We start from the raw sequence: 72,089 nt of genomic DNA, 5'->3' as shown, positions 1-72,089 counted from the left end.
CAAAATTCCTCGTGTAGACTCTACGTGAGTCCTCGAGTCGAGTTCGAGTTCACGAGTCGACTGATACGGCTCGTGCCAACTCTTCACATGTCTCCTCGAGATGAATTCATTCCTCGAGTCGAGCCCCGAGTCCGCGAGTCGACCGATACTCCTCGCGCCGACTCTTCACGAAATTCCTCGTGCAGGCTCTACGTGAGTCCTCGAGTCGAGTTCGAGTCCACGAGTCGACTGATACTCCTCGTGCCGACTCTTCCCATGTCTCCTCGAGATGAATTCATTCCTCGAGTCGAGCTCCGAGTCCGCGAGTCGACCGATACTCCTCGCGCCGACTCTTCACAAAATTCCTCGTGCAGGCTCTACGTGAGTCCTCGAGTCGAGTTCGAGTCCACGAGTCGACTGATACTCCTCGTGCCGACTCTTCACATGTCTCCTCGAGATGAATTCATTCCTCGAGTCGAGCTCCGAGTCCGCGAGTCGACCGATACTCCTCGCGCCGACTCTTCACGAAATTCCTCGTGCAGGCTCTACGTGAGTCCTCGAGTCTAGTTCGAGTCCATGAGTCGACTGATACTCCTCGTGCCAACTCTTCACATGTCACATCGAGATGAATTCATTCCTCGAGTCGAGCTCTGATTCCGCGAGTCGACCGATACTCCTCGCGCCGACTCTTCACGAAATTCCTCGTGCAGGCTCTACGTAAGTCCTCGAGTCGAGTTCGAGTCCACGAGTCGACTGATACTCTTCGTTCTGACTCTTCACATGTCTCCTCGAGATCAATTCATTCCTCGAGTCGAGCTCTGAGTCCGCGAGTCGACCGATACTCCTCGCGCCGACTCTTCACAAAATTCCTCGTGTAGACTCTACGTGAGTCCTCGAGTCGAGTTCGAGTTCACGAGTCGACTGATACGGCTCGTGCCAACTCTTCACATGTCTCCTCGAGATGAATTCATTCCTCGAGTCGAGCCCCGAGTCCGCGAGTCGACCGATACTCCTCGCGCCGACTCTTCACGAAATTCCTCGTGCAGGCTCTACGTGAGTCCTCGAGTCGAGTTCGAGTCCACGAGTCGACTGATACTCCTCGTGCCGACTCTTCACATGTCTCCTCGAGATGAATTCATTCCTCAAGTCGAGCTCCGAGTCCGCGAGTCGACCGATACTCCTCGCGCCGACTCTTCACGAAATTCCTCGTGCAGGCTCTACGTGAGTCCTCGAGTCGAGTTCGAGTCCATGTGTCGACTGATACTCCTCGTGCCAACTCTTCACATGTCTCCTCGAGATGAATTCATTCCTCGAGACGAGCTCCGAGTCCGCGAGTCGACCGATACTCCTCGAGCCGACTCTTCACGAAATTCTTTGTGCAAGCTCTACGTGAGTCCTCGAGTCGAGTTCGAGTCCACGAGTCGACTGATACTCCTCGTGCCGACTCTTCACATGTCTCCTCGAGATGAATTCATTCCTCGAGTCGAGCTCCGAGTCCGCGAGTCGACCGATACTCCTCCAGCCGACTCTTCACGAAATTCCTCGTGCAGGCTCTACGTGAGTCCTCGAGTCGAGTTCGAGTCCATGAGTCGACTGATACTCCTCGTGCCAACTCTTCACATGTCTCCTCGAGATGAATTCATTCCTCGAGACGAGCTCCGAGTCCGCGAGTCGACCGATACTCCTCGCGCCGACTCTTCACGAAATTCTTTGTGCAAGCTCTACGTGAGTCCTCGAGTCGAGTTCGAGTCCACGAGTCGACTGATACTCCTCGTGCCGACTCTTCACATGTCTCCTCGAGATGAATTCATTCCTCGAGTCGAGCTCCGAGTCCGCGAGTCGACCGATACTCCTCGAGCCGACTCTTCACGAAATTCCTCGTGCAGGCTCTACGTGAGTCCTCGAGTCGAGTTCGAGTCCACGAGTCGACTGATACTCCTCGTGCCGACTCTTCACATGTCTCCTCGAGATGAATTCATTCCTCGAGTCGAGCTCCGAGTCCGCGAGTCGACCGATACTCCTCGCGCCGACTCTTCACGAAATTCCTCGTGCAGGCTCTACGTGAGTCCTCGAGTCGAGTTCGAGTCCACGAGTCGACTGATACTCCTCATGCCGACTCTTCACATGTCTACTCGAGATGAATTCATTCCTCGAGTCGAGCTCCGAGTCCGCGAGTCGACCGATACTCCTCGCGCCGACTCTTCACGAAATTCCTCGTGCAGGCTCTACGTGAGTCCTCGAGTCGAGTTCGAGTCCATGTGTCGACTGATACTCCTCGTGCCAACTCTTCACATGTCTCCTCGAGATGAATTCATTCCTCGAGACGAGCTCCGAGTCCGCGAGTCGACCGATACTCCTCGCGCCGACTCTTCACGAAATTTTTTGTGCAAGCTCTACGTGAGTCCTCGAGTCGAGTTCGAGTCCACGAGTCGACTGATACTCTTCGTGCCGACTCTTCACATGTCTCCTAGAGATGAATTCATTCCTCGAATCGAGCTCCGAGTCCGCGAGTCGACCGATACTCCTCGAGCCGACTCTTCACGAAATTCCTCGTGCAGGCTCTACGTGAGTCCTCGAGTCGAGTTCGAGTCCACGAGTCGACTGATACTCCTCATGCCGACTCTTCACATGTCTACTCGAGATGAATTCATTCCTCGAGTCGAGCTCCGAGTCCGCGAGTCGACCGATACTCCTCGCGCCGACTCTTCACGAAATTCCTCGTGCAGGCTCTACGTGAGTCCTCGAGTCGAGTTCGAGTCCATGTGTCGACTGATACTCCTCGTGCCAACTCTTCACATGCCTCCTCGAGATGAATTCATTCCTCGAGACGAGCTCCGAGTCCGCGAGTCGACCGATACTCCTCGCGCCGACTCTTCACGAAATTCTTTGTGCAAGCTCTACGTGAGTCCTCGAGTCGAGTTCGAGTCCACGAGTCGACTGATACTCCTCGTGCCGACTCTTCACATGTCTCCTCGAGATGAATTCATTCCTCGAGTCGAGCTCCGAGTCCGCGAGTCGACCGATACTCCTCGAACCGACTCTTCACGAAATTCCTCGTGCAGGCTCTACGTGAGTCCTCGAGTCGAGTTCGAGTCCATGAGTCGACTGATACTCCTCGTGCCAACTCTTCACATGTCTCCTCGAGATGAATTTATTCCTCGAGACGAGCTCCGAGTCCGCGAGTCGACCGATACTCCTCGCGCCGACTCTTCACGAAATTCTTTGTGCAAGCTCTACGTGAGTCCTCGAGTCGAGTTCGAGTCCACGAGTCGACTGATACTCCTCGTGCCGACTCTTCACATGTCTCCTCGAGATGAATTCATTCCTCGAGTCGAGCTCCGAGTCCGCGAGTCGACCGATACTCCTCGAGCCGACTCTTCACGAAATTCCTCGTGCAGGCTCTACGTGAGTCCTCGAGTCGAGTTCGAGTCCACGAGTCGACTGATACTCCTCGTGCCGACTCTTCACATGTCTCCTCGAGATGAATTCATTCCTCGAGTCGAGCTCCGAGTCCGCGAGTCGACCGATACTCCTCGCGCCGACTCTTCACGAAATTCCTCGTGCAGGCTCTACGTGAGTCCTCGAGTCTAGTTCGAGTCCATGAGTCGACTGATACTCCTCGTGCCAACTCTTCACATGTCTCATCGAGATGCATTCATTCCTCGAGTCGAGCTCTGATTCCGCGAGTCGACCGATACTCCTCGCGCCGACTCTTCACGAAATTCCTCGTGCAGGCTCTACGTAAGTCCTCGAGTCGAGTTCGAGTCCACGAGTCGACTGATACTCTTCGTTCTGACTCTTCACATGTCTCCTCGAGATCAATTCATTCCTCGAGTCGAGCTCTGAGTCCGCGAGTCGACCGATACTCCTCGCGCCGACTCTTCACAAAATTCCTCGTGTAGACTCTACGTGAGTCCTCGAGTCGAGTTCGAGTTCACAAGTCGACTGATACGGCTCGTGCCAACTCTTCACATGTCTCCTCGAGATGAATTCATTCCTCGAGTCGAGCCCCGAGTCCGCGAGTCGACCGATACTCCTCGCGCCGACTCTTCACGAAATTCCTCGTGCAGGCTCTACGTGAGTCCTCGAGTCGAGTTCGAGTCCACGAGTCGACTGATACTCCTCGTGCCGACTCTTCACATGTCTCCTCGAGATGAATTCATTCCTCGAGTCGAGCTCCGAGTCCGCGAGTCGACCGATACTCCTCGCGCCGACTCTTCACAAAATTCCTCGTGCAGGCTCTACGTGAGTCCTCGAGTCGAGTTCGAGTCCACGAGTCGACTGATACTCCTCGTGCCGACTCTTCACATGTCTCCTCGAGATGAATTCATTCCTCGAGTCGAGCTCTGAGTCCGCGAGTTGACCGATACTCCTCGCGCCGACTCTTCACGAAATTCCTCGTGCAGGCTCTACGTGAGTCCTCGAGTCTAGTTCGAGTCCATGAGTCGACTGATACTCCTCGTGCCAACTCTTCACATGTCACATCGAGATGAATTCATTCCTCGAGTCGAGCTCTGATTCCGCGAGTCGACCGATACTCCTCGTGCCGACTCTTCACGAAATTCCTCGTGCAGGCTCTACGTAAGTCCTCGAGTCGAGTTCGAGTCCACGAGTCGACTGATACTCTTCGTTCTGACTCTTCACATGTCTCCTCGAGAACAATTCATTCCTCGAGTCGAGCTCTGAGTCCGCGAGTCGACCGATACTCCTCGCGCCGACTCTTCACAAAATTCCTTGTGTAGACTCTACGTGAGTCCTCGAGTCGAGTTCGAGTTCACGAGTCGACTGATACGGCTCGTGCCAACTCTTCACATGTCTCCTCGAGATGAATTCATTCCTCGAGTCGAGCCCCGAGTCCGCGAGTCGACCGATACTCCTCGCGCCGACTCTTCACGAAATTCCTCGTGCAGGCTCTACGTGAGTCCTCGAGTCGAGTTCGAGTCCATGAGTCGACTGATACTCCTCGTGCCAACTCTTCACATGTCTCCTCGAGATGAATTCATTCCTCGAGTCGAGCTCCGAGTCCGCGAGTCGACCGATACTCCTCGCGCCGACTCTTCACGAAATTCCTCGTGCAGGCTCTACGTGAGTCCTCGAGTCGAGTTCGAGTCCACGAGTCGACTGATACTCCTCGTGCCGACTCTTCACATGTCTCCTAGAGATGAATTCATTCCTCGAGTCGAGCTCCGAGTCCGCGAGTCGACCGATACTCCTCGAGCCGACTCTTCACGAAATTCCTCGTGCAGGCTCTACGTGAGTCCTCGAGTCGAATTCGAGTCCACGAGTCGACTGATACACCTCATGCCGACTCTTCACATGTCTACTCGAGATGAATTCATTCCTCGAGTCGAGCTCCGAGTCCGCGAGTCGACCGATACTCCTCGCGCCGACTCTTCACGAAATTCCTCGTGCAGGCTCTACGTGAGTCCTCGAGTCGAGTTCGAGTCCATGAGTCGACTGATACTCCTCGTGCCAACTCTTCACATGTCTCCTCGAGATGAATTCATTCCTCGAGACGAGCTCCGAGTCCGCGAGTCGACCGATACTCCTCGCGCCGACTCTTCACGAAATTCTTTGTGCAAGCTCTACGTGAGTCCTCGAGTCGAGTTCGAGTCCACGAGTCGACTGATACTCCTCGTGCCGACTCTTCACATGTCTCCTCGAGATGAATTCATTCCTCGAGTCGAGCTCCGAGTCCGCGAGTCGACCGATACTCCTCGAGCCGACTCTTCACGAAATTCCTCGTGCAGGCTCTACGTGAGTCCTCGAGTCTAGTTCGAGTCCATGAGTCGACTGATACTCCTCGTGCCAACTCTTCACATGTCTCATCGAGATGAATTCATTCCTCGAGTCGAGCTCCGAGTCCGCGAGTCGACCGATACTCCTCGCGCCGACTCTTCACGAAATTCCTCGTGCAGGCTCTACGTGAGTCCTCGAGTCGAGTTCGAGTCCACGAGTCGACTGATACTCTTCGTGCCGACTCTTCACATGTCTCCTCGAGATGAATTCATTCCTCGAGTCGAGCTCCGAGTCCGCGAGTCGACCGATACTCCTCGCGCCGACTCTTCACGAAATTCCTCGTGCAGGCTCTACGTGAGTCCTCGAGTCGAGTTCGAGTCCACGAGTCTACTGATACTCCTCGTGCCGACTCTTCACATGTCTCCTCGAGATGAATTCATTCCTCGAGTCGAGCTCCGAGTCCGCGAGTTGACCGATACTCCTCGAGCCGACTCTTCACAAAATTCCTCGTGCAGGCTCTACGTGAGTCCTCGAGTCGAGTTCGAGTCCATGAGTCGACTGATACTCCTCGTGCCAACTCTTCACATGTCTCCTCGAGATGAATTCATTCCTCAAGTCGAGCTCCGAGTCCGCGAGTCGACCGATACTCCTCGCGCCGACTCTTCACGAAATTCCTCGTGCAGGCTCTACGTGAGTCCTCGAGTCTAGTTCGAGTCCATGAGTCGACTGATACTCCTCGTGCCAACTCTTCACATGTCTCATCGAGATGAATTCATTCCTCGAGTCGAGCTCCGAGTCCGCGAGTCGACCGATACTCCTCGCGCCGACTCTTCACGAAATTCCTCGTGCAGGCTCTACGTGAGTCCTCGAGTCGAGTTCGAGTCCACGAGTCGACTGATACTCTTCGTTCTGACACTTCACATGTCTCCTCGAGATCAATTCATTCCTCGAGTCGAGCTCTGATTCCGCGAGTCGACCGATACTCCTCGCGCCGACTCTTCATGAACTTCCTCGTGCAGGCTCTACGTGAGTCCTCGAGTCGAGTTCGAGTTCACGAGTCCACTGATACTCCTCTTGCCAACTCTTCACATGTCTCCTCGAGATGAATTCATTCCTCGAGTCGAGCTCCGAGTCCGCGAGTCGACCGATACTCCTCGCGCCGACTCTTCACGAAATTCCTCGTGCAGGCTCTACGTGAGTCCTCGAGTCGAGTTCGAGTCCACGAGTCAACTGATACTCCTCGTGCTGACTCTTCACATGTCTCCTCGAGAAGAATTCATTCCTCGAGTCGAGCTCCGAGCCCGCGAGTCGACCGATACTCCTCGCGCCGACTCTTCACGAAATTCCTCGTGCAGGCTCTACGTGAGTCCTCGAGTCTAGTTCGAGTCCATGAGTCGACTGATACTCCTCGTGCCAACTCTTCACATGTCTCATCGAGATGAATTCATTCCTCGAGTCGAGCTCCGAGTCCGCGAGTCGACCGATACTCCTCGCGCCGACTCTTCACGAAATTCCTCGTGCAGGCTCTACGTGAGTCCTCGAGTCGAGTTCGAGTCCACGAGTCGACTGATACTCTTCGTGCCGACACTTCACATGTCTCCTCGAGATGAATTCATTCCTCGAGTCGAGCTCCGAGTCCGCGAGTCGACCGATACTCCTCGCGCCGACTCTTCACGAAATTCCTCGTGCAGGCTCTACGTGAGTCCTCGAGTCGAGTTCGAGTCCATGAGTCGACTGATACTCCTCGTGCCAACTCTTCACATGTCTCCTCGAGATGAATTCATTCCTCGAGTCGAGCTCCGAGTCCGCGAGTCGACCGATACTCCTCGCGCCAACTCTTCACGAAATTCCTCGTGCAGGCTCTACGTGAGTCCTCGAGTCGAGTTCGAGTCCACGAGTCGACTGATACTCCTCGTGCCGACTCTTCACATGTCTCCTCAAGATGAATTCATTCCTCGAGTCGAGCTCCGAGTCCGCAAGTCGACCGATACTCCTCGCGCCGACTCTTCACGAAATTCCTCGTGCAGGCTCTACGTGAGTCCTCGAGTCGAGTTCGAGTCCATGATTCGACTGATACTCCTCGTGCCAACTCTTCACATGTCTCCTCGAGATGAATTCATTCCTCGAGTCGAGCTCCGAGTCCGCGAGTCGACCGATACTCCTCGCGCCGACTCTTCCCGAAATTCCTCGTGCAGGCTCTACGTGAGTCCTCGAGTCGAGTTCGAGTCCACGAGTCTACTGATACTCCTCGTGCCGACTCTTCACATGTCTCCTCGAGATGAATTCATTCCTCGAGTCGAGCTCCGAGTCCGCGAGTTGACCGATACTCCTCGAGCCGACTCTTCACGAAATTCCTCGTGCAGGCTCTACGTGAGTCCTCGAGTCGAGTTCGAGTCCATGAGTCGACTGATACTCCTCGTGCCAACTCTTCACATGTCTCCTCGAGATGAATTCATTCCTCAAGTCGAGCTCCTAGTCCGCGAGTCGACCGATACTCCTCGCGCCGACTCTTCACGAAATTCCTCGTGTAGGCTCTACGTGAGTCCTCGAGTCTAGTTCGAGTCCATGAGTCAACTGATACTCCTCGTGCCAACTCTTCACATGTCTCATCGAGATGAATTCATTCCTCGAGTCGAGCTCCGAGTCCGCGAGTAGACCGATACTCCTCGCGCCGACTCTTCACGAAATTCCTCGTGCAGGCTCTACGTGAGTCCTCGAGTCGAGTTCGAGTCCACGAGTCGACTGATACTCTTCGTTCTGACACTTCACATGTCTCCTCGAGATCAATTCATTTCTCGAGTCGAGCTCTGATTCCGCGAGTCGACCGATACTCCTCGCGCCGACTCTTCATGAAATTCCTCGTGCAGGCTCTACCTGAGTCCTCGAGTCGAGTTCGAGTTCACGAGTCCACTGATACTCCTCTTGCCAACTCTTCACATGTCTCCTCGAGATGAATTCATTCCTCGAGTCGAGCTCCGAGTCCGCGAGTCGACCGATACTCCTCGCGCCGACTCTTCACAAAATTCCTCGTGCAGGCTCTACGTGAGTCCTCGAGTCGAGTTCGAGTCCACGAGTCGACTGATACTCCTCGTGCCGACTCTTCACATGTCTCCTCGAGAAGAATTCATTCCTCGAGTCGAGCTCCGAGTCCGCGAGTCGACCGATACTCCTCGCGCCGACTCTTCACGAAATTCCTCGTGCAGGCTCTACGTGAGTCCTCGAGTCGAGTTCGAGTCCACGAGTTGACTGATACTCCTCGTGCCGACTCTTCACATGTCTCCTTGAGATGAATTCATTCCTCGAGTTGAGCTCCGAGTCCGCGAGTCGACCGATACTCATCGCTCCGACTCTTCACGAAATTCCTCGTGCAGGCTCTACGTGAGTCCTCGAGTCGAGTTCGAGTCCACGAGTCGACTGATACTCCTCGTGCCAACTCTTCACATGTCTCCTCGAGATGAATTCATTCCTCGAGTCGAGCTCCGAGTCCGCGAGTCGACCGATACTCCTCGCGCCGACTCTTCACGAAATTCCTCGTGCAGGATCTACGTGAGTCCTCGAGTCGAGTTCGAGTCCACGAGTCGACTGATACTCCTCGTGCCGACTCTTCACATGTCTCCTAGAGATGAATTCATTCCTCGAGTCGAGCTCCGAGTCCGCGAGTCGACCGATACTCCTCGAGCCGACTCTTCACGAAATTCCTCGTGCAGGCTCTACGTGAGTCCTCGAGTCGAGTTCGAGTCCACGAGTCGACTGATACTCCTCATGCCGACTCTTCACATGTCTCCTCGAGATGAATTCATTCCTCGAGTCGAGCTCCGAGTCCGCGAGTCGACCGATACTCCTCGCGCCGACTCTTCACGAAATTCCTCGTGCAGGCTCTACGTGAGTCCTCGAGTCGAGTTCGAGTCCATGAGTCGACTGATACTCCTCGTGCCAACTCTTCACATGTCTCCTCGAGATGAATTCATTCCTCGAGACGAGCTCCGAGTCCGCGAGTCGACCGATACTCCTCACGCCGACTCTTCACGAAATTCTTTGTGCAAGCTCTACGTGAGTCCTCGAGTCGAGTTCGAGTCCACGAGTCGACTGATACTCCTCGTGCCGACTCTTCACATGTCTCCTCGAGATGAATTCATTCCTCGAGTCGAGCTCCGAGTCCGCGAGTCGACCGATACTCCTCGCGCCGACTCTTCACGAAATTCCTCGTGCAGGCTCTACGTGAGTCCTCGAGTCGAGTTCGAGTCCATGAGTCGACTGATACTCCTCGTGCCAACTCTTCACATGTCTCCTCGAGATGAATTCATTCCTCGAGTCGAGCTCCGAGTCCGCGAGTCGACCGATACTCCTCGCGCCGACTCTTCACGAAATTCCTCGTGCAGGCTCTACGTGAGTCCTCGAGTCGAGTTCGAGTCCACGAGTCGACTGATACTCCTCGTGCCGACTCTTCACATGTCTCCTCGAGATGAATTCATTCCTCGAGTCGAGCTCCGAGTCCGCGAGTCGACCGATACTCCTCGCGCCGACTCTTCACGAAATTCCTCGTGCAGGCTCTACGTGAGTCCTCGAGTCGAGTTCGAGTCCATGAGTCGACTGATACTCCTCGTGCCAACTCTTCACATGTCTCCTCGAGATGAATTCATTCCTCGAGTCGAGCTCCGAGTCCGCGAGTCGACCGATACTCCTCGCGCCGACTCTTCACGAAATTCCTCGTGCAGGCTCTACGTGAGTCCTCGAGTCGAGTTCGAGTCCACGAGTCTACTGATACTCCTCGTGCCGACTCTTCACATGTCTCCTCGAGATGAATTCATTCCTCGAGTCAAGCTCCGAGTCCGCGAGTTGACCGATACTCCTCGAGCCGACTCTTCACGAAATTCCTCGTGCAGGCTCTACGTGAGTCCTCGAGTCGAGTTCGAGTCCATGAGTCGACTGATACTCCTCGTGCCAACTCTTCACATGTCTCCTCGAGATGAATTCATTCCTCAAGTCGAGCTCCGAGTCCGCGAGTCGACCGATACTCCTCGCGCCGACTCTTCACGAAATTCCTCGTGCAGGCTCTACGTGAGTCCTCGAGTCGAGTTCGAGTCAACGAGTCGACTGATACTCCTCGTGCCGACTCTTCACATGTCTCCTCGAGATGAATTCATTCCTCGAGTCGAGCTCCGAGTCCGCGAGTCGACCGATACTCCTCGCGCCGACTCTTCATGAAATTCCTCGTGCAGGCTCTACGTGAGTCCTCGAGTCGAGTTCGAGTCCATGAGTCGACTGATACTCCTCGTGCCGACTCTTCACATGTCTCCTCGAGATGAATTCATTCCTCGAGTCGAGCTCCGAGTCCGCGAGTCGACCGATACTCCTCGCGCCGACTCTTCACGAAATTCCTCGTGCAGGCTCTACGTGAGTCCTCGAGTCGAGTTCGAGTCCACGAGTCGACTGATACTCTTCGTTCTGACACTTCACATGTCTCCTCGAGATCAATTCATTCCTCGAGTCGAGCTCTGATTCCGCGAGTCGACCGATACTCCTCGCGCCGACTCTTCATGAAATTCCTCGTGCAGGCTCTACGTGAGTCCTCGAGTCGAGTTCGAGTTCACGAGTCCACTGATACTCCTCTTGCCAACTCTTCACATGTCTCCTCGAGATGAATTCATTCCTCGAGTCGAGCTCCGAGTCCGCGAGTCGACCGATACTCCTCGCGCCGACTCTTCACGAAATTCCTCGTGCAGGCTCTACGTGAGTCCTCGAGTCGAGTTCGAGTCCACGAGTCGACTGATACTCCTCGTGCCGACTCTTCACATGTCTCCTCGAGAAGAATTCATTCCTCGAGTCGAGCTCCGAGCCCGCGAGTCGACCGATACTCCTCGCGCCGACTCTTCACGAAATTCCTCGTGCAGGCTCTACGTGAGTCCTCGAGTCGAGTTCGAGTCCACGAGTCGACTGATACTCCTCGTGCCAACTCTTCACATGTCTCATCGAGATGAATTCATTCCTCGAGTCGAGCTCCGAGTCCGCGAGTCGACCGATACTCCTCGCGCCGACTCTTCACGAAATTCCTTGTGCAGGCTCTACGTGAGTCCTCGAGTCGAGTTTGAGTCCACGAGTCGACTGATACTCTTCGTGCCGACTCTTCACATGTCTCCTCGAGATGAATTCATTCCTCGAGTCGAGCTCCGAGTCCGCGAGTCGACCGATACTCCTCGCGCCGACTCTTCACGAAATTCCTCGTGCAGGCTCTACGTGAGTCCTCGAGTCGATTTCGAGTCAACGAGTCGACTGATACTCCTCGTGCCGACTCTTGACATGTCTCCTCGAGATGAATTCATTCCTCGAGTCGAGCTCCGAGTCCGCGAGTCGACCGATACTCCTCGCGCCGACTCTTCACGAAATTCCTCGTGCAGGCTCTACGTGAGTCCTCGAGTCGAGTTCGAGTCCATGAGTCGACTGATACTCCTCGTGCCGACTCTTCACATGTCTCCTCGAGATGAATTCATTCCTCGAGTCGAGCTCTGAGTCCGCGAGTCGACCGATACTCCTCGCGCCGACTCTTCACGAAATTCCTCGTGCAGGCTCTACGTGAGTCCTCGAGTCGAGTTCGAGTCCACGAGTCTACTGATACTCCTCGTGCCGACTCTTCACATGTCTCCTCGAGATGAATTCATTCCTCGAGTCGAGCTCCGAGTCCGCGAGTTGACCGATACTCCTCGAGCCGACTCTTCACGAAATTCCTCGTGCAGGCTCAACGTGAGTCCTCGAGTCGAGTTCGAGTCCATGAGTCGACTGATACTCCTCGTGCCAACTCTTCACATGTCTCCTCAAGATGAATTCATTCCTCAAGTCGAGCTCCGAGTCCGCGAGTCGACCGATACTCCTCGCGCCGACTCTTCACGAAATTCCTCGTGCAGGCTCTACGTGAGTCCTCGAGTCTAGTTCGAGTCCATGAGTCGACTGATACTCCTCGTGCCAACTCTTCACATGTCTCATCGAGATGAATTCATTCCTCGAGTCGAGCTCCGAGTCCGCGAGTCGACCGATACTCCTCGCGCCGACTCTTCACGATATTCCTCGTGCAGGCTCTACGTGAGTCCTCGAGTCGAGTTCGAGTCCACGAGTCGACTGATACTCTTCGTTCTGACACTTCACATGTCTCCTCGAGATGAATTCATTCCTCGAGTCGAGCTCCGAGTCCGCGAGTCGACCGATACTCCTCGCGCCGACTCTTCACGAAATTCCTCGTGCAGGCTCTACGTGAGTCCTCGAGTCGAGTTCGAGTCAACGAGTCGACTGATACTCCTCGTGCCGACTCTTCACATGTCTCCTCGAGATGAATTCATTCCTCGAGTCGAGCTCCGAGTCCGCGAGTCGACCGATACTCCTCGTGCCGACTCTTCACGAAATTCCTCGTGCAGGCTCTACGTGAGTCCTCGAGTCGAGTTCGAGTCCATGAGTCGACTGATACTCCTCGTGCCGACTCTTCACATGTCTCCTCGAGATGAATTCATTCCTCGAGTCGAGCTCCGAGTCCGCGAGTCGACCGATACTCCTCGCGCCGACTCTTCACGAAATTCCTCGTGCAGGCTCTACGTGAGTCCTCGAGTCGAGTTCGAGTCCACGAGTCTACTGATACTCCTCGTGCCGACTCTTCACATGTCTCCTCGAGATGAATTCATTCCTCGAGTCGAGCTCCGAGTCCACGAGTTGACCGATACTCCTCGAGCCGACTCTTCACGAAATTCCTCGTGCAGGCTCAACGTGAGTCCTCGAGTCGAGTTCGAGTCCATGAGTCGACTGATACTCCTCGTGCCAACTCTTCACATGTCTCCTCGAGATGAATTCATTCCTCAAGTCGAGCTCCGAGTCCGCGAGTCGACCGATACTCCTCGCGCCGACTCTTCACGAAATTCCTCGTGCAGGCTCTACGTGAGTCCTCGAGTCTAGTTCAAGTCCATGAGTCGACTGATACTCCTCGTGCCAACTCTTCACATGTCTCATCGAGATGAATTCATTCCTCGAGTCGAGCTCCGAGTCCGCGAGTCGACCGATACTCCTCGCGCCGACTCTTCACGAAATTCCTCGTGCAGGCTCTACGTGAGTCCTCGAGTCGAGTTCGAGTCCACGAGTTGACTGATACTCCTCGTGCCGACTCTTCACATGTCTCCTTGAGATGAATTCATTCCTCGAGTTGAGCTCCGAGTCCGCGAGTCGACCGATACTCATCGCGCCGACTCTTCACGAAATTCCTCGTGCAGGCTCTACGTGAGTCCTCGAGTCGAGTTCGAGTCCACGAGTCGACTGATACTCCTCGTGCCAACTCTTCACATGTCTCCTCGAGATGAATTCATTCCTCGAGTCGAGCTCCGAGTCCGCGAGTCGACCGATACTCCTCGCGCCGACTCTTCACGAAATTCCTCGTGCAGGCTCTACGTGAGTCCTCGAGTCGAGTTCGAGTCCACGAGTCGACTGATACTCTTCGTTCTGACTCTTCACATGTCTCCTCGAGATGAATTCATTCCTCGAGTCGAGCTCCGAGTCCGCGAGTCGACCGATACTCCTCGCGCCAACTCTTCACATGTCTCATCGAGATGAATTCATTCCTCGAGTCGAGCTCTGAGTCCGCGAGTCAACCGATACTCCTCGCGGCGACTCTTCATGAAATTCCTCGTGCAGGCTCTACGTGAGTCCTCGAGTCGAGTTCGAGTTCACGAGTCGACTGATACTCCTCGTGCCAATTCTTCACGTGTCTCCTCGAGATGAATTCATTCCTCGAGTCGAGCTCCGAGTCCGCGAGTCGACCGATACTCCTCGCGCCGACTCTTCACGAAATTCCTCGTGCAGGCTCTACGTGAGTCCTCGAGTCGAGTTCGAGTCCACGAGTCGACTGATACTCCTCGTGCCGACTCTTCACATGTCTCCTCGAGATGAATTCATTCCTCGAGTCGAGCTCCGAGTCCGCGAGTCGACCGATACTCCTCGCGCCGACTCTTCACGAAATTCCTCGTGCAGGCTCTACGTGAGTCCTCGAGTCGAGTTCGAGTCCATGAGTCGACTGATACTCCTCGTGCCAACTCTTCACATGTCTCCTCGAGATGAATTCATTCCTCGAGACGAGCTCCGAGTCCGCGAGTCGACCGATACTCCTCGCGCCGACTCTTCACGAAATTCCTTGTGCAAGCTCTACGTGAGTCCTCGAGTCGAGTTCGAGTCCACGAGTCAACTGATACTCCTCGTGCCGACTCTTCACATGTCTCCTCGAGATGAATTCATTCCTCGAGTCGAGCTCCGAGTCCGCGAGTCGACCGATACTCCTCGCGCCGACTCTTCACGAAATTCCTCGTGCAGGCTCTACGTGAGTCCTCGAGTCGATTTCGAGTCAACGAGTCGACTGATACTCCTCGTGCCGACTCTTGACATGTCTCCTCGAGATGAATTCATTCCTCGAGTCGAGCTCCGAGTCCGCGAGTCGACCGATACTCCTCGCGCCGACTCTTCACGAAATTCCTCGTGCAGGCTCTACGTGAGTCCTCGAGTCGAGTTCGAGTCCATGAGTCGACTGATACTCCTCGTGCCGACTCTTCACATGTCTCCTCGAGATGAATTCATTCCTCGAGTCGAGCTCTGAGTCCGCGAGTCGACCGATACTCCTCGCGCCGACTCTTCACGAAATTCCTCGTGCAGGCTCTACGTGAGTCCTCGAGTCGAGTTCGAGTCCACGAGTCTACTGATACTCCTCGTGCCGACTCTTCACATGTCTCCTCGAGATGAATTCATTCCTCGAGTCGAGCTCCGAGTCCGCGAGTTGACCGATACTCCTCGAGCCGACTCTTCACGAAATTCCTCGTGCAGGCTCAACGTGAGTCCTCGAGTCGAGTTCGAGTCCATGAGTCGACTGATACTCCTCGTGCCAACTCTTCACATGTCTCCTCAAGATGAATTCATTCCTCAAGTCGAGCTCCGAGTCCGCGAGTCGACCGATACTCCTCGCGCCGACTCTTCACGAAATTCCTCGTGCAGGCTCTACGTGAGTCCTCGAGTCTAGTTCGAGTCCATGAGTCGACTGATACTCCTCGTGCCAACTCTTCACATGTCTCATCGAGATGAATTCATTCCTCGAGTCGAGCTCCGAGTCCGCGAGTCGACCGATACTCCTCGCGCCGACTCTTCACGATATTCCTCGTGCAGGCTCTACGTGAGTCCTCGAGTCGAGTTCGAGTCCACGAGTCGACTGATACTCTTCGTTCTGACACTTCACATGTCTCCTCGAGATGAATTCATTCCTCGAGTCGAGCTCCGAGTCCGCGAGTCGACCGATACTCCTCGCGCCGACTCTTCACGAAATTCCTCGTGCAGGCTCTACGTGAGTCCTCGAGTCGAGTTCGAGTCAACGAGTCGACTGATACTCCTCGTGCCGACTCTTCACATGTCTCCTCGAGATGAATTCATTCCTCGAGTCGAGCTCCGAGTCCGCGAGTCGACCGATACTCCTCGTGCCGACTCTTCACGAAATTCCTCGTGCAGGCTCTACGTGAGTCCTCGAGTCGAGTTCGAGTCCATGAGTCGACTGATACTCCTCGTGCCGACTCTTCACATGTCTCCTCGAGATGAATTCATTCCTCGAGTCGAGCTCCGAGTCCGCGAGTCGACCGATACTCCTCGCGCCGACTCTTCACGAAATTCCTCGTGCAGGCTCTACGTGAGTCCTCGAGTCGAGTTCGAGTCCACGAGTCTACTGATACTCCTCGTGCCGACTCTTCACATGTCTCCTCGAGATGAATTCATTCCTCGAGTCGAGCTCCGAGTCCACGAGTTGACCGATACTCCTCGAGCCGACTCTTCACGAAATTCCTCGTGCAGGCTCAACGTGAGTCCTCGAGTCGAGTTCGAGTCCATGAGTCGACTGATACTCCTCGTGCCAACTCTTCACATGTCTCCTCGAGATGAATTCATTCCTCAAGTCGAGCTCCGAGTCCGCGAGTCGACCGATACTCCTCGCGCCGACTCTTCACGAAATTCCTCGTGCAGGCTCTACGTGAGTCCTCGAGTCTAGTTCAAGTCCATGAGTCGACTGATACTCCTCGTGCCAACTCTTCACATGTCTCATCGAGATGAATTCATTCCTCGAGTCGAGCTCCGAGTCCGCGAGTCGACCGATACTCCTCGCGCCGACTCTTCACGAAATTCCTCGTGCAGGCTCTACGTGAGTCCTCGAGTCGAGTTCGAGTCCACGAGTTGACTGATACTCCTCGTGCCGACTCTTCACATGTCTCCTTGAGATGAATTCATTCCTCGAGTTGAGCTCCGAGTCCGCGAGTCGACCGATACTCATCGCGCCGACTCTTCACGAAATTCCTCGTGCAGGCTCTACGTGAGTCCTCGAGTCGAGTTCGAGTCCACGAGTCGACTGATACTCCTCGTGCCAACTCTTCACATGTCTCCTCGAGATGAATTCATTCCTCGAGTCGAGCTCCGAGTCCGCGAGTCGACCGATACTCCTCGCGCCGACTCTTCACGAAATTCCTCGTGCAGGCTCTACGTGAGTCCTCGAGTCGAGTTCGAGTCCACGAGTCGACTGATACTCTTCGTTCTGACTCTTCACATGTCTCCTCGAGATGAATTCATTCCTCGAGTCGAGCTCCGAGTCCGCGAGTCGACCGATACTCCTCGCGCCAACTCTTCACATGTCTCATCGAGATGAATTCATTCCTCGAGTCGAGCTCTGAGTCCGCGAGTCAACCGATACTCCTCGCGGCGACTCTTCATGAAATTCCTCGTGCAGGCTCTACGTGAGTCCTCGAGTCGAGTTCGAGTTCACGAGTCGACTGATACTCCTCGTGCCAATTCTTCACGTGTCTCCTCGAGATGAATTCATTCCTCGAGTCGAGCTCCGAGTCCGCGAGTCGACCGATACTCCTCGCGCCGACTCTTCACGAAATTCCTCGTGCAGGCTCTACGTGAGTCCTCGAGTCGAGTTCGAGTCCACGAGTCGACTGATACTCCTCGTGCCGACTCTTCACATGTCTCCTCGAGATGAATTCATTCCTCGAGTCGAGCTCCGAGTCCGCGAGTCGACCGATACTCCTCGCGCCGACTCTTCACGAAATTCCTCGTGCAGGCTCTACGTGAGTCCTCGAGTCGAGTTCGAGTCCATGAGTCGACTGATACTCCTCGTGCCAACTCTTCACATGTCTCCTCGAGATGAATTCATTCCTCGAGACGAGCTCCGAGTCCGCGAGTCGACCGATACTCCTCGCGCCGACTCTTCACGAAATTCCTTGTGCAAGCTCTACGTGAGTCCTCGAGTCGAGTTCGAGTCCACGAGTCAACTGATACTCCTCGTGCCGACTCTTCACATGTCTCCTCGAGATGAATTCATTCCTCGAGTCGAGCTCCGAGTCCGCGAGTCGACCGATACTCCTCGAGCCGACTCTTCACGAAATTCCTCGTGCAGGCTCTACGTGAGTCCTCGAGTCGAGTTCGAGTCCATGAATCGACTGATACTCCTCGTGCCAACTCTTCACATGTCTCCTCGAGATGAATTCATTCCTCGAGTCGAGCTCCGAGTCCGCGAGTCGACCGATACTCCTCGCACCGACTCTTCAAGAAATTCCTCGTGCAGGCTCTACGTGAGTCCTCGAGTCGAGTTCGAGTCCATGAGTCGACTGATACTCCTCGTGCCAACTCTTCACATGTCTCCTCGAGATGAATTCATTCCTCGAGACGAGCTCCGAGTCCGCGAGTCGACCGATACTCCTCGCGCCGACTCTTCACGAAATTCCTTGTGCAAGCTCTACGTGAGTCCTCGAGTCGAGTTCGAGTCCACGAGTCGACTGATACTCCTCGTGCCGACTCTTCACATGTCTCCTCGAGATGAATTCATTCCTCGAGTCGAGCTCCGAGTCCGCGAGTCGACCGATACTCCTCGAGCCGACTCTTCACGAAATTCCTCGTGCAGGCTCTACGTGAGTCCTCGAGTCTAGTTCGAGTCCATGAGTCGACTGATACTCCTCGTGCCAACTCTTCACATGTCTCATCGAGATGAATTCATTCCTCGAGTCGAGCTTCGAGTCCGCGAGTTGACCGATACTCCTCGAGCCGACTCTTCACGAAATTCCTCGTGCAGGCTCTACGTGAGTCCTCGAGTCGAGTTCGAGTCCATGAGTCGACTGATACTCCTCGTGCCAACTCTTCACATGTCTCCTCGAGATGAATTCATTCCTCAAGTCGAGCTCCGAGTCCGCGAGTCGACCGATACTCCTCGCGCCGACTCTTCACGAAATTCCTCGTGCAGGCTCTACGTGAGTCCTCGAGTCTAGTTCGAGTCCATGAGTCGACTGATACTCCTCGTGCCAACTCTTCACATGTCTCATCGAGATGAATTCATTCCTCGAGTCGAGCTCCGAGTCCGCGAGTCGACCGATACTCCTCGCGCCGACTCTTCACGAAATTCCTCGTGCAGGCTCTACGTGAGTCCTCGAGTCGAGTTCGAGTCCACGAGTCGACTGATACTCTTCGTTCTGACACTTCACATGTCTCCTCGAGATCAATTCATTCCTCGAGTCGAGCTCTGATTCCGCGAGTCGACCGATACTCCTCGCGCCGACTCTTCATGAAATTCCTCGTGCAGGCTCTACGTGAGTCCTCGAGTCGAGTTCGAGTTCACGAGTCCACTGATACTCCTCTTGCCAACTCTTCACATGTCTCCTCGAGATGAATTCATTCCTCGAGTCGAGCTCCGAGTCCGCGAGTCGACCGATACTCCTCGCGCCGACTCTTCACGAAATTCCTCGTGCAGGCTCTACGTGAGTCCTCGAGTCGAGTTCGAGTCCACGAGTCGACTGATACTCCTCGTGCCGACTCTTCACATGTCTCCTCGAGAAGAATTCATTCCTCGAGTCGAGCTCCGAGTCCGCGAGTCGACCGATACTCCTCGCGCCGACTCTTCACGAAATTCCTCGTGCAGGCTCTACGTGAGTCCTCGAGTCTAGTTCGAGTCCATGAGTCGACTGATACTCCTCGTGCCAACTCTTCACATGTCTCATCGAGATGAATTCATTCCTCGAGTCGAGCTCCGAGTCCGCGAGTCGACCGATACTCCTCGAGCCGACTCTTCACGAAATTCCTCGTGCAGGCTCTACGTGAGTCCTCGAGTCGAGTTCGAGTCCATGAATCGACTGATACTCCTCGTGCCAACTCTTCACATGTCTCCTCGAGATGAATTCATTCCTCGAGTCGAGCTCCGAGTCCGCGAGTCGACCGATACTCCTCGCACCGACTCTTCAAGAAATTCCTCGTGCAGGCTCTACGTGAGTCCTCGAGTCGAGTTCGAGTCCATGAGTCGACTGATACTCCTCGTGCCAACTCTTCACATGTCTCCTCGAGATGAATTCATTCCTCGAGACGAGCTCCGAGTCCGCGAGTCGACCGATACTCCTCGCGCCGACTCTTCACGAAATTCCTTGTGCAAGCTCTACGTGAGTCCTCGAGTCGAGTTCGAGTCCACGAGTCGACTGATACTCCTCGTGCCGACTCTTCACATGTCTCCTCGAGATGAATTCATTCCTCGAGTCGAGCTCCGAGTCCGCGAGTCGACCGATACTCCTCGAGCCGACTCTTCACGAAATTCCTCGTGCAGGCTCTACGTGAGTCCTCGAGTCTAGTTCGAGTCCATGAGTCGACTGATACTCCTCGTGCCAACTCTTCACATGTCTCATCGAGATGAATTCATTCCTCGAGTCGAGCTCCGAGTCCGCGAGTTGACCGATACTCCTCGAGCCGACTCTTCACGAAATTCCTCGTGCAGGCTCTACGTGAGTCCTCGAGTCGAGTTCGAGTCCATGAGTCGACTGATACTCCTCGTGCCAACTCTTCACATGTCTCCTCGAGATGAATTCATTCCTCAAGTCGAGCTCCGAGTCCGCGAGTCGACCGATACTCCTCGCGCCGACTCTTCACGAAATTCCTCGTGCAGGCTCTACGTGAGTCCTCGAGTCTAGTTCGAGTCCATGAGTCGACTGATACTCCTCGTGCCAACTCTTCACATGTCTCATCGAGATGAATTCATTCCTCGAGTCGAGCTCCGAGTCCGCGAGTCGACCGATACTCCTCGCGCCGACTCTTCACGAAATTCCTCGTGCAGGCTCTACGTGAGTCCTCGAGTCGAGTTCGAGTCCACGAGTCGACTGATACTCTTCGTTCTGACACTTCACATGTCTCCTCGAGATCAATTCATTCCTCGAGTCGAGCTCTGATTCCGCGAGTCGACCGATACTCCTCGCGCCGACTCTTCATGAAATTCCTCGTGCAGGCTCTACGTGAGTCCTCGAGTCGAGTTCGAGTTCACGAGTCCACTGATACTCCTCTTGCCAACTCTTCACATGTCTCCTCGAGATGAATTCATTCCTCGAGTCGAGCTCCGAGTCCGCGAGTCGACCGATACTCCTCGCGCCGACTCTTCACGAAATTCCTCGTGCAGGCTCTACGTGAGTCCTCGAGTCGAGTTCGAGTCCACGAGTCGACTGATACTCCTCGTGCCGACTCTTCACATGTCTCCTCGAGAAGAATTCATTCCTCGAGTCGAGCTCCGAGTCCGCGAGTCGACCGATACTCCTCGCGCCGACTCTTCACGAAATTCCTCGTGCAGGCTCTACGTGAGTCCTCGAGTCTAGTTCTAGTCCATGAGTCGACTGATACTCCTCGTGCCAACTCTTCACATGTCTCATCGAGATGAATTCATTCCTCGAGTCGAGCTCCGAGTCCGCGAGTCGACCGATACTCCTCGCGCCGACTCTTCACGAAATTCCTCGTGCAGGCTCTACGTGAGTCCTCGAGTCGAGTTCGAGTCCACGAGTCGACTGATACTCTTCGTGCCGACTCTTCACATGTCTCCTCGAGATGAATTCATTCCTCGAGTCGAGCTCCGAGTCCGCGAGTCGACCGATACTCCTCGCGCCGACTCTTCACGAAATTCCTCGTGCAGGCTCTACGTGAGTCCTCGAGTCGAGTTCGAGTCCACGAGTCGACTGATACTCTTCGTTCTGACACTTCACATGTCTCCTCGAGATCAATTCATTCCTCGAGTCGAGCTCTGATTCCGCGAGTCGACCGATACTCCTCGCGCCGACTCTTCATGAAATTCCTCGTGCAGGCTCTACGTGAGTCCTCGAGTCGAGTTCGAGTTCACGAGTCCACTGATACTCCTCTTGCCAACTCTTCACATGTCTCCTCGAGATGAATTCATTCCTCGAGTCGAGCTCCGAGTCCGCGAGTCGACCGATACTCCTCGCGCCGACTCTTCACGAAATTCCTCGTGCAGGCTCTACGTGAGTCCTCGAGTCGAGTTCGAGTCCATGAGTCGACTGATACTCCTCGTGCCAACTCTTCACATGTCTCCTCGAGATGAATTCATTCCTCGAGTAGAGCTCCGAGTCCGCGAGTCGACCGATACTCCTCGCGCCGACTCTTCACGAAATTCCTCGTGCAGGCTCTACGTGAGTCCTCGAGTCGAGTTCGAGTCCACGAGTCGACTGATACTCCTCGTGCCGACTCTTCACATGTCTCCTCGAGAAGAATTCATTCCTCGAGTCGAGCTCCGAGTCCGCGAGTCGACCGATACTCCTCGCGCCGACTCTTCACGAAATTCCTCGTGCAGGCTCTACGTGAGTCCTCGAGTCTAGTTCGAGTCCATGAGTCGACTGATACTCCTCGTGCCAACTCTTCACATGTCTCATCGAGATGAATTCATTCCTCGAGTCGAGCTCCGAGTCCGCGAGTCGACCGATACTCCTCGCGCCGAGTCTTCACGAAATTCCTCGTGCAGGCTCTACGTGAGTCCTCGAGTCGAGTTCGAGTCCACGAGTCGACTGATACTCTTCGTGCCGACTCTTCACATGTCTCCTCGAGATGAATTCATTCCTCGAGTCGAGCTCCGAGTCCGCGAGTCGACCGATACTCCTCGCGCCGACTCTTCACGAAATTCCTCGTGCAGGCTCTACGTGAGTCCTCGAGTCGAGTTCGAGTCCACGAGTCGACTGATACTCCTCGTGCCAACTCTTCACATGTCTCCTCGAGATGAATTCATTCCTCGAGTCGAGCTCCGAGTCCGCGAGTCGACCGATACTCCTCGCGCCGACTCTTCACGAAATTCCTCGTGCAGGCTCTACGTGAGTCCTCGAGTCGAGTTCGAGTCCACGAGTCGACTGATACTCCTCGTGCCGACTCTTCACATGTCTCCTCGAGATGAATTCATTCCTCGAGTCGAGCTCCGAGTCCGCGAGTCGACCGATACTCCTCGCGCCGACTCTTCACGAAATTCCTCGTGCAGGCTCTACGTGTGTCCTCGAGTCGAGTTCGAGTCCATGAGTCGACTGATACTCCTCGTGCCAACTCTTCACATGTCTCCTCGAGATGAATTCATTCCTCGAGTGGAGCTCCGAGTCCGCGAGTCGACCGATACTCCTCGCGCCGACTCTTCACGAAATTCCTCGTGCAGGCTCTACGTGAGTCCTCGAGTCGAGTTCGAGTCCACAAGTCTACTGATAGTCCTCGTGCCGACTCTTCACATGTCTCCTCGAGATGAATTCATTCCTCGAGTCGAGCTCCGAGTCCGCGAGTTGACCGATACTCCTCGAGCCGACTCTTCACGAAATTCCTCGTGCAGGCTCTACTTGAGTCCTCGAGTCGAGTTCGAGTCCATGAGTCGACTGATACTCCTCGTGCCAACTCTTCACATGTCTCCTCGAGATGAATTCATTCCTCAAGTCGAGCTCCGAGTCCGCGAGTCGACCGATACTCCTCGCGCCGACTCTTCACGAAATTCCTCGTGCAGGCTCTACGTGAGTCCTCGAGTCTAGTTCGAGTCCATGAGTCGACTCATACTCCTCGTGCCAACTCTTCACATGTCTCATCGTGATGAATTCATTCCTCGAGTCGAGCTCCGAGTCCGCGAGTCGACCGATACTCCTCGCGCCGACTCTTCACGAAATTCCTCGTGCAGGCTCTACGTGAGTCCTCGAGTCGAGTTCGAGTCCACGAGTCGACTGATACTCTTCGTTCTGACACTTCACATGTCTCCTCGAGATCAATTCATTCCTCGAGTCGAGCTCTGATTCCGCGAGTCGACCGATACTCCTCGCGCCGACTCTTCATGAAATTCCTCGTGCAGGCTCTACGTGAGTCCTCGAGTCGAGTTCGAGTTCACGAGTCCACTGATACTCCTCTTGCCAACTCTTCACATGTCTCCTCGAGATGAATTCATTCCTCGAGTCGAGCTCCGAGTCCGCGAGTCGACCGATACTCCTCGCGCCGACTCTTCACGAAATTCCTCGTGCAGGCTCTACGTGAGTCCTCGAGTCGAGTTCGAGTCCACGAGTCGACTGATACTCCTCGTGCCGACTCTTCACATGTCTCCTCGAGAAGAATTCATTCCTCGAGTCGAGCTCCGAGTCCGCGAGTCGACCGATACTCCTCGCGCCGACTCTTCACGAAATTCCTCGTGCAGGCTCTACGTGAGTCCTCGAGTCGAGTTCGAGTCCACGAGTCGACTGATACTCCTCGTGCCGACTCTTCACATGTCTCCTTGAGATGAATTCATTCCTCGAGTTGAGCTCCGAGTCCGCGAGTCGACCGATACTCATCGCGCCGACTCTTCACGAAATTCCTCGTGCAGGCTCTACGTGAGTCCTCGAGTCGAGTTCGAGTCCACGAGTCGACTGATACTCCTCGTGCCAACTCTTCACATGTCTCCTCGAGATGAATTCATTCCTCGAGTCGAGCTCCGAGTCCGCGAGTCGACCGATACTCCTCGCGCCGACTCTTCACGAAATTCCTCGTGCAGGCTCTACGTGAGTCCTCGAGTCGAGTTCGAGTCCACGAGTCGACTGATACTCCTCGTGCCGACTCTTCACATGTCTCCTCGAGATGAATTCATTCCTCGAGTCGAGCTCCGAGTCCGCGAGTCGACCGATACTCCTCGCGCCGACTCTTCACGAAATTCCTCGTGCAGGCTCTACGTGTGTCCTCGAGTCGAGTTCGAGTCCATGAGTCGACTGATACTCCTCGTGCCAACTCTTCACATGTCTCCTCGAGATGAATTCATTCCTCGAGTGGAGCTCCGAGTCCGCGAGTCGACCGATACTCCTCGCGCCGACTCTTCACGAAATTCCTCGTGCAGGCTCTACGTGAGTCCTCGAGTCGAGTTCGAGTCCACAAGTCTACTGATAGTCCTCGTGCCGACTCTTCACATGTCTCCTCGAGATGAATTCATTCCTCGAGTCGAGCTCCGAGTCCGCGAGTCGACCGATACTCCTCGCGCCGACTCTTCACGAAATTCCTCGTGCAGGCTCTACGTGAGTCCTCGAGTCGAGTTCGAGTCCATGAGTCGACTGATACTCCTCGTGCCAACTCTTCACATGTCTCCTCGAGATGAATTCATTCCTCGAGTGGAGCTCCGAGTCCGCGAGTCGACCGATACTCCTCGCGCCGACTCTTCACGAAATTCCTCGTGCAGGCTCTACGTGAGTCCTCGAGTCGAGTTCGAGTCCACGAGTCGACTGATACTCCTCGTGCCGACTCTTCACATGTCTCCTCGAGAAGAATTCATTCCTCGAGTCGAGCTCCGAGTCCGCGAGTCGACCGATACTCCTCGCGCCGACTCTTCACGAAATTCCTCGTGCAGGCTCTACGTGAGTCCTCGAGTCTAGTTCGAGTCCATGAGTCGACTGATACTCCTCGTGCCAACTCTTCACATGTCTCATCGAGATGAATTCATTCCTCGAGTCGAGCTCCGAGTCCGCGAGTTGACCGATACTCCTCGAGCCGACTCTTCACGAAATTCCTCGTGCAGGCTCTACGTGAGTCCTCGAGTCGAGTTCGAGTCCATGAGTCGACTGATACTCCTCGTGCCAACTCTTCACATGTCTCCTCGAGATGAATTCATTCCTCAAGTCGAGCTCCGAGTCCGCGAGTCGACCGATACTCCTCGCGCCGACTCTTCACGAAATTCCTCGTGCAGGCTCTACGTGAGTCCTCGAGTCTAGTTCGAGTCCATGAGTCGACTGATACTCCTCGTGCCAACTCTTCACATGTCTCATCGAGATGAATTCATTCCTCGAGTCGAGCTCCGAGTCCGCGAGTCGACCGATACTCCTCGCGCCGACTCTTCACGAAATTCCTCGTGCAGGCTCTACGTGAGTCCTCGAGTCGAGTTCGAGTCCACGAGTCGACTGATACTCTTCGTTCTGACACTTCACATGTCTCCTCGAGATCAATTCATTCCTCGAGTCGAGCTCTGATTCCGCGAGTCGACCGATACTCCTCGCGCCGACTCTTCATGAAATTCCTCGTGCAGGCTCTACGTGAGTCCTCGAGTCGAGTTCGAGTTCACGAGTCCACTGATACTCCTCTTGCCAACTCTTCACATGTCTCCTCGAGATGAATTCATTCCTCGAGTCGAGCTCCGAGTCCGCGAGTCGACCGATACTCCTCGCGCCGACTCTTCACGAAATTCCTCGTGCAGGCTCTACGTGAGTCCTCGAGTCGAGTTCGAGTCCACGAGTCGACTGATACTCCTCGTGCCGACTCTTCACATGTCTCCTCGAGAAGAATTCATTCCTCGAGTCGAGCTCCGAGTCCGCGAGTCGACCGATACTCCTCGCGCCGACTCTTCACGAAATTCCTCGTGCAGGCTCTACGTGAGTCCTCGAGTCTAGTTCTAGTCCATGAGTCGACTGATACTCCTCGTGCCAACTCTTCACATGTCTCATCGAGATGAATTCATTCCTCGAGTCGAGCTCCGAGTCCGCGAGTCGACCGATACTCCTCGCGCCGACTCTTCACGAAATTCCTCGTGCAGGCTCTACGTGAGTCCTCGAGTCGAGTTCGAGTCCACGAGTCGACTGATACTCTTCGTGCCGACTCTTCACATGTCTCCTCGAGATGAATTCATTCCTCGAGTCGAGCTCCGAGTCCGCGAGTCGACCGATACTCCTCGCGCCGACTCTTCACGAAATTCCTCGTGCAGGCTCTACGTGAGTCCTCGAGTCGAGTTCGAGTCCACGAGTCGACTGATACTCTTCGTTCTGACACTTCACATGTCTCCTCGAGATCAATTCATTCCTCGAGTCGAGCTCTGATTCCGCGAGTCGACCGATACTCCTCGCGCCGACTCTTCATGAAATTCCTCGTGCAGGCTCTACGTGAGTCCTCGAGTCGAGTTCGAGTTCACGAGTCCACTGATACTCCTCTTGCCAACTCTTCACATGTCTCCTCGAGATGAATTCATTCCTCGAGTCGAGCTCCGAGTCCGCGAGTCGACCGATACTCCTCGCGCCGACTCTTCACGAAATTCCTCGTGCAGGCTCTACGTGAGTCCTCGAGTCGAGTTCGAGTCCATGAGTCGACTGATACTCCTCGTGCCAACTCTTCACATGTCTCCTCGAGATGAATTCATTCCTCGAGTAGAGCTCCGAGTCCGCGAGTCGACCGATACTCCTCGCGCCGACTCTTCACGAAATTCCTCGTGCAGGCTCTACGTGAGTCCTCGAGTCGAGTTCGAGTCCACGAGTCGACTGATACTCCTCGTGCCGACTCTTCACATGTCTCCTCGAGAAGAATTCATTCCTCGAGTCGAGCTCCGAGTCCGCGAGTCGACCGATACTCCTCGCGCCGACTCTTCACGAAATTCCTCGTGCAGGCTCTACGTGAGTCCTCGAGTCTAGTTCGAGTCCATGAGTCGACTGATACTCCTCGTGCCAACTCTTCACATGTCTCATCGAGATGAATTCATTCCTCGAGTCGAGCTCCGAGTCCGCGAGTCGACCGATACTCCTCGCGCCGAGTCTTCACGAAATTCCTCGTGCAGGCTCTACGTGAGTCCTCGAGTCGAGTTCGAGTCCACGAGTCGACTGATACTCTTCGTGCCGACTCTTCACATGTCTCCTCGAGATGAATTCATTCCTCGAGTCGAGCTCCGAGTCCGCGAGTCGACCGATACTCCTCGCGCCGACTCTTCACGAAATTCCTCGTGCAGGCTCTACGTGAGTCCTCGAGTCGAGTTCGAGTCCACGAGTCGACTGATACTCCTCGTGCCAACTCTTCACATGTCTCCTCGAGATGAATTCATTCCTCGAGTCGAGCTCCGAGTCCGCGAGTCGACCGATACTCCTCGCGCCGACTCTTCACGAAATTCCTCGTGCAGGCTCTACGTGAGTCCTCGAGTCGAGTTCGAGTCCACGAGTCGACTGATACTCCTCGTGCCGACTCTTCACATGTCTCCTCGAGATGAATTCATTCCTCGAGTCGAGCTCCGAGTCCGCGAGTCGACCGATACTCCTCGCGCCGACTCTTCACGAAATTCCTCGTGCAGGCTCTACGTGTGTCCTCGAGTCGAGTTCGAGTCCATGAGTCGACTGATACTCCTCGTGCCAACTCTTCACATGTCTCCTCGAGATGAATTCATTCCTCGAGTGGAGCTCCGAGTCCGCGAGTCGACCGATACTCCTCGCGCCGACTCTTCACGAAATTCCTCGTGCAGGCTCTACGTGAGTCCTCGAGTCGAGTTCGAGTCCACAAGTCTACTGATAGTCCTCGTGCCGACTCTTCACATGTCTCCTCGAGATGAATTCATTCCTCGAGTCGAGCTCCGAGTCCGCGAGTTGACCGATACTCCTCGAGCCGACTCTTCACGAAATTCCTCGTGCAGGCTCTACTTGAGTCCTCGAGTCGAGTTCGAGTCCATGAGTCGACTGATACTCCTCGTGCCAACTCTTCACATGTCTCCTCGAGATGAATTCATTCCTCAAGTCGAGCTCCGAGTCCGCGAGTCGACCGATACTCCTCGCGCCGACTCTTCACGAAATTCCTCGTGCAGGCTCTACGTGAGTCCTCGAGTCTAGTTCGAGTCCATGAGTCGACTCATACTCCTCGTGCCAACTCTTCACATGTCTCATCGTGATGAATTCATTCCTCGAGTCGAGCTCCGAGTCCGCGAGTCGACCGATACTCCTCGCGCCGACTCTTCACGAAATTCCTCGTGCAGGCTCTACGTGAGTCCTCGAGTCGAGTTCGAGTCCACGAGTCGACTGATACTCTTCGTTCTGACACTTCACATGTCTCCTCGAGATCAATTCATTCCTCGAGTCGAGCTCTGATTCCGCGAGTCGACCGATACTCCTCGCGCCGACTCTTCATGAAATTCCTCGTGCAGGCTCTACGTGAGTCCTCGAGTCGAGTTCGAGTTCACGAGTCCACTGATACTCCTCTTGCCAACTCTTCACATGTCTCCTCGAGATGAATTCATTCCTCGAGTCGAGCTCCGAGTCCGCGAGTCGACCGATACTCCTCGCGCCGACTCTTCACGAAATTCCTCGTGCAGGCTCTACGTGAGTCCTCGAGTCGAGTTCGAGTCCACGAGTCGACTGATACTCCTCGTGCCGACTCTTCACATGTCTCCTCGAGAAGAATTCATTCCTCGAGTCGAGCTCCGAGTCCGCGAGTCGACCGATACTCCTCGCGCCGACTCTTCACGAAATTCCTCGTGCAGGCTCTACGTGAGTCCTCGAGTCGAGTTCGAGTCCACGAGTCGACTGATACTCCTCGTGCCGACTCTTCACATGTCTCCTTGAGATGAATTCATTCCTCGAGTTGAGCTCCGAGTCCGCGAGTCGACCGATACTCATCGCGCCGACTCTTCACGAAATTCCTCGTGCAGGCTCTACGTGAGTCCTCGAGTCGAGTTCGAGTCCACGAGTCGACTGATACTCCTCGTGCCAACTCTTCACATGTCTCCTCGAGATGAATTCATTCCTCGAGTCGAGCTCCGAGTCCGCGAGTCGACCGATACTCCTCGCGCCGACTCTTCACGAAATTCCTCGTGCAGGCTCTACGTGAGTCCTCGAGTCGAGTTCGAGTCCACGAGTCGACTGATACTCCTCGTGCCGACTCTTCACATGTCTCCTCGAGATGAATTCATTCCTCGAGTCGAGCTCCGAGTCCGCGAGTCGACCGATACTCCTCGCGCCGACTCTTCACGAAATTCCTCGTGCAGGCTCTACGTGTGTCCTCGAGTCGAGTTCGAGTCCATGAGTCGACTGATACTCCTCGTGCCAACTCTTCACATGTCTCCTCGAGATGAATTCATTCCTCGAGTGGAGCTCCGAGTCCGCGAGTCGACCGATACTCCTCGCGCCGACTCTTCACGAAATTCCTCGTGCAGGCTCTACGTGAGTCCTCGAGTCGAGTTCGAGTCCACAAGTCTACTGATAGTCCTCGTGCCGACTCTTCACATGTCTCCTCGAGATGAATTCATTCCTCGAGTCGAGCTCCGAGTCCGCGAGTCGACCGATACTCCTCGCGCCGACTCTTCACGAAATTCCTCGTGCAGGCTCTACGTGAGTCCTCGAGTCGAGTTCGAGTCCATGAGTCGACTGATACTCCTCGTGCCAACTCTTCACATGTCTCCTCGAGATGAATTCATTCCTCGAGTGGAGCTCCGAGTCCGCGAGTCGACCGATACTCCTCGCGCCGACTCTTCACGAAATTCCTCGTGCAGGCTCTACGTGAGTCCTCGAGTCGAGTTCGAGTCCACGAGTCGACTGATACTCCTCGTGCCGACTCTTCACATGTCTCCTCGAGAAGAATTCATTCCTCGAGTCGAGCTCCGAGTCCGCGAGTCGACCGATACTCCTCGCGCCGACTCTTCACGAAATTCCTCGTGCAGGCTCTACGTGAGTCCTCGAGTCTAGTTCGAGTCCATGAGTCGACTGATACTCCTCGTGCCAACTCTTCACATGTCTCATCGAGATGAATTCATTCCTCGAGTCGAGCTCCGAGTCCGCGAGTCGACCGATACTCCTCGCGCCGAGTCTTCACGAAATTCCTCGTGCAGGCTCTACGTGAGTCCTCGAGTCGAGTTCGAGTCCACGAGTCGACTGATACTCTTCGTGCCGACTCTTCACATGTCTCCTCGAGATGAATTCATTCCTCGAGTCGAGCTCCGAGTCCGCGAGTCGACCGATACTCCTCGCGCCGACTCTTCACGAAATTCCTCGTGCAGGCTCTACGTGAGTCCTCGAGTCGAGTTCGAGTCCACGAGTCGACTGATACTCCTCGTGCCAACTCTTCACATGTCTCCTCGAGATGAATTCATTCCTCGAGTCGAGCTCCGAGTCCGCGAGTCGACCGATACTCCTCGCGCCGACTCTTCACGAAATTCCTCGTGCAGGCTCTACGTGAGTCCTCGAGTCGAGTTCGAGTCCACGAGTCGACTGATACTCCTCGTGCCGACTCTTCACATGTCTCCTCGAGATGAATTCATTCCTCGAGTCGAGCTCCGAGTCCGCGAGTCGACCGATACTCCTCGCGCCGACTCTTCACGAAATTCCTCGTGCAGGCTCTACGTGTGTCCTCGAGTCGAGTTCGAGTCCATGAGTCGACTGATACTCCTCGTGCCAACTCTTCACATGTCTCCTCGAGATGAATTCATTCCTCGAGTGGAGCTCCGAGTCCGCGAGTCGACCGATACTCCTCGCGCCGACTCTTCACGAAATTCCTCGTGCAGGCTCTACGTGAGTCCTCGAGTCGAGTTCGAGTCCACAAGTCTACTGATAGTCCTCGTGCCGACTCTTCACATGTCTTCTCGAGATGAATTCATTCCTCGAGTCGAGCTCCGAGTCCGCGAGTTGACCGATACTCCTCGAGCCGACTCTTCACGAAATTCCTCGTGCAGGCTCTACTTGAGTCCTCGAGTCGAGTTCGAGTCCATGAGTCGACTGATACTCCTCGTGCCAACTCTTCACATGTCTCCTCGAGATGAATTCATTCCTCAAGTCGAGCTCCGAGTCCGCGAGTCGACCGATACTCCTCGCGCCGACTCTTCACGAAATTCCTCGTGCAGGCTCTACGTGAGTCCTCGAGTCTAGTTCGAGTCCATGAGTCGACTCATACTCCTCGTGCCAACTCTTCACATGTCTCATCGTGATGAATTCATTCCTCGAGTCGAGCTCCGAGTCCGCGAGTCGACCGATACTCCTCGCGCCGACTCTTCACGAAATTCCTCGTGCAGGCTCTACGTGAGTCCTCGAGTCGAGTTCGAGTCCACGAGTCGACTGATACTCTTCGTTCTGACACTTCACATGTCTCCTCGAGATCAATTCATTCCTCGAGTCGAGCTCTGATTCCGCGAGTCGACCGATACTCCTCGCGCCGACTCTTCATGAAATTCCTCGTGCAGGCTCTACGTGAGTCCTCGAGTCGAGTTCGAGTTCACGAGTCCACTGATACTCCTCTTGCCAACTCTTCACATGTCTCCTCGAGATGAATTCATTCCTCGAGTCGAGCTCCGAGTCCGCGAGTCGACCGATACTCCTCGCGCCGACTCTTCACGAAATTCCTCGTGCAGGCTCTACGTGAGTCCTCGAGTCGAGTTCGAGTCCACGAGTCGACTGATACTCCTCGTGCCGACTCTTCACATGTCTCCTCGAGAAGAATTCATTCCTCGAGTCGAGCTCCGAGTCCGCGAGTCGACCGATACTCCTCGCGCCGACTCTTCACGAAATTCCTCGTGCAGGCTCTACGTGAGTCCTCGAGTCGAGTTCGAGTCCACGAGTCGACTGATACTCCTCGTGCCGACTCTTCACATGTCTCCTTGAGATGAATTCATTCCTCGAGTTGAGCTCCGAGTCCGCGAGTCGACCGATACTCATCGCGCCGACTCTTCACGAAATTCCTCGTGCAGGCTCTACGTGAGTCCTCGAGTCGAGTTCGAGTCCACGAGTCGACTGATACTCCTCGTGCCAACTCTTCACATGTCTCCTCGAGATGAATTCATTCCTCGAGTCGAGCTCCGAGTCCGCGAGTCGACCGATACTCCTCGCGCCGACTCTTCACGAAATTCCTCGTGCAGGCTCTACGTGAGTCCTCGAGTCGAGTTCGAGTCCACGAGTCGACTGATACTCCTCGTGCCGACTCTTCACATGTCTCCTCGAGATGAATTCATTCCTCGAGTCGAGCTCCGAGTCCGCGAGTCGACCGATACTCCTCGCGCCGACTCTTCACGAAATTCCTCGTGCAGGCTCTACGTGTGTCCTCGAGTCGAGTTCGAGTCCATGAGTCGACTGATACTCCTCGTGCCAACTCTTCACATGTCTCCTCGAGATGAATTCATTCCTCGAGTGGAGCTCCGAGTCCGCGAGTCGACCGATACTCCTCGCGCCGACTCTTCACGAAATTCCTCGTGCAGGCTCTACGTGAGTCCTCGAGTCGAGTTCGAGTCCACAAGTCTACTGATAGTCCTCGTGCCGACTCTTCACATGTCTCCTCGAGATGAATTCATTCCTCGAGTCGAGCTCCGAGTCCGCGAGTTGACCGATACTCCTCGAGCCGACTCTTCACGAAATTCCTCGTGCAGGCTCTACTTGAGTCCTCGAGTCGAGTTCGAGTCCATGAGTCGACTGATACTCCTCGTGCCAACTCTTCACATGTCTCCTCGAGATGAATTCATTCCTCAAGTCGAGCTCCGAGTCCGCGAGTCGACCGATACTCCTCGCGCCGACTCTTCACGAAATTCCTCGTGCAGGCTCTACGTGAGTCCTCGAGTCTAGTTCGAGTCCATGAGTCGACTCATACTCCTCGTGCCAACTCTTCACATGTCTCATCGTGATGAATTCATTCCTCGAGTCGAGCTCCGAGTCCGCGAGTCGACCGATACTCCTCGCGCCGACTCTTCACGAAATTCCTCGTGCAGGCTCTACGTGAGTCCTCGAGTCGAGTTCGAGTCCACGAGTCGACTGATACTCTTCGTTCTGACACTTCACATGTCTCCTCGAGATCAATTCATTCCTCGAGTCGAGCTCTGATTCCGCGAGTCGACCGATACTCCTCGCGCCGACTCTTCATGAAATTCCTCGTGCAGGCTCTACGTGAGTCCTCGAGTCGAGTTCGAGTTCACGAGTCCACTGATACTCCTCTTGCCAACTCTTCACATGTCTCCTCGAGATGAATTCATTCCTCGAGTCGAGCTCCGAGTCCGCGAGTCGACCGATACTCCTCGCGCCGACTCTTCACGAAATTCCTCGTGCAGGCTCTACGTGAGTCCTCGAGTCGAGTTCGAGTCCACGAGTCGACTGATACTCCTCGTGCCGACTCTTCACATGTCTCCTCGAGAAGAATTCATTCCTCGAGTCGAGCTCCGAGTCCGCGAGTCGACCGATACTCCTCGCGCCGACTCTTCACGAAATTCCTCGTGCAGGCTCTACGTGAGTCCTCGAGTCGAGTTCGAGTCCACGAGTCGACTGATACTCCTCGTGCCGACTCTTCACATGTCTCCTTGAGATGAATTCATTCCTCGAGTTGAGCTCCGAGTCCGCGAGTCGACCGATACTCATCGCGCCGACTCTTCACGAAATTCCTCGTGCAGGCTCTACGTGAGTCCTCGAGTCGAGTTCGAGTCCACGAGTCGACTGATACTCCTCGTGCCAACTCTTCACATGTCTCCTCGAGATGAATTCATTCCTCGAGTCGAGCTCCGAGTCCGCGAGTCGACCGATACTCCTCGCGCCGACTCTTCACGAAATTCCTCGTGCAGGCTCTACGTGAGTCCTCGAGTCGAGTTCGAGTCCACGAGTCGACTGATACTCTTCGTTCTGACTCTTCACATGTCTCCTCGAGATCAATTCATTCCTCGAGTCGAGATCTGAGTCCGCGAGTCAACCGATACTCCTCGCGCCGACTCTTCATGAAATTCCTCGTGCAGGCTCTACGTGAGTCCTCGAGTCGAGTTCGAGTTCACGAGTCGACTGATACTCCTCGTGCCAATTCTTCACATGTCTCCTCGAGATGAATTCATTCCTCGAGTCGAGCTCCGAGTCCGCGAGTCGACCGATACTCCTCGCGCTGACTCTTCACGAAATTCCTCGTGCAGGCTCTACGTGAGTCCTCGAGTCGAGTTCGAGTCCACGAGTCGACTGATACTCCTCGTGCCGACTCTTCACATGTCTCCTCGAGATGAATTCATTCCTCGAGTCGAGCTCCGAGTCCGCGAGTCGACCGATACTCCTCGCGTCGACTCTTCACGAAATTCCTCGTGCAGGCTCTATGTGAGTCCTCGAGTCGAGTTCGAGTCGATGAGTCGACTGATACTCCTCGTGCCAACTCTTCACACGTCTCCTCGAGATGAATTCATTCCTCGAGACGAGCTCCGAGTCCGCGAGTCGACCGATACTCCTCGCGCCGTCGCTTCACGAAATTCCTTGTGCAAGCTCTACGTGAGTCCTCGAGTCGAGTTCGAGTCCACGAGTCAACTGATACTCCTCGTGCCGACTCTTCACATGTCTCCTCGAGATGAATTCATTCCTCGAGTCGAGCTCCGAGTCCGCGAGTCGACCGATACTCCTCGAGCCGACTCTTCACGAAATTCCTCGTGCAGGCTCTACGTGAGTCCTCGAGTCGAGTTCGAGTCCATGAATCGACTGATACTCCTCGTGCCAACTCTTCACATGTCTCCTCGAGAGGAATTCATTCCTCGAGTCGAGCTCCGAGTCCGCGAGTCGACCGATACTCCTCGCACCGACTCTTCACGAAATTCCTCGTGCAGGCTCTACGTGAGTCCTCGAGTCGAGTTCGAGTCCATGAGTCGACTGATACTCCTCGTGCCGACTCTTCACATGTCTCCTCGAGATGAATTCATTCCTCGAGTCGAGCTCCGAGTCCGCGAGTTGACCGATACTCCTCGAGCCGACTCTTCACGAAATTCCTCGTGCAGGCTCTACGTGAGTCCTCGAGTCGAGTTCGAGTCCATGAGTTGACTGATACTCCTCGTGCCAACTCTTCACATGTCTCCTCGAGATGAATTCATTCCTCAAGTCGAGCTCCGAGTCCGCGAGTCGACCGATACTCCTCGCGCCGACTCTTCACGAAATTCCTCGTGCAGGCTCTACGTGAGTCCTCGAGTCTAGTTCGAGTCCATGAGTCGACTGATACTCCTCGTGCCAACTCTTCACATGTCTCATCGAGATGAATTCATTCCTCGAGTCGAGCTCCGAGTCCGCGAGTCGACCGATACTCCTCGCGCCGACTCTTCACGAAATTCCTCGTGCAGGCTCTACGTGAGTCCTCGAGTCGAGTTCGAGTCCACGAGTCGACTGATAAACTTCGTTCTGACACTTCACATGTCTCCTCGAGATCAATTCACTCCTCGAGTCGAGCTCTGATTCCGCGAGTCGACCGATACTACTCGCGCCGACTCTTCATGAAATTCCTCGTGCAGGCTCTACGTGAGTCCTCGAGTCGAGTTCGAGTTCACGAGTCCACTGATACTCCTCTTGCCAACTCTTCACATGTCTCCTCGAGATGAATTCATTCCTCGAGTCGAGCTCCGAGTCCGCGAGTCGACCGATACTCCTCGCGCCGACTCTTCACGAAATTCCTCGTGCAGGCTCTACGTGAGTCCTCGAGTTGAGTTCGAGTCCACGAGTCGACTGATACTCCTCGTGCCGACTCTTCACATGTCTCCTCGAGAAGAATTCATTCCTCGAGTCGAGCTCCGAGTCCGCGAGTCGACCGATACTCCTCGCGCCGACTCTTCACGAAATTCCTCGTGCAGGCTCTACGTGAGTCCTCGAGTCGAGTTCGAGTCCACGAGTCGACTGATACTCCTCGTGCCGACTCTTCACATGTCTCCTTGAGATGAATTCATTCCTCGAGTTGAGCTCCGAGTCCGCGAGTCGACCGATACTCATCGCGCCGACTCTTCACGAAATTCCTCGTGCAGGCTCTACGTGAGTCCTCGAGTCGAGTTCGAGTCCACGAGTCGACTGATACTCCTCGTGCCAACTCTTCACATGTCTCCTCGAGATGAATTCATTCCTCGAGTCGAGCTCCGAGTCCGCGAGTCGACCGATACTCCTCGCGCCGACTCTTCACGAAATTCCTCGTGCAGGCTCTACGTGAGTCCTCGAGTCGAGTTCGAGTCCACGAGTCGACTGATACTCTTCGTTCTGACTCTTCACATGTCTCCTCGAGATCAATTCATTCCTCGAGTCGAGCTCTGAGTCCGCGAGTCAACCGATACTCCTCGCGCCGACTCTTCATGAAATTCCTCGTGCAGGCTCTACGTGAGTCCTCAAGTCGAGTTCGAGTTCACGAGTTGACTGATACTCCTCGTGCCAATTCTTCACATGTCTCCTCGAGATGAATTCATTCCTCGAGTCGAGCTCCGAGTCCGCGAGTCGACCGATACTCCTCGCGCCGACTCTTCATGAAATTCCTCGTGCAGGCTCTACGTGAGTCCTCGAGTCGAGTTCGAGTCCACGAGTCGACTGATACTCCTCGTGCCGACTCTTCACATGTCTCCTCGAGATGAATTCATTCCTCGAGTCGAGCTCCGAGTCCGCGAGTCGACCGATACTCCTCGCGCCGACTCTTCACGAAATTCCTCGTGCAGGCTCTACGTGAGTCCTCGAGTCGAGTTCGAGTCCATGAGTCGACTGATACTCCTCGTGCCAACTCTTCACATGTCTCCTCGAGATGAATTCATTCCTCGAGACGAGCTCCGAGTCCGCGAGTCGACCGATACTCCTCGCGCCGTCTCTTCACGAAATTCCTTGTGCAAGCTCTACGTGAGTCCTCGAGTCGAGTTCGAGTCCACGAGTCAACTGATACTCCTCGTGCCGACTCTTCACATGTCTCCTCGAGATGAATTCATTCCTCGAGTCGAGTTCCGAGTCCGCGAGTCGACCGATACTCCTCGCGCCGACTCTTCATGAAATTCCTCGTGCAGGCTCTACGTGAGTCCTCGAGTCGAGTTCGAGTCCACGAGTCGACTGATACTCCTCGTGCCGACTCTTCACATGTCTCCTCGAGATGAATTCATTCCTCGAGTCGAGCTCCGAGTCCGCGAGTCGACCGATACTCCTCGCGCCGACTCTTCACGAAATTCCTCGTGCAGGCTCTACGTGAGTCCTCGAGTCGAGTTCGAGTCCATGAGTCGACTGATACTCCTCGTGCCAACTCTTCACATGTCTCCTCGAGATGAATTCATTCCTCGAGACGAGCTCCGAGTCCGCGAGTCGACCGATACTCCTCGCGCCGTCTCTTCACGAAATTCCTTGTGCAAGCTCTACGTGAGTCCTCGAGTCGAGTTCGAGTCCACGAGTCAACTGATACTCCTCGTGCCGACTCTTCACATGTCTCCTCGAGATGAATTCATTCCTCGAGTCGAGCTCCGAGTCCGCGAGTCGACCGATACTCCTCGAGCCGACTCTTCACGAAATTCCTCGTGCAGGCTCTACGTGAGTCCTCGAGTCGAGTTCGAGTCCATGAATCGACTGATACTCCTCGTGCCAACTCTTCACATGTCTCCTCGAGAGGAATTCATTCCTCGAGTCGAGCTCCGAGTCCGCGAGTCCACCGATACTCCTCGCACCGACTCTTCACGAAATTCCTCGTGCAGGCTCTACGTGAGTCCTCGAGTCGAGTTCGAGTCCATGAGTCGACTGATACTCCTCGTGCCAACTCTTCACATGTCTCCTCGAGATGAATTCATTCCTCGAGACGAGCTCCGAGTCCGCGAGTCGACCGATACTCCTCGCGCCGACTCTTCACGAAATTCCTTGTGCAAGCTCTACGTGAGTCCTCGAGTCGAGTTCGAGTCCACGAGTCGACTGATACTCCTCGTGCCGACTCTTCACATGTCTCCTCGAGATGAATTCATTCCTCGAGTCGAGCTCCGAGTCCGCGAGTCGACCGATACTCCTCGAGCCGACTCTTCACGAAATTCCTCGTGCAGGCTCTACGTGAGTCCTCGAGTCTAGTTCGAGTCCATGAGTCGACTGATACTCCTCGTGCCAACTCTTCACATGTCTCATCGAGATGAATTCATTCCTCGAGTCGAGCTCCGAGTCCGCGAGTCGACCGATACTCCTCGCGCCGACTCTTCACGAAATTCCTCGTGCAGGCTCTACGTGAGTCCTGGAGTCGAGTTCGAGTCCACGAGTCGACTGATACTCTTCGTTCTGACTCTTCACATGTCTCCTCGAGATCAATTCATTCCTCGAGTCGAGCTCTGATTCCGCGAGTCGCCCGATACTCCTCGCGCCGACTCTTCACGAAATTCCTCGTGCAGGCTCAACCTGAGTCCTCGAGTCGAGTTCGAGTTCACGAGTCGACTGATACTCCTCGTGCCAACTCTTCACATGTCTCCTCGAGATGAATTCATTCCTCGAGTCGAGCTCCGAGTCCGCGAGTCGACCGATACTCCTCGCGCCGACTCTTCACAAAATTCCTCGTGCAGGCTCTACGTGAGTCCTCGAGTCGAGTTCGAGTCCACGAGTTGACTGATACTCCTCGTGCCGACTCTTCACATGTCTCCTCGAGATGAATTCATTCCTCGAGTCGAGCTCCGAGTCCGCGAGTCGACCGATACTCCTCGCGCCGACTCTTCACGAAATTCCTCGTGCAGGCTCTACGTGAGTCCTCGAGTCTAGTTCGAGTCCATGAGTCGACTGATACTCCTCGTGCCAACTCTTCACATGTCTCATCGAGATGAATTCATTTCTTGAGTCGAGCTCTGATTCCGCGAGTCGACCGATACTCCTCGCGCCGACTCTTCACGAAATTCCTCGTGCAGGCTCTACGTAAGTCCTCGAGTCGAGTTCGAGTCCACGAGTCGACTGATACTCTTCGTTCTGACTCTTCACATGTCTCCTCGAGATCAATTCATTCCTCGAGTCGAGCTCTGAGTCCGCGAGTCGACCGATACTCCTCGCGCCGACTCTTCACGAAATTCCTCGTGTAGACTCTACGTGAGTCCTCGAGTCGAGTTCGAGTTCACGAGTCGACTGATACGGCTCGTGCCAACTCTTCACATGTCTCCTCGAGATGAATTCATTCCTCGAGTCGAGCTCTGAGTCCGCGAGTCGACCGATACTCCTCGCGCCGACTCTTCACGAAATTCCTCGTGTAGACTCTACGTGAGTCCTCGAGTCGAGTTCGAGTTCACGAGTCGACTGATACGGCTCGTGCCAACTCTTCACATGTCTCCTCGAGATGAATTCATTCCTCGAGTCGAGCCCCGAGTCCGCGAGTCGACCGATACTCCTCGCGCCGACTCTTCACGAAATTCCTCGTGCAGGCTCTACGTGAGTCCTCGAGTCGAGTTCGAGTCCACGAGTCAACTGATACTCCTCGTGCCGACTCTTCACATGTCTCCTCGAGATGAATTCATTCCTCGAGTCGAGCTCCGAGTCCGCGAGTCGACCGATACTCCTCGAGCCGACTCTTCACGAAATTCCTCGTGCAGGCTCTACGTGAGTCCTCGAGTCGAGTTCGAGTCCATGAATCGACTGATACTCCTCGTGCCAACTCTTCACATGTCTACTCGAGAGGAATTCATTCCTCGAGTCGAGCTCCGAGTCCGCGAGTCGACCGATACTCCTCGCACCGACTCTTCACGAAATTCCTCGTGCAGGCTCTACGTGAGTCCTCGAGTCGAGTTCGAGTCCATGAGTCGACTGATACTCCTCGTGCCAACTCTTCACATGTCTCCTCGAGATGAATTCATTCCTCGAGACGAGCTCCGAGTCCGCGAGTCGACCGATACTCCTCGCGCCGACTCTTCACGAAATTCCTTGTGCAAGCTCTACGTGAGTCCTCGAGTCGAGTTCGAGTCCACGAGTCGACTGATACTCCTCGTGCCGACTCTTCACATGTCTCCTCGAGATGAATTCATTCCTCGAGTCGAGCTCCGAGTCCGCGAGTCGACCGATACTCCTCGAGCCGACTCTTCACGAAATTCCTCGTGCAGGCTCTACGTGAGTCCTCGAGTCTAGTTCGAGTCCATGAGTCGACTGATACTCCTCGTGCCAACTCTTCACATGTCTCATCGAGATGAATTCATTCCTCGAGTCGAGCTCCGAGTCCGCGAGTCGACCGATACTCCTCGCGCCGACTCTTCACGAAATTCCTCGTGCAGGCTCTATGTGAGTCCTGGAGTCGAGTTCGAGTCCACGAGTCGACTGATACTCTGCGTTCTGACTCTTCACATGTCTCCTCGAGATCAATTCATTCCTCGAGTCGAGCTCTGATTCCGCGAGTCGACCGATACTCCTCGCGCCGACTCTTCACGAAATTCCTCGTGCAGGCTCAACGTGAGTCCTCGAGTCGAGTTCGAGTTCACGAGTCGACTGTTACTCCTCGTGCCAACTCTTCACATGTCTCCTCGAGATGAATTCATTCCTCGAGTCGAGCTCCGAGTCCGCGAGTCGACCGATACTCCTCGAGCCGACTCTTCACGAAATTCCTCGTGCAGGCTCTACGTGAGTCCTCGAGTCGAGTTCGAGTCCATGAATCGACTGATACTCCTCGTGCCAACTCTTCACATGTCTACTCGAGAGGAATTCATTCCTCGAGTCGAGCTCCGAGTCCGCGAGTCGACCGATACTCCTCGCACCGACTCTTCACGAAATTCCTCGTGCAGGCTCTACGTGAGTCCTCGAGTCGAGTTCGAGTCCATGAGTCGACTGATACTCCTCGTGCCAACTCTTCACATGTCTCCTCGAGATGAATTCATTCCTCGAGACGAGCTCCGAGTCCGCGAGTCGACCGATACTCCTCGCGCCGACTCTTCACGAAATTCCTTGTGCAAGCTCTACGTGAGTCCTCGAGTCGAGTTCGAGTCCACGAGTCAACTAATACTCCTCGTGCCGACTCTTCACATGTCTCCTGGAGATGAATTCATTCCTCGAGTCGAGCTCCGAGTCCGCGAGTCGACCGATACTCCTCGAGCCGACTCTTCACGAAATTCCTCGTGCAGGCTCTACGTGAGTCCTCGAGTCTAGTTCGAGTCTATGAGTCGACTGATACTCCTCGTGCCAACTCTTCACATGTCTCATCGAGATGAATTCATTCCTCGAGTCGAGCTCCGAGTCCGCGAGTCGACCGATACTCCTCGCGCCGACTCTTCACGAAATTCCTCGTGCAGGCTCTACGTGAGTCCTGGAGTCGAGTTCGAGTCCACGAGTCGACTGATACTCTTCGTTCTGACTCTTCACATGTCTCCTCGAGATCAATTCATTCCTCGAGTCGAGCTCTGATTCCGCGAGTCGACCGATACTCCTCGCGCCGACTCTTCACGAAATTCCTCGTGCAGGCTCAACGTGAGTCCTCGAGTCGAGTTCGAGTTCACGAGTCGACTGATACTCCTCGTGCCAACTCTTCACATGTCTCCTCGAGATGAATTCATTCCTCGAGTCGCGCTCCGAGTCCGCGAGTCGACCGATACTCCTCGCGCCGACTCTTCACAAAATTCCTCGTGCAGGCTCTACGTGAGTCCTCGAGTCGAGTTCGAGTCCACGAGTCGACTGATACTCCTCGTGCCGACTCTTCACATGTCTCCTCGAGATGAATTCATTCCTCGAGTCGAGCTCCGAGTCCGCGAGTCGACCGATACTCCTCGCGCCGACTCTTCACGAAATTCCTCGTGCAGGCTCTACGTGAGTCCTCGAGTCTAGTTCGAGTCCATGAGTCGACTGATACTCCTCGTGCCAACTCTTCACATGTCTCATCGAGATGAATTCATTTCTTGAGTCGAGCTCTGATTCCGCGAGTCGACCGATACTCCTCGCGCCGACTCTTCACGAAATTCCTCGTGCAGGCTCTACGTAAGTCCTCGAGTCGAGTTCGAGTCCACGAGTCGACTGATACTCTTCGTTCTGACTCTTCACATGTCTCCTCGAGATCAATTCATTCCTCGAGTCGAGCTCTGAGTCCGCGAGTCGACCGATACTCCTCGCGCCGACTCTTCACGAAATTCCTCGTGTAGACTCTACGTGAGTCCTCGAGTCGAGTTCGAGTTCACGAGTCGACTGATACGGCTCGTGCCAACTCTTCACATGTCTCCTCGAGATGAATTCATTCCTCGAGTCGAGCCCCGAGTCCGCGAGTCGACCGATACTCCTCGCGCCGACTCTTCACGAAATTCCTCGTGCAGGCTCTACGTGAGTCCTCGAGTCGAGTTCGAGTCCACGAGTCAACTGATACTCCTCGTGCCGACTCTTCACATGTCTCCTCGAGATGAATTCATTCCTCGAGTCGAGCTCCGAGTCCGCGAGTCGACCGATACTCCTCGAGCCGACTCTTCACGAAATTCCTCGTGCAGGCTCTACGTGAGTCCTCGAGTCGAGTTCGAGTCCATGAATCGACTGATACTCCTCGTGCCAACTCTTCACATGTCTACTCGAGAGGAATTCATTCCTCGAGTCGAGCTCCGAGTCCGCGAGTCGACCGATACTCCTCGCACCGACTCTTCACGAAATTCCTCGTGCAGGCTCTACGTGAGTCCTCGAGTCGAGTTCGAGTCCATGAGTCGACTGATACTCCTCGTGCCAACTCTTCACATGTCTCCTCGAGATGAATTCATTCCTCGAGACGAGCTCCGAGTCCGCGAGTCGACCGATACTCCTCGCGCCGACTCTTCACGAAATTCCTTGTGCAAGCTCTACGTGAGTCCTCGAGTCGACTGATACTCCTCGTGCCAACTCTTCACATGTCTCCTCGAGATGAATTCATTCCTCGAGTCGCGCTCCGAGTCCGCGAGTCGACCGATACTCCTCGCGCCGACTCTTCACAAAATTCCTCGTGCAGGCTCTACGTGAGTCCTCGAGTCGAGTTCGAGTCCACGAGTCGACTGATACTCCTCGTGCCGACTCTTCACATGTCTCCTCGAGATGAATTCATTCCTCGAGTCGAGCTCCGAGTCCGCGAGTCGACCGATACTCCTCGCGCCGACTCTTCACGAAATTCCTCGTGCAGGCTCTACGTGAGTCCTCGAGTCTAGTTCGAGTCCATGAGTCGACTGATACTCCTCGTGCCAACTCTTCACATGTCTCATCGAGATGAATTCATTTCTTGAGTCGAGCTCTGATTCCGCGAGTCGACCGATACTCCTCGCGCCGACTCTTCACGAAATTCCTCGTGCAGGCTCTACGTAAGTCCTCGAGTCGAGTTCGAGTCCACGAGTCGACTGATACTCTTCGTTCTGACTCTTCACATGTCTCCTCGAGATCAATTCATTCCTCGAGTCGAGCTCTGAGTCCGCGAGTCGACCGATACTCCTCGCGCCGACTCTTCACGAAATTCCTCGTGTAGACTCTACGTGAGTCCTCGAGTCGAGTTCGAGTTCACGAGTCGACTGATACGGCTCGTGCCAACTCTTCACATGTCTCCTCGAGATGAATTCATTCCTCGAGTCGAGCCCCGAGTCCGCGAGTCGACCGATACTCCTCGCGCCGACTCTTCACGAAATTCCTCGTGCAGGCTCTACGTGAGTCCTCGAGTCGAGTTCGAGTCCACGAGTCAACTGATACTCCTCGTGCCGACTCTTCACATGTCTCCTCGAGATGAATTCATTCCTCGAGTCGAGCTCCGAGTCCGCGAGTCGACCGATACTCCTCGAGCCGACTCTTCACGAAATTCCTCGTGCAGGCTCTACGTGAGTCCTCGAGTCGAGTTCGAGTCCATGAATCGACTGATACTCCTCGTGCCAACTCTTCACATGTCTACTCGAGAGGAATTCATTCCTCGAGTCGAGCTCCGAGTCCGCGAGTCGACCGATACTCCTCGCACCGACTCTTCACGAAATTCCTCGTGCAGGCTCTACGTGAGTCCTCGAGTCGAGTTTGAGTCCATGAGTCGACTGATACTCCTCGTGCCAACTCTTCACATGTCTCCTCGAGATGAATTCATTCCTCGAGACGAGCTCCGAGTCCGCGAGTCGACCGATACTCCTCGCGCCGACTCTTCACGAAATTCCTTGTGCAAGCTCTACGTGAGTCCTCGAGTCGAGTTCGAGTCCACGAGTCGACTGATACTCCTCGTGTCGACTCTTCACATGTCTCCTCGAGATGAATTCATTCCTCGAGTCGAGCTCCGAGTCCGCGAGTCGACCGATACTCCTCGAGCCGACTCTTCACGAAATTCCTCGTGCAGGCTCTACGTGAGTCCTCGAGTCTAGTTCGAGTCCATGAGTCGACTGATACTCCTCGTGCCAACTCTTTACATGTCTCATCGAGATGAATTCATTCCTCGAGTCGAGCTCCGAGTCCGCGAGTCGACCGATACTCCTCGCGCCGACTCTTCACGAAATTCCTCGTGCAGGCTCTACGTGAGTCCTGGAGTCGAGTTCGAGTCCACGAGTCGACTGATACTCTTCGTTCTGACTCTTCACATGTCTCCTCGAGATCAATTCATTCCTCGAGTCGAGCTCTGATTCCGCGAGTCGACCGATACTCCTCGCGCCGACTCTTCACGAAATTCCTCGTGCAGGCTCAACGTGAGTCCTCGAGTCGAGTTCGAGTTCACGAGTCGACTGATACTCCTCGTGCCAACTCTTCACATGTCTCCTCGAGATGAATTCATTCCTCGAGTCGAGCTCCGAGTCCGCGAGTCGACCGATACTCCTCGAGCCGACTCTTCACGAAATTCCTCGTGCAGGCTCTACGTGAGTCCTCGAGTCGAGTTCGAGTCCATGAATCGACTGATACTCCTCGTGCCAACTCTTCACATGTCTACTCGAGAGGAATTCATTCCTCGAGTCGAGCTCCGAGTCCGCGAGTCGACCGATACTCCTCGCACCGACTCTTCACGAAATTCCTCGTGCAGGCTCTACGTGAGTCCTCGAGTCGAGTTCGAGTCCATGAGTCGACTGATACTCCTCGTGCCAACTCTTCACATGTCTCCTCGAGATGAATTCATTCCTCGAGACGAGCTCCGAGTCCGCGAGTCGACCGATACTCCTCGCGCCGACTCTTCACGAAATTCCTTGTGCAAGCTCTACGTGAGTCCTCGAGTCGAGTTCGAGTCCACGAGTCAACTGATACTCCTCGTGCCGACTCTTCACATGTCTCCTCGAGATGAATTCATTCCTCGAGTCGAGCTCCGAGTCCGCGAGTCGACCGATACTCCTCGAGCCGACTCTTCACGAAATTCCTCGTGCAGGCTCTACGTGAGTCCTCGAGTCTAGTTCGAGTCCATGAGTCGACTGATACTCCTCGTGCCAACTCTTCACATGTCTCATCGAGATGAATTCATTCCTCGAGTCGAGCTCCGAGTCCGCGAGTCGACCGATACTCCTCGCGCCGACTCTTCACGAAATTCCTCGTGCAGGCTCTACGTGAGTCCTGGAGTCGAGTTCGAGTCCACGAGTCGACTGATACTCTTCGTTCTGACTCTTCACAATTCTCCTCGAGATCAATTCATTCCTCGAGTCGAGCTCTGAGTCCGCGAGTCGACCGATACTCCTCGCGCCGACTCTTCACGAAATTCCTCGTGTAGACTCTACGTGAGTCCTCGAGTCGAGTTCGAGTTCACGAGTCGACTGATACGGCTCGTGCCAACTCTTCACATGTCTCCTCGAGATGAATTCATTCCTCGAGTCGAGCCCCGAGTCCGCGAGTCGACCGATACTCCTCGCGCCGACTCTTCACGAAATTCCTCGTGCAGGCTCTACGTGAGTCCTCGAGTCGAGTTCGAGTCCACGAGTCAACTGATACTCCTCGTGCCGACTCTTCACATGTCTCCTCGAGATGAATTCATTCCTCGAGTCGAGCTCCGAGTCCGCGAGTCGACCGATACTCCTCGAGCCGACTCTTCACGAAATTCCTCGTGCAGGCTCTACGTCAGTCCTCGAGTCGAGTTCGAGTCCATGAATCGACTGATACTCCTCATGCCAACTCTTCACATGTCTACTCGAGAGGAATTCATTCCTCGAGTCGAGCTCCGAGTCCGCGAGTCGACCGATACTCCTCGCACCGACTCTTCACGAAATTCCTCGTGCAGGCTCTACGTGAGTCCTCGAGTCGAGTTCGAGTCCATGAGTCGACTGATACTCCTCGTGCCAACTCTTCACATGTCTCCTCGAGATGAATTCATTCCTCGAGACGAGCTCCGAGTCCGCGAGTCGACCGATACTCCTCGCGCCGACTCTTCACGAAATTCCTTGTGCAAGCTCTACGTGAGTCCTCGAGTCGAGTTCGAGTCCACGAGTCGACTGATACTCCTCGTGCCGACTCTTCACATGTCTCCTCGAGATGAATTCATTCCTCGAGTCGAGCTCCGAGTCCGCGAGTCGACCGATACTCCTCGAGCCGACTCTTCACGAAATTCCTCGTGCAGGCTCTACGTGAGTCCTCGAGTCTAGTTCGAGTCCATGAGTCGACTGATACTCCTCGTGCCAACTCTTCACATGTCTCATCGAGATGAATTCATTCCTCGAGTCGAGCTCCGAGTCCGCGAGTCGACCGATACTCCTCGCGCCGACTCTTCACGAAATTCCTCGTGCAGGCTCTACGTGAGTCCGGGAGTCGAGTTCGAGTCCACGAGTCGACTGATACTCTTCGTTCTGACTCTTCACATGTCTCCTCGAGATCAATTCATTCCTCGAGTCGAGCTCTGAGTCCGCGAGTCGACCGATACTCCTCGCGCCGACTCTTCACGAAATTCCTCGTGTAGACTCTACGTGAGTCCTCGAGTCGAGTTCGAGTTCACGAGTCGACTGATACGGCTCGTGCCAACTCTTCACATGTCTCCTCGAGATGAATTCATTCCTCGAGTCGAGCCCCGAGTCCGCGAGTCGACCGATACTCCTCGCGCCGACTCTTCACGAAATTCCTCGTGCAGGCTCTACGTGAGTCCTCGAGTCGATTTCGAGTCCACGAGTCAACTGATACTCCTCGTGCCGACTCTTCACATGTCTCCTCGAGATGAATTCATTCCTCGAGTCGAGCTCCGAGTCCGCGAGTCGACCGATACTCCTCGAGCCGACTCTTCACGAAATTCCTCGTGCAGGCTCTACGTGAGTCCTCGAGTCGAGTTCGAGTCCATGAATCGACTGATACTCCTCGTGCCAACTCTTCACATGTCTACTCGAGAGGAATTCATTCCTCGAGTCGAGCTCCGAGTCCGCGAGTCGACCGATACTCCTCGCACCGACTCTTCACGAAATTCCTCGTGCAGGCTCTACGTGAGTCCTCGAGTCGAGTTCGAGTCCATGAGTCGACTGATACTCCTCGTGCCAACTCTTCACATGTCTCCTCGAGATGAATTCATTCCTCGAGACGAGCTCCGAGTCCGCGAGTCGACCGATACTCCTCGCGCCGACTCTTCACGAAATTCCTTGTGCAAGCTCTACGTGAGTCCTCGAGTCGAGTTCGAGTCCACGAGTCGACTGATACTCCTCGTGCCGACTCTTCACATGTCTCCTCGAGATGAATTCATTCCTCGAGTCGAGCTCCGAGTCCGCGAGTCGACCGATACTCCTCGAGCCGACTCTTCACGAAATTCCTCGTGCAGGCTCTACGTGAGTCCTCGAGTCGAGTTCGAGTCCATGAGTCGACTGATACTCCTCGTGCCAACTCTTCACATGTCTCCTCGAGATGAATTCATTCCTCGAGACGAGCTCCGAGTCCGCGAGTCGACCGATACTCCTCGCGCCGACTCTTCACGAAATTCCTTGTGCAAGCTCTACGTGAGTCCTCGAGTCGAGTTCGAGTCCACGAGTCGACTGATACTCCTCGTGCCGACTCTTCACATGTCTCCTCGAGATGAATTCATTCCTCGAGTCGAGCTCCGAGTCCGCGAGTCGACCGATACTCCTCGAGCCGACTCTTCACGAAATTCCTCGTGCAGGCTCTACGTGAGTCCTCGAGTCTAGTTCGAGTCCATGAGTCGACTGATACTCCTCGTGCCAACTCTTCACATGTCTCATCGAGATGAATTCATTCCTCGAGTCGAGCTCCGAGTCCGCGAGTCGACCGATACTCCTCGCGCCGACTCTTCACGAAATTCCTCGTGCAGGCTCTACGTGAGTCCTGGAGTCGAGTTCGAGTCCACGAGTCGACTGATACTCTTCGTTCTGACTCTTCACATGTCTCCTCGAGATCAATTCATTCCTCGAGTCGAGCTCTGAGTCCGCGAGTCGACCGATACTCCTCGCGCCGACTCTTCACGAAATTCCTCGTGTAGACTCTACGTGAGTCCTCGAGTCGAGTTCGAGTTCACGAGTCGACTGATACGGCTCGTGCCAACTCTTCACATGTCTCCTCGAGATGAATTCATTCCTCGAGTCGAGCCCCGAGTCCGCGAGTCGACCGATACTCCTCGCGCCGACTCTTCACGAAATTCCTCGTGCAGGCTCTACGTGAGTCCTCGAGTCGAGTTCGAGTCCACGAGTCAACTGATACTCCTCGTGCCGACTCTTCACATGTCTCCTCGAGATGAATTCATTCCTCGAGTCGAGCTCCGAGTCCGCGAGTCGACCGATACTCCTCGAGCCGACTCTTCACGAAATTCCTCGTGCAGGCTCTACGTCAGTCCTCGAGTCGAGTTCGAGTCCATGAATCGACTGATACTCCTCATGCCAACTCTTCACATGTCTACTCGAGAGGAATTCATTCCTCGAGTCGAGCTCCGAGTCCGCGAGTCGACCGATACTCCTCGCACCGACTCTTCACGAAATTCCTCGTGCAGGCTCTACGTGAGTCCTCGAGTCGAGTTCGAGTCCATGAGTCGACTGATACTCCTCGTGCCAACTCTTCACATGTCTCCTCGAGATGAATTCATTCCTCGAGACGAGCTCCGAGTCCGCGAGTCGACCGATACTCCTCGCGCCGACTCTTCACGAAATTCCTTGTGCAAGCTCTACGTGAGTCCTCGAGTCGAGTTCGAGTCCACGAGTCGACTGATACTCCTCGTGCCGACTCTTCACATGTCTCCTCGAGATGAATTCATTCCTCGAGTCGAGCTCCGAGTCCGCGAGTCGACCGATACTCCTCGAGCCGACTCTTCACGAAATTCCTCGTGCAGGCTCTACGTGAGTCCTCGAGTCTAGTTCGAGTCCATGAGTCGACTGATACTCCTCGTGCCAACTCTTCACATGTCTCATCGAGATGAATTCATTCCTCGAGTCGAGCTCCGAGTCCGCGAGTCGACCGATACTCCTCGCGCCGACTCTTCACGAAATTCCTCGTGCAGGCTCTACGTGAGTCCGGGAGTCGAGTTCGAGTCCACGAGTCGACTGATACTCTTCGTTCTGACTCTTCACATGTCTCCTCGAGATCAATTCATTCCTCGAGTCGAGCTCTGAGTCCGCGAGTCGACCGATACTCCTCGCGCCGACTCTTCACGAAATTCCTCGTGTAGACTCTACGTGAGTCCTCGAGTCGAGTTCGAGTTCACGAGTCGACTGATACGGCTCGTGCCAACTCTTCACATGTCTCCTCGAGATGAATTCATTCCTCGAGTCGAGCCCCGAGTCCGCGAGTCGACCGATACTCCTCGCGCCGACTCTTCACGAAATTCCTCGTGCAGGCTCTACGTGAGTCCTCGAGTCGATTTCGAGTCCACGAGTCAACTGATACTCCTCGTGCCGACTCTTCACATGTCTCCTCGAGATGAATTCATTCCTCGAGTCGAGCTCCGAGTCCGCGAGTCGACCGATACTCCTCGAGCCGACTCTTCACGAAATTCCTCGTGCAGGCTCTACGTGAGTCCTCGAGTCGAGTTCGAGTCCATGAATCGACTGATACTCCTCGTGCCAACTCTTCACATGTCTACTCGAGAGGAATTCATTCCTCGAGTCGAGCTCCGAGTCCGCGAGTCGACCGATACTCCTCGCACCGACTCTTCACGAAATTCCTCGTGCAGGCTCTACGTGAGTCCTCGAGTCGAGTTCGAGTCCATGAGTCGACTGATACTCCTCGTGCCAACTCTTCACATGTCTCCTCGAGATGAATTCATTCCTCGAGACGAGCTCCGAGTCCGCGAGTCGACCGATACTCCTCGCGCCGACTCTTCACGAAATTCCTTGTGCAAGCTCTACGTGAGTCCTCGAGTCGAGTTCGAGTCCACGAGTCGACTGATACTCCTCGTGCCGACTCTTCACATGTCTCCTCGAGATGAATTCATTCCTCGAGTCGAGCTCCGAGTCCGCGAGTCGACCGATACTCCTCGAGCCGACTCTTCACGAAATTCCTCGTGCAGGCTCTACTTGAGTCCTCGAGTCTAGTTCGAGTCCATGAGTCGACTGATACTCCTCGTGCCAACTCTTCACATGTCTCATCGAGATGAATTCATTCCTCGAGTCGAGCTCCGAGTCCGCGAGTCGACCGATACTCCTCGCGCCGACTCTTCACGAAATTCCTCGTGCATGCTCTACGTGAGTCCTGGAGTCGAGTTCGAGTCCACGAGTCGACTGATACTCTTCGTTCTGACTCTTCACATGTCTCCTCGAGATCAATTCATTCCTCGAGTCGAGCTCTGATTCCGCGAGTCGACCGATACTCCTCGCGCCGACTCTTCACGAAATTCCTCGTGCAGGCTCAACGTGAGTCCTCGAGTCGAGTTCGAGTTCACGAGTCGACTGATACTCCTCGTGCCAACTCTTCACATGTCTCCTCGAGATGAATTCATTCCTCGAGTCGAGCTCCGAGTCCGCGAGTCGACCGATACTCCTCGAGCCGACTCTTCACGAAATTCCTCGTGCAGGCTCTACGTGAGTCCTCGAGTCGAGTTCGAGTCCATGAATCGACTGATACTCCTCGTGCCAACTCTTCACATGTCTACTCGAGAGGAATTCATTCCTCGAGTCGAGCTCCGAGTCCGCGAGTGGACCGATACTCCTCGCACCGACTCTTCACGAAATTCCTCGTGCAGGCTCTACGTGAGTCCTCGAGTCGAGTTCGAGTCCATGAGTCGACTGATACTCCTCGTGCCAACTCTTCACATGTCTCCTCGAGATGAATTCATTCCTCGAGACGAGCTCCGAGTCCGCGAGTCGACCGATACTCCTCGCGCCGACTCTTCACGAAATTCCTTGTGCAAGCTCTACGTGAGTCCTCGAGTCGAGTTCAAGTCCACGAGTCGACTGATACTCCTCGTGCCGACTCTTCACATGTCTCCTCGAGATGAATTCGTTCCTCGAGTCGAGCTCCGAGTCCGCGAGTCGACCGATACTCCTCGAGACGACTCTTCACGAAATTCCTCGTGCAGGCTCTACGTGAGTCCTCGAGTCTAGTTCGAGTCCATGAGTCGACTGATACTCCTCGTGCCAACTCTTCACATGTCTCATCGAGATGAATTCATTCCTCGAGTCGAGCTCCGAGTCCGCGAGTCGACCGATACTCCTCGCGCCGACTCTTCACGAAATTCCTCGTGCAGGCTCTACGTGAGTCCTGGAGTCGAGTTCGAGTCCACGAGTCGACTGATACTCTTCGTTTTGACTCTTCACATGTCTCCTCGAGATCAATTCATTCCTCGAGTCGAGCTCTGATTCCGCGAGTCGACCGATACTCCTCGCGCCGACTCTTCACGAAATTCCTCGTGCAGGCTCAACGTGAGTCCTCGAGTCGAGTTCGAGTTCACGAGTCGACTGATACTCCTCGTGCCAACTCTTCACATGTCTCCTCGAGATGAATTCATTCCTCGAGTCGAGCTCCGAGTCCGCGAGTCGACCGATACTCCTCGCGCCGACTCTTCACAAAATTCCTCGTGCAGGCTCTACGTGAGTCCTCGAGTCGAGTTCGAGTCCACGAGTCGACTGATACTCCTCGTGCCGACTCATCACATGTCTCCTCGAGATGAATTCATTCCTCGAGTCGAGCTCCGAGTCCGCGAGTTGACCGATACTCCTCGCGCCGACTCTTCACGAAATTCCTCGTGCAGGCTCTACGTGAGTCCTCGAGTCTAGTTCGAGTCCATGAGTCGACTGATACTCCTCGTGCCAACTCTTCACATGTCTCATCGAGATGAATTCATTTCTTGAGTCGAGCTCTGATTCCGCGAGTCGACCGATACTCCTCGCGCCGACTCTTCAAGAAATTCCTCGTGCAGGCTCTACGTAAGTCCTCGAGTCGAGTTCGAGTCCACGAGTCGACTGATACTCTTCGTTCTGACTCTTCACATGTCTCCTCGAGATCAATTCATTCCTCGAGTCGAGCTCTGAGTCCGCGAGTCGACCGATACTCCTCGCGCCGACTCTTCACGAAATTCCTCGTGTAGACTCTACGTGAGTCCTCGAGTCGAGTTCGAGTTCACGAGTCGACTGATACGGCTCGTGCCAACTCTTCACATGTCTCCTCGAGATGAATTCATTCCTCGAGTCGAGCCCCGAGTCCGCGAGTCGACCGATACTCCTCGCGCCGACTCTTCACGAAATTCCTCGTGCAGGCTCTACGTGATTCCTCGAGTCGAGTTCGAGTCCACGAGTCGACTGATACTCCTCGTGCCGACTCTTCACATGTCTCCTCGAGATGAATTCATTCCTCGAGTCGAGCTCCGAGTCCGCGAGTCGACCGATACTCCTCGCGCCGACTCTTCACGAAATTCCTCGTGCAGGCTCTACGTGAGTCCTCGAGTCGAGTTCGAGTCCACGAGTCGACTGATACTCCTCGTGCCGACTCTTCACATGTCTCCTCGAGATGAATTCATTCCTCGAGTCGAGCTCCGAGTCCGCGAGTCGACCGATACTCCTCGAGCCGACTCTTCACGAAATTCCTCGTGCAGGCTCTACGTGAGTCCTCGAGTCTAGTTCGAGTCCATGAGTCGACTGATACTCCTCGTGCCAACTCTTCACATGTCTCATCGAGATGAATTCATTCCTCGAGTCGAGCTCCGAGTCCGCGAGTCGACCGATACTCCTCGCGCCGACTCTTCACGAAATTCCTCGTGCAGGCTCTACGTGAGTCCTGGAGTCGAGTTCGAGTCCACGAGTTGACTGATACTCTTCGTTCTGACTCTTCACATGTCTCCTCGAGATCAATTCATTCCTCGAGTCGAGCTCTGATTCCGCGAGTCGACCGATACTCCTCGCGCCTACTCTTCACGAAATTCCTCGTGCAGGCTCAACGTGAGTTCTCGAGTCGAGTTCGAGTTCACGAGTCGACTGATACTCCTCGTGCCAACTCTTCACATGTCTCCTCGAGATGAATTCATTCCTCGAGTCGAGCTCCGAGTCCGCGAGTCGACCGATACTCCTCGCGCCGACTCTTCACAAAATTCCTCGTGCAGGCTCTACGTGAGTCCTCGAGTCGAGTTCGAGTCCACGAGTCGACTGATACTCCTCGTGCCGACTCTTCACATGTCTCCTCGAGATGAATTCATTCCTCGAGTCGAGCTCCGAGTCCGCGAGTCGACCGATACTCCTCGCGCCGACTCTTCACGAAATTCCTCGTGCAGGCTCTACGTGAGTCCTCGAGTCTAGTTCGAGTCCATGAGTCGACTGATACTCCTCGTGCCAACTCTTCACATGTCTCATCGAGATGAATTCATTTCTTGAGTCGAGCTCTGATTCCGCGAGTCGACCGATACTCCTCGCGCCGACTCTTCAAGAAATTCCTCGTGCAGGCTCTACGTAAGTCCTCGAGTCGAGTTCGAGTCCACGAGTCGACTGATACTCTTCGTTCTGACTCTTCACATGTCTCCTCGAGATCAATTCATTCCTCGAGTCGAGCTCTGAGTCCGCGAGTCGACCGATACTCCTCGCGCCGACTCTTCACGAAATTCCTCGTGCAGGCTCTACGTGAGTCCTCGAGTCTAGTTCGAGTCCATGAGTCCACTGATACTCCTCGTGCCAACTCTTCACATGTCTCATCGAGATGAATTCATTCCTCGAGTCGAGCTCCGAGTCCGCGAGTCGACCGATACTCCTCGCGCCGACTCTTCACGAAATTCCTCGTGCAGGCTCTACGTGAGTCCGGGAGTCGAGTTCGAGTCCACGAGTCGACTGATACTCTTCGTTCTGACTCTTCACATGTCTCCTCGAGATCAATTCATTCCTCGAGTCGAGCTCTGAGTCCGCGAGTCGACCGATACTCCTCGCGCCGACTCTTCACGAAATTCCTCGTGTAGACTCTACGTGAGTCCTCGAGTCGAGTTCGAGTTCACGAGTCGACTGATACGGCTCGTGCCAACTCTTCACATGTCTCCTCGAGATGAATTCATTCCTCGAGTCGAGCCCCGAGTCCGCGAGTCGACCGATACTCCTCGCGCCGACTCTTCACGAAATTCCTCGTGCAGGCTCTACGTGAGTCCTCGAGTCGATTTCGAGTCCACGAGTCAACTGATACTCCTCGTGCCGACTCTTCACATGTCTCCTCGAGATGAATTCATTCCTCGAGTCGAGCTCCGAGTCCGCGAGTCGACCGATACTCCTCGAGCCGACTCTTCACGAAATTCCTCGTGCAGGCTCTACGTGAGTCCTCGAGTCGAGTTCGAGTCCATGAATCGACTGATACTCCTCGTGCCAACTCTTCACATGTCTACTCGAGAGGAATTCATTCCTCGAGTCGAGCTCCGAGTCCGCGAGTCGACCGATACTCCTCGCACCGACTCTTCACGAAATTCCTCGTGCAGGCTCTACGTGAGTCCTCGAGTCGAGTTCGAGTCCATGAGTCGACTGATACTCCTCGTGCCAACTCTTCACATGTCTCCTCGAGATGAATTCATTCCTCGAGACGAGCTCCGAGTCCGCGAGTCGACCGATACTCCTCGCGCCGACTCTTCACGAAATTCCTTGTGCAAGCTCTACGTGAGTCCTCGAGTCGAGTTCGAGTCCACGAGTCGACTGATACTCCTCGTGCCGACTCTTCACATGTCTCCTCGAGATGAATTCATTCCTCGAGTCGAGCTCCGAGTCCGCGAGTCGACCGATACTCCTCGAGCCGACTCTTCACGAAATTCCTCGTGCAGGCTCTACTTGAGTCCTCGAGTCTAGTTCGAGTCCATGAGTCGACTGATACTCCTCGTGCCAACTCTTCACATGTCTCATCGAGATGAATTCATTCCTCGAGTCGAGCTCCGAGTCCGCGAGTCGACCGATACTCCTCGCGCCGACTCTTCACGAAATTCCTCGTGCATGCTCTACGTGAGTCCTGGAGTCGAGTTCGAGTCCACGAGTCGACTGATACTCTTCGTTCTGACTCTTCACATGTCTCCTCGAGATCAATTCATTCCTCGAGTCGAGCTCTGATTCCGCGAGTCGACCGATACTCCTCGCGCCGACTCTTCACGAAATTCCTCGTGCAGGCTCAACGTGAGTCCTCGAGTCGAGTTCGAGTTCACGAGTCGACTGATACTCCTCGTGCCAACTCTTCACATGTCTCCTCGAGATGAATTCATTCCTCGAGTCGAGCTCCGAGTCCGCGAGTCGACCGATACTCCTCGAGCCGACTCTTCACGAAATTCCTCGTGCAGGCTCTACGTGAGTCCTCGAGTCGAGTTCGAGTCCATGAATCGACTGATACTCCTCGTGCCAACTCTTCACATGTCTACTCGAGAGGAATTCATTCCTCGAGTCGAGCTCCGAGTCCGCGAGTGGACCGATACTCCTCGCACCGACTCTTCACGAAATTCCTCGTGCAGGCTCTACGTGAGTCCTCGAGTCGAGTTCGAGTCCATGAGTCGACTGATACTCCTCGTGCCAACTCTTCACATGTCTCCTCGAGATGAATTCATTCCTCGAGACGAGCTCCGAGTCCGCGAGTCGACCGATACTCCTCGTGCCGACTCTTCACGAAATTCCTTGTGCAAGCTCTACGTGAGTCCTCGAGTCGAGTTCAAGTCCACGAGTCGACTGATACTCCTCGTGCCGACTCTTCACATGTCTCCTCGAGATGAATTCGTTCCTCGAGTCGAGCTCCGAGTCCGCGAGTCGACCGATACTCCTCGAGACGACTCTTCACGAAATTCCTCGTGCAGGCTCTACGTGAGTCCTCGAGTCTAGTTCGAGTCCATGAGTCGACTGATACTCCTCGTGCCAACTCTTCACATGTCTCATCGAGATGAATTCATTCCTCGAGTCGAGCTCCGAGTCCGCGAGTCGACCGATACTCCTCGCGCCGACTCTTCACGAAATTCCTCGTGCAGGCTCTACGTGAGTCCTGGAGTCGAGTTCGAGTCCACGAGTCGACTGATACTCTTCGTTTTGACTCTTCACATGTCTCCTCGAGATCAATTCATTCCTCGAGTCGAGCTCTGATTCCGCGAGTCGACCGATACTCCTCGCGCCGACTCTTCACGAAATTCCTCGTGCAGGCTCAACGTGAGTCCTCGAGTCGAGTTCGAGTTCACGAGTCGACTGATACTCCTCGTGCCAACTCTTCACATGTCTCCTCGAGATGAATTCATTCCTCGAGTCGAGCTCCGAGTCCGCGAGTCGACCGATACTCCTCGCGCCGACTCTTCACAAAATTCCTCGTGCAGGCTCTACGTGAGTCCTCGAGTCGAGTTCGAGTCCACGAGTCGACTGATACTCCTCGTGCCGACTCATCACATGTCTCCTCGAGATGAATTCATTCCTCGAGTCGAGCTCCGAGTCCGCGAGTCGACCGATACTCCTCGCGCCGACTCTTCACGAAATTCCTCGTGCAGGCTCTACGTGAGTCCTGGAGTCGAGTTCGAGTCCACGAGTCGACTGATACTCTTCGTTTTGACTCTTCACATGTCTCCTCGAGATCAATTCATTCCTCGAGTCGAGCTCTGATTCCGCGAGTCGACCGATACTCCTCGCGCCGACTCTTCACGAAATTCCTCGTGCAGGCTCTACGTGAGTCCTCGAGTCTAGTTCGAGTCCATGAGTCGACTGATACTCCTCGTGCCAACTCTTCACATGTCTCATCGAGATGAATTCATTTCTTGAGTCGAGCTCTGATTCCGCGAGTCGACCGATACTCCTCGCGCCGACTCTTCAAGAAATTCCTCGTGCAGGCTCTACGTAAGTCCTCGAGTCGAGTTCGAGTCCACGAGTCGACTGATACTCTTCGTTCTGACTCTTCACATGTCTCCTCGAGATCAATTCATTCCTCGAGTCGAGCTCTGAGTCCGCGAGTCGACCGATACTCCTCGCGCCGACTCTTCACGAAATTCCTCGTGTAGACTCTACGTGAGTCCTCGAGTCGAGTTCGAGTTCACGAGTCGACTGATACGGCTCGTGCCAACTCTTCACATGTCTCCTCGAGATGAATTCATTCCTCGAGTCGAGCCCCGAGTCCGCGAGTCGACCGATACTCCTCGCGCCGACTCTTCACGAAATTCCTCGTGCAGGCTCTACGTGATTCCTCGAGTCGAGTTCGAGTCCACGAGTCGACTGATACTCCTCGTGCCGACTCTTCACATGTCTCCTCGAGATGAATTCATTCCTCGAGTCGAGCTCCGAGTCCGCGAGTCGACCGATACTCCTCGCGCCGACTCTTCACGAAATTCCTCGTGCAGGCTCTACGTGAGTCCTCGAGTCGAGTTCGAGTCCACGAGTCGACTGATACTCCTCGTGCCGACTCTTCACATGTCTCCTCGAGATGAATTCATTCCTCGAGTCGAGCTCCGAGTCCGCGAGTCGACCGATACTCCTCGAGCCGACTCTTCACGAAATTCCTCGTGCAGGCTCTACGTGAGTCCTCGAGTCTAGTTCGAGTCCATGAGTCGACTGATACTCCTCGTGCCAACTCTTCACATGTCTCATCGAGATGAATTCATTCCTCGAGTCGAGCTCCGAGTCCGCGAGTCGACCGATACTCCTCGCGCCGACTCTTCACGAAATTCCTCGTGCAGGCTCTACGTGAGTCCTGGAGTCGAGTTCGAGTCCACGAGTTGACTGATACTCTTCGTTCTGACTCTTCACATGTCTCCTCGAGATCAATTCATTCCTCGAGTCGAGCTCTGATTCCGCGAGTCGACCGATACTCCTCGCGCCTACTCTTCACGAAATTCCTCGTGCAGGCTCAACGTGAGTTCTCGAGTCGAGTTCGAGTTCACGAGTCGACTGATACTCCTCGTGCCAACTCTTCACATGTCTCCTCGAGATGAATTCATTCCTCGAGTCGAGCTCCGAGTCCGCGAGTCGACCGATACTCCTCGCGCCGACTCTTCACAAAATTCCTCGTGCAGGCTCTACGTGAGTCCTCGAGTCGAGTTCGAGTCCACGAGTCGACTGATACTCCTCGTGCCGACTCTTCACATGTCTCCTCGAGATGAATTCATTCCTCGAGTCGAGCTCCGAGTCCGCGAGTCGACCGATACTCCTCGCGCCGACTCTTCACGAAATTCCTCGTGCAGGCTCTACGTGAGTCCTCGAGTCTAGTTCGAGTCCATGAGTCGACTGATACTCCTCGTGCCAACTCTTCACATGTCTCATCGAGATGAATTCATTTCTTGAGTCGAGCTCTGATTCCGCGAGTCGACCGATACTCCTCGCGCCGACTCTTCAAGAAATTCCTCGTGCAGGCTCTACGTAAGTCCTCGAGTCGAGTTCGAGTCCACGAGTCGACTGATACTCTTCGTTCTGACTCTTCACATGTCTCCTCGAGATCAATTCATTCCTCGAGTCGAGCTCTGAGTCCGCGAGTCGACCGATACTCCTCGCGCCGACTCTTCACGAAATTCCTCGTGTAGACTCTACGTGAGTCCTCGAGTCGAGTTCGAGTTCACGAGTCGACTGATACGGCTCGTGCCAACTCTTCACATGTCTCCTCGAGATGAATTCATTCCTCGAGTCGAGCCCCGAGTCCGCGAGTCGACCGATACTCCTCGCGCCGACTCTTCACGAAATTCCTCGTGCAGGCTCTACGTGATTCCTTGAGTCGAGTTCGAGTCCACGAGTCGACTGATACTCCTCGTGCCGACTCTTCACATGTCTCCTCGAGATGAATTCATTCCTCGAGTCGAGCTCCGAGTCCGCGAGTCGACCGATACTCCTCGCGCCGACTCTTCACGAAATTCCTCGTGCAGGCTCTACGTGAGTCCTCGAGTCGAGTTCGAGTCCACGAGTCGACTGATACTCCTCGTGCCGACTCTTCACATGTCTCCTCGAGATGAATTCATTCCTCGAGTCGAGCTCCGAGTCCGCGAGTCGACCGATACTCCTCGAGCCGACTCTTCACGAAATTCCTCGTGCAGGCTCTACGTGAGTCCTCGAGTCTAGTTCGAGTCCATGAGTCGACTGATACTCCTCGTGCCAACTCTTCACATGTCTCATCGAGATGAATTCATTCCTCGAGTCGAGCTCCGAGTCCGCGAGTCGACCGATACTCCTCGCGCCGACTCTTCACGAAATTCCTCGTGCAGGCTCTACGTGAGTCCTGGAGTCGAGTTCGAGTCCACGAGTCGACTGATACTCTTCGTTCTGACTCTTCACATGTCTCCTCGAGATCAATTCATTCATCGAGTCGAGCTCTGATTCCGCGAGTCGATCGATACTCCTCGCGCCGACTCTTCACGAAATTCCTCGTGCAGGCTCAACGTGAGTCCTCGAGTCGAGTTCGAGTTCACGAGTCGACTGATACTCCTCGTGCCAACTCTTCACATGTCTCCTCGAGATGAATTCATTCCTCGAGTCGAGCTCCGAGTCCGCGAGTCGACCGATACTCCTCGCGCCGACTCTTCACAAAATTCCTCGTGCAGGCTCAACGTGAGTCCTCGAGTCGAGTTCGAGTCCACGAGTCGACTGATACTCCTCGTGCCGACTCTTCACATGTCTCCTCGAGATGAATTCATTCCTCGAGTCGAGCTCCGAGTCCGCGAGTCGACCGATACTCCTCGCGCCGACTCTTCACGAAATTCCTCGTGCAGGCTCTACGTGAGTCCTCGAGTCTAGTTCGAGTCCATGAGTCGACTGATACTCCTCGTGCCAACTCTTCACATGTCTCATCGAGATGAATTCATTTCTTGAGTCGAGCTCTGATTCCGCGAGTCGACCGATACTCCTCGCGCCGACTCTTCAAGAAATTCCTCGTGCAGGCTCTACGTAAGTCCTCGAGTCGAGTTCGAGTCCACGAGTCGACTGATACTCTTCGTTCTGACTCTTCACATGTCTCCTCGAGATCAATTCATTCCTCGAGTCGAGCTCTGAGTCCGCGAGTCGACCGATACTCCTCGAGCCGACTCTTCACGAAATTCCTCGTGTAGACTCTACGTGAGTCCTCGAGTCGAGTTCGAGTTCACGAGTCGACTGATACGGCTCGTGCGAACTCTTCACATGTCTCCTCGAGATGAATTCATTCCTCGAGTCGAGGCCCGAGTCCGCGAGTCGACCGATACTCCTCGCGCCGACTCTTCATGAAATTCCTCGTGCAGGCTCTACGTGATTCCTCGAGTCGAGTTCGAGTCCACGAGTCGACTGATACTCCTCGTGCCGACTCTTCACATGTCTCCTCGAGATGAATTCATTCCTCGAGTCGAGCTCCGAGTCCGCGAGTCGACCGATACTCCTCGCGCCGACTCTTCACGAAATTCCTCGTGCAGGCTCTACGTGAGTCCTCGAGTCGAGTTCGAGTCCATGAGTCGACTGATACTCCTCGTGCCAACTCTTCACATGTCTCCTCGAGATGAATTCATTCGTCGAGTCGAGCTCCGAGTCCGCGAGTCGACCGATACTCCTCGCGCCGACTCTTCACGAAATTCCTCGTGCAGGCTCTACGTGAGTCCTCGAGTCGAGTTCGAGTCCACGAGTCGACTGATACTCCTCGTGCCCACTCTTCACATGTCTCCTAGAGATGAATTCATTCCTCGAGTCGAGCTCCGAGTCCGCGAGTCGACCGATACTCCTCGAGCCGACTCTTCACGAAATTCCTCGTGCAGGCCTACGTGAGTCCTCGAGTCGAGTTCGAGTCCACGAGTCGACTGATACTCCTCGTGCCGACTCTTCACATGTCTCCTCGAGATGAATTCATTCCTCGAGTCGAGCTCCGAGTCCGCGAGTCGACCGATACTCCTCGCGCCGACTCTTCACGAAATTCCTCGTGCAGGCTCTATGTGAGTCCTCTAGTCGAGTTCGAGTCCATGAGTCGACTGATATTTCTCGTGCCAACTCTTCACATGTCTCCTCGAGATGAATTCATTCCTCGAGACGAGCTCCGAGTCCGCGAGTCGACCGATACTCCTCGCGCCGACTCTTCACGAAATTCTTTGTGCAAGCTCTACGTGAGTCCTCGAGTCGAGTTCGAGTCCACGAGTCGACTGATACTCCTCGTGCCGACTCTTCACATGTCTCCTCGAGATGAATTCATTCCTCGAGTCGAGCTCCGAGTCCGCGAGTCGACCGATACTCCTCGAGCCGACTCTTCACGAAATTCCTCGTGCAGGCTCTACGTGAGTCCTCGAGTCTAGTTCGAGTCAATGAGTCGACTGATACTCCTCGTGCCAACTCTTCACATGTCTCATCGAGATGAATTCATTCCTCGAGTCGAGCTCCGAGTCCGCGAGTCGACCGATACTCCTCGCGCCGACTCTTCACGAAATTCCTCGTGCAGGCTCTACGTGAGTCCTGGAGTCGAGTTCGAGTCCACGAGTTGACTGATACTCTTCGTTCTGACTCTTCACATGTCTCCTCGAGATCAATTCATTCCTCGAGTCGAGCTCTGAGTCCGCGAGTCGACCGATACTCCTCGCGCCGACTCTTCACGAAATTCCTCGTGTAGGCTCTACGTGAGTCCTCGAGTCGAATTCGAGTTCACGAGTCGACTGATACTCCTCGTGCCAACTCTTCACATGTCTCCTCGAGATGAATTCATTCCTCGAGTCGAGCTCCGAGTCCGCGAGTCGACCGATACTCCTCGCGCCGACTCTTCACGAAATTCCTCGTGCAGGCTCAACGTGAGTCCTCGAGTCGAGTTCGAGTTCACGAGTCGACTGATACTCCTCGTGCCAACTCTTCACATGTCTCCTCGAGATGAATTCATTCCTGGAGTCGAGCTCCGAGTCCGCGAGTCGACCGATACTCCTCGCGCCGACTCTTCACAAAATTCCTCGTGCAGGCTCTACGTGAGTCCTCGAGTCGAGTTCGAGTCTACGAGTCGACTGATACTCCTCGTGCCGACTCTTCACATGTCTCCTCGAGATGAATTCATTCCTCGAGTCGAGCTCCGAGTCCGCGAGTCGACCGATACTCCTCGCGCCGACTCTTCACGAAATTCCTCGTGCAGGCTCTACGTGAGTCCTCGAGTCTAGTTCGAGTCCATGAGTCGACTGATACTCCTCGTGCCAACTCTTCACATGTCTCATCGAGATGAATTCATTTCTTGAGTCGAGCTCTGATTCCGCGAGTCGACCGATACTCCTCGCGCCGACTCTTCAAGAAATTCCTCGTGCAGGCTCTACGTAAGTCCTCGAGTCGAGTTCGAGTCCACGAGTCGACTGATACTCTTCGTTCTGACTCTTCACATGTCTCCTCGAGATCAATTCATTCCTCGAGTCGAGCTCTGAGTCCGCGAGTCGACCGATACTCCTCGCGCCGACTCTTCACGAAATTCCTCGTGTAGACTCTACGTGAGTCCTCGAGTCGAGTTCGAGTTCACGAGTCGACTGATACGGCTCGTGCCAACTCTTCACATGTCTCCTCGAGATCAATTCATTCCTCGAGTCGAGCTCTGAGTCCGCGAGTCGACCGATACTCCTCGCGCCGACTCTTCACGAAATTCCTCGTGTAGACTCTACGTGAGTCCTCGAGTCGAGTTCGAGTTCACGAGTCGACTGATACGGCTCGTGCCAACTCTTCACATGTCTCCTCGAGATGAATTCATTCCTCGAGTCGAGCCCCGAGTCCGCGAGTCGACCGATACTCCTCGCGCCGACTCTTCACGAAATTCCTCGTGCAGGCTCTACGTGATTCCTCGAGTCGAGTTCGAGTCCACGAGTCGACTGATACTCCTCGTGCCGACTCTTCACATGTCTCCTCGAGATGAATTCATTCCTCGAGTCGAGCTCCGAGTCCGCGAGTCGACCGATACTCCTCGCGCCGACTCTTCACGAAATTCCTCGTGCAGGCTCTACGTGAGTCCTCGAGTCGAGTTCGAGTCCATGAGTCGACTGATACTCCTCGTGCCAACTCTTCACATGTCTCCTCGAGATGAATTCATTCCTCGAGTCGAGCTCCGAGTCCGCGAGTCGACCGATACTCCTCGCGCCGACTCTTCACGAAATTCCTCGTGCAGGCTCTACGTGAGTCCTCGAGTCGAGTTCGAGTCCACGAGTCGACTGATACTCCTCGTGCCCACTCTTCACATGTCTCCTAGAGATGAATTCATTCCTCGAGTCGAGCTCCGAGTCCGCGAGTCGACCGATACTCCTCGAGCCGACTCTTCACGAAATTCCTCGTGCAGGCTCTACGTGAGTCCTCGAGTCGAGTTCGAGTCCACGAGTCGACTGATACTCCTCGTGCCGACTCTTCACATGTCTCCTCGAGATGAATTCATTCCTCGAGTCGAGCTCCGAGTCCGTGAGTCGACCGATACTCCTCGCGCCGACTCTTCACGAAATTCCTCGTGCAGGCTCAACGTGAGTCCTCGAGTCGAGTTCGAGTTCACGAGTCGACTGATACTCCTCGTGCCAACTCTTCACATGTCTCCTCGAGATGAATTCATTCCTCGAGTCGAGCTCCGAGTCCGCGAGTCGACCGATACTCCTCGCGCCGACTCTTCACAAAATTCCTCGTGCAGGCTCTACGTGAGTCCTCGAGTCGAGTTCGAGTCCACGAGTCGACTGATACTCCTCGTGCCGACTCTTCACATGTCTCCTCGAGATGAATTCATTCCTCGAGTCGAGCTCCGAGTCCGCGAGTCGACCGATACTCCTCGCGCCGACTCTTCACGAAATTCCTCGTGCAGGCTCTACGTGAGTCCTCGAGTCTAGTTCGAGTCCATGAGTCGACTGATACTCCTCGTGCCAACTCTTCACATGTCTCATCGAGATGAATTCATTTCTTGAGTCGAGCTCTGATTCCGCGAGTCGACCGATACTCCTCGCGCCGACTCTTCAAGAAATTCCTCGTGCAGGCTCTACGTAAGTCCTCGAGTCGAGTTCGAGTCCACGAGTCGACTGATACTCTTCGTTCTGACTCTTCACATGTCTCCTCGAGATCAATTCATTCCTCGAGTCGAGCTCTGAGTCCGCGAGTCGACCGATACTCCTCGCGCCGACTCTTCACGAAATTCCTCGTGTAGACTCTACGTGAGTCCTCGAGTCGAGTTCGAGTTCACGAGTCGACTGATACGGCTCGTGCCAACTCTTCACATGTCTCCTCGAGATGAATTCATTCCTCGAGTCGAGCCCCGAGTCCGCGAGTCGACCGATACTCCTCGCGCCGACTCTTCACGAAATTCCGCGTGCAGGCTCTACGTGATTCCTCGAGTCGAGTTCGAGTCCACGAGTCGACTGATACTCCTCGTGCCGACTCTTCACATGTCTCCTCGAGATGAATTCATTCCTCGAGTCGAGCTCCGAGTCCGCGAGTCGACCGATACTCCTCGCGCCGACTCTTCACGAAATTCCTCGTGCAGGCTCTACGTGAGTCCTCGAGTCGAGTTCGAGTCTATGAGTCGACTGATACTCCTCGTGCCAACTCTTCACATGTCTCCTCGAGATGAATTCATTCCTCGAGTCGAGCTCCGAGTCCGCGAGTCGACCGATACTCCTCGCGCCGACTCTTCACGATATTCCTCGTGCAGGCTCTACGTGAGTCCTCGAGTCGAGTTCGAGTCCACGAGTCGACTGATACTCCTCGTGCCCACTCTTCACATGTCTCCTAGAGATGAATTCATTCCTCGAGTCGAGCTCCGAGTCCGCGAGTCGACCGATACTCCTCGAGCCGACTCTTCACGAAATTCCTCGTGCAGGCTCTACGTGAGTCCTCGAGTCGAGTTCGAGTCCACGAGTCGACTGATACTCCTCGTGCCGACTCTTCACATGTCTCCTCGAGATGAATTCATTCCTCGAGTCGAGCTCCGAGTCCGCGAGTCGACCGATACTCCTCGCGCCGACTCTTCACGAAATTCCTCGTGCAGGCTCTATGTGAGTCCTCGAGTCTAGTTCGAGTCCATGAGTCGACTGATACTCCTCGTGCCAACTCTTCACATGTCTCCTCGAGATGAATTCATTCCTCGAGACGAGCTCCGAGTCCGCGAGTCGATCGATACTCCTCGCGCCGACTCTTCACGAAATTCTTTGTGCAAGCTCTACGTGAGTCCTCGAGTCGAGTTCGAGTCCACGAGTCGACTGATACTCCTCGTGCCGACTCTTCACATGTCTCCTCGAGATGAATTCATTCCTCGAGTCGAGCTCCGAGTCCGCGAGTCGACCGATACTCCTCGAGCCGACTCTTCACGAAATTCCTCGTGCAGGCTCTACGTGAGTCCTCGAGTCTAGTTCGAGTCAATGAGTCGACTGATACTCCTCGTGCCAACTCTTCACATGTCTCATCGAGATGAATTCATTCCTCGAGTCGAGCTCCGAGTCCGCGAGTCGACCGATACTCCTCGCGCCGACTCTTCACGAAATTCCTCGTGCAGGCTCTACGTGAGTCCTGGAGTCGAGTTCGAGTCCACGAGTTGACTGATACTCTTCGTTCTGACTCTTCACATGTCTCCTCGAGATCAATTCATTCCTCGAGTCGAGCTCTGAGTCCGCGAGTCGACCGATACTCCTCGCGCCGACTCTTCACGAAATTCCTCGTGTAGGCTCTACGTGAGTCCTCGAGTCGAGTTCGAGTTCACGAGTCGACTGATACTCCTCGTGTCAACTCTTCACATGTCTCCTCGAGATGAATTCATTCCTCGAGTCGAGCTCCGAGTCCGCGAGTCGACCGATACTCCTCGCGCCGACTCTTCACGAAATTCCTCGTGCAGGCTCAACGTGAGTCCTCGAGTCGAGTTCGAGTTCACGAGTCGACTGATACTCCTCGTGCCAACTCTTCACATGTCTCCTCGAGATGAATTCATTCCTCGAGTCGAGCTCCGAGTCCGCGAGTCGACCGATACTCCTCGCGCCGACTCTTCACAAAATTCCTCGTGCAGGCTCTACGTGAGTCCTCGAGTCGAGTTCGAGTCCACGAGTCGACTGATACTCCTCGTGCCGACTCTTCACATGTCTCCTCGAGATGAATTCATTCCTCGAGTCGAGCTCCGAGTCCGCGAGTCGACCGATACTCCCTGCGCCGACGCTTCACGAAATTCCTCGTGCAGGCTCTACGTGAGTCCTCGAGTCTAGTTCGAGTCCATGAGTCGACTGATACTCCTCGTGCCAACTCTTCACATGTCTCATCGAGATGAATTCATTTCTTGAGTCGAGCTCTGATTCCGCGAGTCGACCGATACTCCTCGCGCCGACTCTTCAAGAAATTCCTCGTGCAGGCTCTACGTAAGTCCTCGAGTCGAGTTCGAGTCCACGAGTCGACTGATACTCTTCGTTCTGACTCTTCACATGTCTCCTCGAGATCAATTCATTCCTCGAGTCGAGCTCTGAGTCCGCGAGTCGACCGATACTCCTCGCGCCGACTCTTCACGAAATTCCTCGTGTAGACTCTACGTGAGTCCTCGAGTCGAGTTCGAGTTCACGAGTCGACTGATACGGCTCGTGCCAACTCTTCACATGTCTCCTCGAGATGAATTCATTCCTCGAGTCGAGCCCCGAGTCCGCGAGTCGACCGATACTCCTCGCGCCGACTCTTCACGAAATTCCTCGTGCAGGCTCTACGTGATTCCTCGAGTCGAGTTCGAGTCCACGAGTCGACTGATACTCCTCGTGCCGACTCTTCACATGTCTCCTCGAGATGAATTCATTCCTCGAGTCGAGCTCCGAGTCCGCGAGTCGACCGATACTCCTCGCGCCGACTCTTCACGAAATTCCTCGTGCAGGCTCTACGTGAGTCCTCGAGTCGAGTTCGAGTCCATGAGTCGACTGATACTCCTCGTGCCAACTCTTCACATGTCTCCTCGAGATGAATTCATTCCTCGAGTCGAGCTCCGAGTCCGCGAGTCGACCGATACTCCTCGCGCCGACTCTTCACGAAATTCCTCGTGCAGGCTCTACGTGAGTCCTCGAGTCGAGTTCGAGTCCACGAGTCGACTGATACTCCTCGTGCCCACTCTTCACATGTCTCCTAGAGATGAATTCATTCCTCGAGTTGAGCTCCGAGTCCGGGAGTCGACCGATACTCCTCGCGCCGACTCTTCACGAAATTCCTCGTGCAGGCTCTACGTGAGTCCTCGAGTCGAGTTCGAGTCCATGAGTCGACTGATACTCCTCGTGCCAACTCTTCACATGTCTCCTCGAGATGAATTCATTCCTCGAGTCGAGCTCCGAGTCCGCGAGTCGACCGATACTCCTCGCGCCGACTCTTCACGAAATTCCTCGTGCAGGCTCTACGTGAGTCCTCGAGTCGAGTTCGAGTCCACGAGTCGACTGATACTCCTCGTGCCGACTCTTCACATGTCTCCTAGAGATGAATTCATTCCTCGAGTCGAGCTCCGAGTCCGCGAGTCGACCGATACTCCTCGAGCCGACTCTTCACGAAATTCCTCGTGCAGGCTCTACGTGAGTCCTCGAGTCGAGTTCGAGTCCACGAGTCGACTGATACTCCTCGTGCCGACTCTTCACATGTCTCCTCGAGATGAATTCATTCCTCGAGTCGAGCTCCGAGTCCGCGAGTCGACCGATACTCCTCGCGCCGACTCTTCACGAAATTCCTCGTGCAGGCTCTATGTGAGTCCTCGAGTCGAGTTCGAGTCCATGAGTCGACTGATACTCCTCGTGCCAACTCTTCACATGTCTCCTCGAGATGAATTCATTCCTCGAGACGAGCTCCGAGTCCGCGAGTCGACCGATACTCCTCGCGCCGACTCTTCACGAAATTCTTTGTGCAAGCTCTACGTGAGTCCTCGAGTCGAGTTCGAGTCCACGAGTCGACTGATACTCCTCGTGCCGACTCTTCACATGTCTCCTCGAGATGAATTCATTCCTCGAGTCGAGCTCCGAGTCCGCGAGTCGACCGATACTCCTCGAGCCGACTCTTCACGAAATTCCTCGTGCAGGCTCTACGTGAGTCCTCGAGTCTAGTTCGAGTCAATGAGTCGACTGATACTCCTCGTGCCAACTCTTCACATGTCTCATCGAGATGAATTCATTCCTCGAGTCGAGCTCCGAGTCCGCGAGTCGACCGATACTCCTCGCGCCGACTCTTCACGAAATTCCTCGTGCAGGCTCTACGTGAGTCCTGGAGTCGAGTTCGAGTCCACGAGTCGACTGATACTCTTCGTTCTGACTCTTCACATGTCTCCTCGAGATCAATTCATTCCTCGAGTCGAGCTCTGAGTCCGCGAGTCGACCGATACTCCTCGCGCCGACTCTTCACGAAATTCCTCGTGTAGGCTCTACGTGAGTCCTCGAGTCGAGTTCGAGTTCACGAGTCGACTGATACGCCTCGTGCCAACTCTTCACATTTCTCCTCGAGATGAATTCATTCCTCGAGTCGAGCCCCGAGTCCGCGAGTCGACCGATACTCCTCGCGCCGACTCTTCACGAAATTCCTCGTGCAGGCTCTACGTGAGTCCTCGAGTCGAGTTCGAGTCCACGAGTCGACTGATACTCCTCGTGCCGACTCTTCACATGTCTCCTCGAGATGAATTCATTCCTCGAGTCGAGCTCCGAGTCCGCGAGTCGACCGATACTCCTCGCGCCGACTCTTCACGAAATTCCTCGTGCAGGCTCTACGTGAGTCCTCGAGTCGAGTTCGAGTCCACGAATCGACTGATACTCCTCGTGCCAACTCTTCACATGTCTCCTCGAGATGAATTCATTCCTCGAGTCGAGCTCCGAGTCCGCGAGTCGACCGATACTCCTCGCGCCGACTCTTCACGAAATTCCTCGTGCAGGCTCTACGTGAGTCCTCGAGTCGAGTTCGAGTCCACGAGTCGACTGATACTCCTCGTGCCGACTCTTCACATGTCTCCTCGAGATGAATTCATTCCTCGAGTCGAGCTCCGAGTCCGCGAGTCGACCGATACTCCTCGCGCCGACTCTTCACGAAATTCCTCGTGCAGGCTCTACGTGAGTCCTCGAGTCGAGTTCGAGTCCATGAGTCGACTGATACTCCTCGTGCCAACTCTTCACATGTCTCCTCGAGATGAATTCATTCCTCGAGTCGAGCTCCGAGTCCGCGAGTCGACCGATACTCCTCGCGCCGACTCTTCACGAAATTCCTCGTGCAGGCTCTACGTGAGTCCTCGAGTCGAGTTCGAGTCCACGAGTCGACTGATACTCCTCGTGCCGACTCTTCACATGTCTCCTAGAGATGAATTCATTCCTCGAGTCGAGCTCCGAGTCCGCGATTCGACCGATACTCCTCGAGCCGACTCTTCACGAAATTCCTCGTGCAGGCTCTACGTGAGTGCTCGAGTCGAGTTCGAGTCCACGAGTCGACTGATACTCCTCGTGCCGACTCTTCACATGTCTCCTCGAGATGAATTCATTCCTCGAGTCGATCTCCGAGTCCGCGAGTCGACCGATACTCCTCGCGCCGACTCTTCACGAAATTCTTTGTGCAAGCTCTACGTGAGTCCTCGAGTCGAGTTCGAGTCCACGAGTCGACTGATACTCCTCGTGCCGACTCTTCACATGTCTCCTCGAGATGAATTCATTCCTCGAGTCGAGCTCCGAGTCCGCGAGTCGACCGATACTCCTCGCGCCGACTCTTCACGAAATTCCTCGTGCAGGCTCTATGTGAGTCCTCGAGTCGAGTTCGAGTCCATGAGTCGACTGATACTCCTCGTGCCAACTCTTCACATGTCTCCTCGAGATGAATTCATTCCTCGAGACGAGCTCCGAGTCCGCGAGTCGACCGATACTCCTCGCGCCGACTCTTCACGAAATTCTTTGTGCAAGCTCTACGTGAGTCCTCGAGTCGAGTTCGAGTCCACGAGTCGACTGATACTCCTCGTGCCGACTCTTCACATGTCTCCTCGAGATGAATTCATTCCTCGAGTCGAGCTCCGAGTCCGCGAGTCGACCGATACTCCTCGAGCCGACTCTTCACGAAATTCCTCGTGCAGGCTCTACGTGAGTCCTCGAGTCTAGTTCGAGTCAATGAGTCGACTGATACTCCTCGTGCCAACTCTTCACATGTCTCATCGAGATGAATTCATTCCTCGAGTCGAGCTCCGAGTCCGCGAGTCGACCGATACTCCTCGCGCCGACTCTTCACGAAATTCCTCGTGCAGGCTCTACGTGAGTCCTGGAGTCGAGTTCGAGTCCACGAGTTGACTGATACTCTTCGTTCTGACTCTTCACATGTCTCCTCGAGATCAATTCATTCCTCGAGTCGAGCTCTGAGTCCGCGAGTCGACCGATACTCCTCGCGCCGACTCTTCACGAAATTCCTCGTGTAGGCTCTACGTGAGTCCTCGAGTCGAGTTCGAGTTCACGAGTCGACTGATACGCCTCGTGCCAACTCTTCACATTTCTCCTCGAGATGAATTCATTCCTCGAGTCGAGCCCCGAGTCCGCGAGTCGACCGATACTCCTCGCGCCGACTCTTCACGAAATTCCTCGTGCAGGCTCTACGTGAGTCCTCGAGTCGAGTTCGAGTCCACGAGTCGACTGATACTCCTCGTGCCGACTCTTCACATGTCTCCTCGAGATGAATTCATTCCTCGAGTCGAGCTCCGAGTCCGCGAGTCGACCGATACTCCTCGCGCCGACTCTTCACGAAATTCCTCGTGCAGGCTCTACGTGAGTCCTCGAGTCGAGTTCGAGTCCACGAATCGACTGATACTCCTCGTGCCAACTCTTCACATGTCTCCTCGAGATGAATTCATTCCTCGAGTCGAGCTCCGAGTCCGCGAGTCGACCGATACTCCTCGCGCCGACTCTTCACGAAATTCCTCGTGCAGGCTCTACGTGAGTCCTCGAGTCGAGTTCGAGTCCACGAGTCGACTGATACTCCTCGTGCCGACTCTTCACATGTCTCCTCGAGATGAATTCATTCCTCGAGTCGAGCTCCGAGTCCGCGAGTCGACCGATACTCCTCGCGCCGACTCTTCACGAAATTCCTCGTGCAGGCTCTACGTGAGTCCTCGAGTCGAGTTCGAGTCCATGAGTCGACTGATACTCCTCGTGCCAACTCTTCACATGTCTCCTCGAGATGAATTCATTCCTCGAGTCGAGCTCCGAGTCCGCGAGTCGACCGATACTCCTCGCGCCGACTCTTCACGAAATTCCTCGTGCAGGCTCTACGTGAGTCCTCGAGTCGAGTTCGAGTCCACGAGTCGACTGATACTCCTCGTGCCGACTCTTCACATGTCTCCTAGAGATGAATTCATTCCTCGAGTCGAGCTCCGAGTCCGCGATTCGACCGATACTCCTCGAGCCGACTCTTCACGAAATTCCTCGTGCAGGCTCTACGTGAGTGCTCGAGTCGAGTTCGAGTCCACGAGTCGACTGATACTCCTCGTGCCGACTCTTCACATGTCTCCTCGAGATGAATTCATTCCTCGAGTCGAGCTCCGAGTCCGCGAGTCGACCGATACTCCTCGCGCCGACTCTTCACGAAATTCCTCGTGTAGGCTCTACGTGAGTCCTCGAGTCGA

The sequence above is a fragment of the Urtica dioica genome, chromosome 1 (assembly GCF_054948205.1).
Source record: "Urtica dioica subsp. dioica isolate 48M chromosome 1, U.dioica_male_clone48M_v1_H2, whole genome shotgun sequence".
NCBI classification, from domain to species: Eukaryota; Viridiplantae; Streptophyta; class Magnoliopsida; order Rosales; family Urticaceae; genus Urtica; species Urtica dioica.
This window is presented reverse-complemented; position numbering follows the sequence as displayed.